Raw genomic sequence first — 61,159 nt, forward strand, 5'->3', positions numbered from 1 at the left:
TCTCGGCAGTCTTCATTTGATTAACACCGGTCTTCAGCACATCGAACTCAGTTCGCGAAATAGGGGCTTAATCACCTGCCATCGGATCGGAGGAACAAGGCTCTGATACCAATTGACGCAGCGCGGAAGTTATAACCTCGGAATCCACCAAGGGTGTTCTCTAAATCCACAAAGAATGATCTTCGAATCCACGAACAATTTCAAATCCACGAAGAAAATATTGAAAAGAGAAATTTTATTAATGAAAAGTTATTCTCCTTTGGGGTTACATGACTCTTCTTAAATAGAAAAACAAATAAGACTCCTAGTACGACTATAATTACAAAAATAGAAAGTATCAAATAAGACTCCTAGTAAGACTAGAATTGTAAGAAAGAAAGAAAGTGTCAAATTATATCCTAAAAAGACTCCTTATAATAGAGGAAACAAATCATGAATCAAAATTGATTTTGTTTCCTAATCTAATCTGACTCTAAAATTGGATTTATTTCCTAATCTATATTTCCTAATCTAAATAGACTCCAACTCAGATTAAGCGTCCTACATCATCTTCCCAGATCCCCCTACAGCCGACTCTCCCCCAAGCTCCTCTTCGGATCTTCCTACTCATCTAGATTCTAGTCTCTTCCTACTCCCGACACCGACAGCCCGAGTCTCGCGGACTGCGCTAGCCACCTGGCCCACCTCGCTCCCAGCTCCCACTCCAGCATCCGCTCCAGAGTCCAGCCGCCTCCATTGAGTCTCTCCACTGCCTGACCGTCAGCGGCCAGCCGGTAGTCACCTCCGCCGGAGTCCGCAGTCCGCTCCAGGACCCAGCCTTCCACAGTCCCAGACTTCCACAGCAGGCCTAGCTGCCTCCGATCCCGCTTCTCTCGCTGCCACGACGCCACCAAACGTCAACTCAACGGTTCTATCTTTCTAACTAAAGCTATTTAATTTTCTTTATCATTTATTCATATTAATTTTATGTTTAATTTGAGATATTGTAGATATACATTGAAAGCTTTTTGTTTGCTATTTTATATTTTGAAAGCATGCCTAATAAAAAAATATGAAAGTGGTTGTCAAAAAATAAAAAAAATAAAAAGAGTTGAAAAATTAATTCGATCTCAACAAGGAGTGTAAGCATCAAAAAATGCTAATAGATATTCAAACATAGGGAAAATCACCCAAAATAGACAGATATGAACTGTCTCGCCAGCGAGACAGACTTTGTTGTCTCGCTTACGAGACAGGGTTTACTGTCTCGCAGCGAGACAGTCTTTGCTGTCTCGCAGCGAGACAGACTTTGCTGTCTCGCCAGCGAGACAGTGTTTGCTGTCTCGCCAGCGAGACAGACTTTACTGTCTCACCAGCGAGACAGCTTTGAAATGGTCAAAACCACCTTTGTAACTGCCCTACACGTGTCCATTAACTGCCGAGGGACGTGGGAAACATCGTGGGCGAAAATCACGTGAATAACTGCCAAAATAACGGAGTTTGAAACGTGGAAAGACAGTTAAAACAAAAACTGCTTGTGGTTACTGTTTCCGAGATAGTATTTACTGTCTCGCGGGCCAAGACAGCAAACACTGTCTCGCCCAGCGAGACAATAAACACTGTCTCGCCAGTCTAATTTCGTCGTTTGTTGAGTTTTTTCAGTTATGAACTCCAGAGGCTATAAATACCCCCTAGGGTCACTACTGACGAGGATTGAGCATATTTTTGAGCAATCCAGAGCAGAGAGAGTAGATTTGAGTTTTCATGCAACTCCTTGAAATTAAGCTTTGACTTGATTTTAAGAAGAACGACTATATTACTTCGATAAGATATCGTTTCAATTTCTCACTTCGATAAACGAAGTCAGAATCAGTAAACCCCCTCTTCACGATCTGTGATTCGGCGGTCCACGAACCAAAGCGTTCCCGGCACAGGCAAAGTCCCACAAAAACAAGAATCGATAGACGATTTTTGTGTTAGTTTCTCAAGAATTGTAATTTTCTAATTTTTTTTATTGTAATTCGTTATAAACGACTGAAGTTCAATAGAATTATCAATGGAAGCAATTTTTGATGCAAACAAGCTGGCGACCATAGTGGGAGCCAGCGGCCTCGCTGCCGAGGCCGCGGTGTCGCAACCGATCAAGATCGTTGTCAATGAAGAGATCGAATATGAATTCGATCAAGCAAAGTTTGAGGAATATTTATCATCCTCATCTGCGAAATCTTCCTCATCTCGCAAATATAGAAAGATTTCACCTTTCAAGAAAACTTTTAAGTCTGCAATTCCAACAGAGACCGCAGGCGAAGATTCTTGCCCGACTGCTGCTAAGAAATCCGCTTGCAACATCCCTGCTCAAAACGACTCTATGCCCGTTACGGAGTCGTTGATCAATAGCTCACCAGTGCTGACGAAGAGAGCTCGTCAGAGACAGCGCCAGCGTCATGCTCGTCAATTGGCTAAGGCCATGCAACAAACCGACAGGGTCCATTATTATGTGGACCTAGAGTCGAGGAAACAGAAAATGACTCAGTTGCCTCAACGGCAAGATAATCATATTTCTGCACAACTTACGACGGAGGAGTGGACTCTCGTCAAAAAGGCCCGTTCAACCCTTAAGGAACGGATACAAAGGCGTAAGGCGAAGGCCGCCCGTGCTCGCGCTCTTCGTCAACAAGCACAAGAAACCAAGAAGGAGACGGTGTCTGAAAAGCCACCGAAGAACCGTAGAGTTTGGATGCCGAAGACGCCGCAAGCATCTGTTCCGAGCCAGTCTACTGCATCATCAGTGAAACCCTGGGTTAGCCCAGATTTGTCTAAGTTTAAGATCACCATGGCGGATCGCCTCGGTCCTTCGGCTGACGATCGAGGCAAAGCCCCAGTTAAAGAACCGTCAGATCCTATAAATAAATCCGTAGTGGTTTGATATATAGGGGGTCGTAAACACCCTCCTGTCAGAACTGTATAAATCCGGAACGAGAGAATATCAGTCCACTCTCGTTTAGGACCTATGAAAACTCCACTCCCGCAAAGGGATGGATTTAAAAATTCAACTTTGGATCGCCCAGAGGCGACGACCAGTCGTCCTGTGCATGTTAACAAAGTTCAAAGGCAAAAGATAGGTTGCTCAAATCACAATAATGATGAGTTGTACTATCAGAAAGATAACTCAAGAAAGAGGGTTGTCAGAGAAAACGAGTCTCATTGCGCTTGCGAGAGACTCATTAAAGCAGTGTTGACAGAATGCGGATGCTCTAAGAATAATTCAACAAGAGTCTCCGTATTTCAAAGATTGTCCAATGAAGCGTCTAGACCCAAAACAAGACGTTTCAACAAAAAAAACCTGCAATCCGACAAGATGAGTTCCCTGAGGTCACTATCAATATGACCAATAAAGGAAAGCAAAAGTCAGTTAACTACGATCCTGATTTCTCTCCGGGAGGGAGAGTTGAGTGGGGTCTTTCTCAAAGAATGTCGCGGTTACAAAGAAGAGCCAACCTACGTCGATATTACAAGAGAATGCATGAGGGGCTCTCTTCAGATGAAGAAATGTCTGATACTTGTTCCGCCACTGCATCGGACGATACCGCGTCCAGTGTTGGGCAAGTCAGAGAATCATTTGCAATCACGCCGGATCAACTACCGCGTCCAGTGTTGGGCAAGTCAGAGAATCATTTGCAATCACGCCGGATCAACTGGCTCATATCCTGTAGGAGACGTTGGCTAAACAACGCGAAGAAATTAGAGCTGAGTTCAAAACCGAAATGGAGTTGACTATGCAGCAGATGTCGCCTCGTTGGTTCGTCGGTTTGTGCCGAGCTGTGCTAAGGGACCTATAAGCAATTTTATATACCTACAGAGGGAAAAGAGGAGGGTGCGGAGGGGGCTAATGAGGGGCATGAGGAGGATAAGGAGGGAGTTGATGGCGGGAATGAGTTCAAAACCGAAATGGAGTTGACTATGCAGCAGATGCGAGACTTGCAGGTTCAGCAACACCAACCGGAATCGAGCCAGAAGGCGGAATCCAGCCGGCGTAATGAAGAGGATGAGACTTTCTTTGACGATCCTCCTCCAGATAAAGACAACTCCGGAAGCGGTCCAACCAAGTCATCCACTCAACCTCCACAGATCTACTTGAAGAAAAGCGAGGAAGAGGACAAGAAGATGCATGATCTAGAGAGCAAAGTCAACGCTCTGATGACGGCTCAAGAAGTGAAGAAAACGGGCATTCCATACCTGTACCCGAGGGAATGGGACCTGATTCCTTATCCCCAGAAATTTAATTTGATTAACTTTACTCCTTTTGATGGCAGGGGTTCACCAACTCAGCACTTGATCTATTTCAAGTCGCATCTCGGCGCAATATCCGGGAATGAAGCCCTGATGGTCCGGTCATTCGTAGGAACCCTTCGTGGGCCTGCCTTCGATTGGTACCGACGCCTTAAGCCTGGGAGTATCACTAGCTGGGCAGACATGGAAGAGTTATTCCTCACCAATTTCTTCGGGTCCGTAGCCGCTGTGGACGCACATCAAACGTCACAACAGCCGCCGCAACAACAACCGCAGCAATCGTCCTTCCAGTTGGCACCAAATCAGAATCAACAGCCTCCGAGACAACCCAAGACTTCGGAGCCCAGATTCCCGAAGGAATACTCTTTCAAAGATGATGAAGTTCCAGTCATCTTCAAATACTTGTTAGAGAATAACAAGATCAAGCTTCCACCGGTCACAAACCAAGAAGAAGCAACGAAGACCAATGACCCGAAGTATTATGCCTATCACAGGAGGGTCCACCATCCCACTAAGACGTGTTATGTCTTAAAGGATAAAATACAAACCTTAATTGATGTTGGTATTGTAACGCCGAAGCCAAAGGAGAAGAAAGTAGGCGCAAATGTGGTCTCAATTAGCTTCGGATCGGTTCCTTTGTCCTGGTTTCAAGCCGAGCCAGTGTCAAAGGTCAAGATGCAGACTGTCAACGATGATCCTTATGGACAGCGCCAAAAGGGGCTTGTATCTCACATAACCCCCAACGGCGAAATTCTTTGGGTTCATCCGGATTTGCTTGAAGATGAACAGTGGACAACATCCACATCAAAGAAGAAATCAAAGGGCAAGGGAAAAGAGAAATCCTGTTATGGAGCCTCGGCGATTCCTGAGAAGAACGATGAAGAGATAGCAGCTTTATCACTTTCTGATGGAGAACAAGAGGTTTTCGCTACAAGAAGTGGGAATGAGTACCATTATAAATATCCTGAGACCTCTAACCCAAATGCTACAACTCTAAAGGAGCTGGGGACAACTCTTCCAGTAGCTGCTGAAAAGCCGCAACAACCGGCTAAGCAAAAAGAGAAAGAACCCCAACATAAAGAGGTTCAAATTCCGAAGCAATCTCGTTTCAGCCGACCGATTGGACGAGATAAACCGGAAAGCTCGAACGCACCATATCGTTTCGACGTTATGGCTTAGCTAGCCAACATCCCAGCAAGGATTACACTATACGAGTTGTTGCGTCTCTCAAAAGAAACCAGAGAAGCTTTACAAGAAGCTTTGGCTGATTCTGAAGTATTCCTCACTCAGGTCAAGCCAACTCCTGAAGAGCCAGAGTCATCAGTGCAGCATTGTAATCTGGCAGCCACCAAATTTTCTTGCATCGTTTTCACCAATGAAGATATGCAAGTTAGGAATTCGAAGCATGATAGGCCTCTATATTTTACTGGATATATCGGTTCGAGCGCTGTCAACCGGATCCAAGTCGATCCGGGTTCCGCTATTAGTATCATGCTACTTCGGTTTATGTACCACCTCGGAATCCCCGCCAGCAAGTTAGCCTCCACAGGAACGGTTATCTATGGATTCAATACTAGCGGGTCAAGACCGTTAGGAAAAATCCGGGTGAAGTGTCAACTCGGAGATTTAAAGTCTGAAGTCACCTGCTATGTGATCGATGCAGAGACTTTTTATAACTTACTGTTGGGTCGTCCATGGATCCACAGTAATCTTATAGTTCCCTCCACCCTCCATCAGTGTTTGAAGTATGTCTACACTAATGAGGAGGTCAAGACGGTGGTCGTGGATAAGCAACCATTCAAGGGGTTAGAAAATTACTTTACTGACTCCCTTCTTTATGGTGCTGAGTCCGATACTGAACCATCGGCCCATGGCACGGACAGCGGAGAAGAAGCTGATACCGAAGCCGGGCTCAATTATAGTGAAGGTCTTGTACTAAATGACATTGAACCTCTTGTAATCGATCTTGACGGTGATGAATCGTCGGACGAAAGTTGTAACTGGCAACTTGTCGATGAAGTAATAAAGAACGATTTAGAGTATTTGCCTTGTCTTGATAATGTAATGCAGGAATTGTATGACGGTCCTAGTCTACACATGCCGCTTCGCTCGTTTTGCACGACGATAAAATATCTTCAAAATCCAGTCGGAACAACTGTGATTCTACCCGCAAAGACAAGGGGTGAAAAAAAAATAATTTTTGGAAAGGGGAATCCATCCCCAACTCCTGATCTTTTCTTGGACACCAATTCGGATGAAGAAAAACCTGGGCGACATTTCTCTCGGTATAGTTCACAAGCGAATGGTTATATGACAAAACAAGGTTATGACCTCTCGCTCGGTGAAGGTATTTATTTTGGTCAAGGTGTTAGGGTTCCACCCCGTCCTGCCTATGTACCAAAAGGAAAGCCAGATAATTATTACAGTCATAATAGGGGTCTGGGTTATGCTTCATCATCCAATGACGATTATGGCCAACATATCATTAACCAATTAATAGATAGGAGTGGACATTCATCCGACACTTCAAATTAGGATTCGGACGTGAGCATTGGTGAAAGATTCAAAACCCTAATGTCGAACATGGCGACAGTTGATCCTTCCACAACCGAAGAGGATGACCAGTTACCCACTTGGGAAGATCCTTGGATACATTACATGAATATCTAATACGGTGATCGATTTGAGCAAAGAGAACCTCCTACCGAAGATAAGGTAGTCCAAGTTAATATGGGTGACGAAACTAATCCGAAACCTATATTTATTAGTGGTGATCTTCCACCGGATGAGAAAGAGGAACTAATCGCCCTCATTCGAGAATATATCGACGTATTCGCTTGGAGTTACGAAGATATGCCGGGATTAGATCCAGAGGTAGCAATGCACAGCCTTAATATTAAACCAGATGTTAAACCCGTCAAACAACAACAAAGACGGTTTCGTCCGCAAATTATGGAGGGGATAGAAGCTGAAGTCAAGAAGCTGATTGATTCGGGTTTTGTCAGAGAAGAACAACATCCTGAATGGTTGGCCAATATTGTTCCAGTCCTTAAAAAGAATGGAAAAATCAGGATCTGTATTGATTTCAGAGATCTGAATACGGCCTGCCCCAAAGATGACTTTCCTCTACCGATTACGGACATCATCATTGACAACACATGCGGGTTTGAAAGAATGTCATTCATGGATGGATTTTCTGGGTATAATCAAATCAAGATGCACCCGGATGATGAAAAGCATACGACATTCAGAACACCCCTGGGTGTGTTTTGTTACACTGTTATGCCATTTGGTTTGAAGAATGCCGGTGCTACATACCAGCGAGCAATGACGAAGATCTTTCAAGAGCACCTCCGGAAGACCATCGAATGCTACGTTGATGACCTGGTCGTTAAAAGTCGTGATAAAAACGACCACATTGACGATCTGAAGACAATGTTCGAGCTTATGAGAACTCATCAGCTGAAAATGAATCCGACTAAATCCTTCCTTGGAATGTCGAGCGGTAAATTTCTTAGATTCGTCGTCACCACAAAAGGTATTCATATTGATCCTGATAAGGTGAAGGTAATACACAAGCTACAACCACCGAGAAATCTTAAAGAACTCAGAGGGTTGCAAGGTCGATTAGCATACATCCGTCGGTTTATATCAAATCTGTCTGGAAAATGTCAATCGTTCTCTAAACTCGCGAAGAAAGGCGTGTCGTTCGTTTGGGATGAAGCATGCCAAAAGGCATTCGAGGATATTAAGAAATATCTGGCGAATCCACCTATTCTCGTTGCACCGAAATCGGGCAAACCGTTTTTGATTTATGTCAAAGCGACGAGCCATTCGTTAAGCGCATTACTTGCACAAGACGACGATAACAGTCACGAACAAGCTGTGTATTATCTGAGTCGTACATTGGTAGGAGCTGAGTCTCGTTATCCGATGATTGAGAAGGAATGACTCGCCTTGGTATTCGCGATTCAGAAAATGCGATACTATTTAGTTGGACAGACAATCTATGTCATTTCCAACATAAATCCCATCCGAGTGTTCATGACCCAACCGGCTTCCATGAATTGGCGTCTAGCCAGATGGGCTTTACTTTTGTCGCAATATGATTTATACTTCAAGCAACAAAAATCAGTCAAGGGACGAGCCATTTGCGACCTCTTGGCAGAAAATCCTACAAAAAGATGTAGTTGAGTTGTACGACGACCTATCGGACGAAACTCACGAAGTTAATATCATCTCACATCAACAAGTGTGGCAATTGTACTTCGATGGGGCTTCCCGAGCAACCAACGTGGCAAGTTCTTCCTGATGTTCTAAAATCTCCTCAGGAGTGGGGGTCGTTTTAGTTTCCCTGGGAAAGCATGTCTTACCTAGAGCATACTCGTTAACCGAACCATGCTCTAATAACGTAGCCGAGTACAATGCATTGATAATTGGACTCAATTTTGCCAAAGAGCTGGGGGTAGAATACTGTAGGCTGTCTAAAAATCACAATAGATAGCTTATTCAAACAAGCTCCGACAACGGAGGTCACAATCAGACGACTTCCCAATCACCTTGGAGTGATCAGTTCCACGCGACTCTTCTCCCTCATCCGGAAAACCGGGAGTTCTAAACGCGAGCTGAAAGTTATGTTCATGTCTGCACCACCTTCATGTCCAAAGTGGTGGCGAAAAAGAAGAGGCTCGCTGGTATGGCGCACTGCAAAAAGAAGAAAAGAGTTAGAAAACTCAAAATCCAAGTTCAGACGCGAAGGTCGAACCCCGCGTCAAACAAGTTCAGACGCGAAGGTCGAACCCCGCGTCAGACAATCTCAGACGTGAAGGTCGAGCCTCGCGTCAGAAAGTTCAGACGCGAAGGTCGAGCCTCGCGTCAGAAAGTTCAGACGCGTGGGTCGATCCTCGCGTCAAAAATCTGAGACACGGAGGTTAAACCCCTCGTCAAGAAGATTAAACGAAGGGGTCCAGCCCCGCGTTATGGGAACGAGTTTCCTCGTTAATTTCAAGATCAGAACTTGCCGAAGCAAGTTTAATGACCACGAAGGTCGTCAGAACTTGCCGGAGCAAGTTTAATGACCACGAAGGTCGTACTCACCACCGATCAAGGGGAGTTGGGGCGTCACATTCGCCTGAGCAGCGGCGCCGCCGGTCGGCGCCGACGGTGCAGATCCCCGCATCAGGCTTGGAAGCGACGTCGGACTTGGAGGACTTCTTTGGTGCCATTGAATCTCGTCGGAGAAGAAGAATAGTTTTCGCCGGAGATGAAAACGAAATTTCTTTTTCGTTAAATTTTCAAGAAGAGTCAAATGACTCTTGATTTGACCCCTAGCGGTCTATTTATAGACAGCTATGAGCTGTCAAATCCTAACGGACGGGATTCGAGGCCATCAGCCCGCCCAAGCTCGACCCTCGCGTTCGAGTTGATTCAGCTTCCAAACGCGATGCTCACCCACGCGTTCCAATTCTCAAATGCAGAAGGCATCTCTGTGTTGAGACCACCATGAACAGCAATTTCTTGGTTACCAAGGCGACCAAAGCCAGGAAGAAACAAATAACTCCACTGGGGAGTCTGTTGGAGGAGTACAGATAGATTACAGTCAACAACGGCGAAATCATCTGACTCGATCAGGCGGGAAGAGCAATCAATCCACCAAATTCTGGGATCCAAAGTATTCCAAAATTCGTCCCAGTCCAACCGCGAACTTTCGAAAACTTTGGAGGGGGTTCTGTAGGCTGTCTAAAAATCACAATAGATAGCTTATTCAAACAAGCTCCGACAACGGAGGTCACAATCAGACGACTTCCCAATCACTGCATCCGCAACTCCACAATCGCCACAAACGCGACCTCACTTCTGAGATGATTGATCTTGATGGCTGTGACAACAGCATGGCTAATATCATAGCAACTATTAGAGATGCTGATGAGCAGTGGGACGATTTCAGAAATAAAAAGTTGGACTCAGTTGGTGAGTTGCTTGGTAGAGAGCTATGGGCGAATATTCATCTTTAAGACACTATGGATGTTGATTCCCGTCTAGCTCCTACAACGAAAGCTACAATCAAATAGCTTTCGGGTCGATGATCGAAACATATAGTCGAATAGTTGCTTGGTAGAGAGCTATGGGCGAATATTCATCTTTAAGACACTATGGATGTTGATTCCCGTCTAGCTCCTACAACGAAAGCTACAATCAAATAGCTTTCGGGTCGGTGATCGAAAGCGGCAAATAGAGGACTTTTCACATAGATCGAGAAAGGTTACAATTTAACGACACTTCCGACAACTGATGAAAACTCTATGCAGCAGTCTTCACAATCTACAGTGAAAGTTACAATCTGACGGCTTTCACACCCCACAACAGCTAAAGCCAGGATTACTGAACAACGGTCCTTGCAACGCTCTACAGAAGAAGTTACAAATCAGCTAACTCCTTCTGAAACGCGGGTGTCATCCCCGCGTCATAACTTTGGAAATGAAGGCGACCCTCGCGTCGTCAATGCACAAGCCAAACGTGAGCGACCCTCGCGTTCAATGGTGTTCAACCAACAGCGACCCTCGCGTCGACAATGCACAAGCCAAACGTGAGCGACCCTCGCGTTCAATGGTGTTCAACCAACAGCGACCCTCGCGTCGTCAATGCACAAGCCAAACGTGAGCGACCCTCGCGTTCAATGGTGTTCAACTAACACCCAACTTCGCGTCTCAATTCAAAGAACACGAAGTTGAGTTCTAAACGCCAGAATGGGCGTTTGACTTATTCAAACATAAGTCGAACGGTTCCAAAACCGTTTATCCCACGTTCTGAGGGATTCGCTCAAATCAGGCGAGCTTAACAGTTGAGGCGAGCTCATCTCTTTGAGCCAGGTTCCCAGTTTCGGCGAACCGCTCAAATCAGGCGAGCTTAACAGTTGAGGCGAGCTCATCTCTTTGAGCCAGGTTCCCAGTTTCGGCGAACCGCTCAAATCAGGCGAGCTTAACAGTTGAGGCGAGCTCATCTCTTTGAGCCAGGTTCCCAGTTTCGGCGAACCGCTCAAATCAGGCGAGCTTAACAGTTGAGGCGAGCTCATCTCTTTGAGCCAGGTTCCCAGTTTCGGCGAACCGCTCAAATCAGGCGAGCTTAACAGTTGAGGCGAGCTCATCTCTTTGAGCCAGGTTCCCAGTTTCGGCGAACCGCTCAAATCAGGCGAGCTTAACAGTTGAGGCGAGCTCATCTCTTTGAGCCAGGTTCCCAGTTTCGGCGAACCGCTCAAATCAGGCGAGCTTAACAGTTGAGGCGAGCTCATCTCTTTGAGCCAGGTTCCCAGTTTCGGCGAACCGCTCAAATCAGGCGAGCTTAACAGTTGAGGCGAGCTCATCTCTTTGAGCCAGGTTCCCAGTTTCGGCGAACCGCTCAAATCAGGCGAGCTTAACAGTTGAGGCGAGCTCATCTCTTTGAGCCAGGTTCCCAGTTTCGGCGAACCGCTCAAATCAGGCGAGCTTAACAGTTGAGGCGAGCTCATCTCTTTGAGCCAGGTTCCCAGTTTCGGCGAACCGCTCAAATCAGGCGAGCTTAACAGTTGAGGCGAGCTCATCTCTTTGAGCCAGGTTCCCAGTTTCGGCGAACCGCTCAAATCAGGCGAGCTTAACAGTTGAGGCGAGCTCATCTCTTTGAGCCAGGTTCCCAGTTTCGGCGAACCGCTCAAATCAGGCGAGCTTAACAGTTGAGGCGAGCTCATCTCTTTGAGCCAGGTTCCCAGTTTCGGCGAACCGCTCAAATCAGGCGAGCTTAACAGTTGAGGCGAGCTCATCTCTTTGAGCCAGGTTCCCAGTTTCGGCGAACCGCTCAAATCAGGCGAGCTTAACAGTTGAGGCGAGCTCATCTCTTTGAGCCAGGTTCCCAGTTTCGGCGAACCGCTCAAATCAGGCGAGCTTAACAGTTGAGGCGAGCTCATCTCTTTGAGCCAGGTTCCCAGTTTCGGCGAACCGCTCAAATCAGGCGAGCTTAACAGTTGAGGCGAGCTCATCTCTTTGAGCCAGGTTCCCAGTTTCGGCGAACCGCTCAAATCAGGCGAGCTTAACAGTTGAGGCGAGCTCATCTCTTTGAGCCAGGTTCCCAGTTTCGGCGAACCGCTCAAATCAGGCGAGCTTAACAGTTGAGGCGAGCTCATCTCTTTGAGCCAGGTTCCCAGTTTCGGCGAACCGCTCAAATCAGGCGAGCTTAACAGTTGAGGCGAGCTCATCTCTTTGAGCCAGGTTCCCAGTTTCGGCGAACCGCTCAAATCAGGCGAGCTTAACAGTTGAGGCGAGCTCATCTCTTTGAGCCAGGTTCCCAGTTTCGGCGAACCGCTCAAATCAGGCGAGCTTAACAGTTGAGGCGAGCTCATCTCTTTGAGCCAGGTTCCCAGTTTCGGCGAACCGCTCAAATCAGGCGAGCTTAACAGTTGAGGCGAGCTCATCTCTTTGAGCCAGGTTCCCAGTTTCGGCGAACCGCTCAAATCAGGCGAGCTTAACAGTTGAGGCGAGCTCATCTCTTTGAGCCAGGTTCCCAGTTTCGGCGAACCGCTCAAATCAGGCGAGCTTAACAGTTGAGGCGAGCTCATCTCTTTGAGCCAGGTTCCCAGTTTCGGCGAACCGCTCAAATCAGGCGAGCTTAACAGTTGAGGCGAGCTCATCTCTTTGAGCCAGGTTCCCAGTTTCGGCGAACCGCTCAAATCAGGCGAGCTTAACAGTTGAGGCGAGCTCATCTCTTTGAGCCAGGTTCCCAGTTTCGGCGAACCGCTCAAATCAGGCGAGCTTAACAGTTGAGGCGAGCTCATCTCTTTGAGCCAGGTTCCCAGTTTCGGCGAACCGCTCAAATCAGGCGAGCTTAACAGTTGAGGCGAGCTCATCTCTTTGAGCCAGGTTCCCAGTTTCGGCGAACCGCTCAAATCAGGCGAGCTTAACAGTTGAGGCGAGCTCATCTCTTTGAGCCAGGTTCCCAGTTTCGGCGAACCGCTCAAATCAGGCGAGCTTAACAGTTGAGGCGAGCTCATCTCTTTGAGCCAGGTTCCCAGTTTCGGCGAACCGCTCAAATCAGGCGAGCTTAACAGTTGAGGCGAGCTCATCTCTTTGAGCCAGGTTCCCAGTTTCGGCGAACCGCTCAAATCAGGCGAGCTTAACAGTTGAGGCGAGCTCATCTCTTTGAGCCAGGTTCCCAGTTTCGGCGAACCGCTCAAATCAGGCGAGCTTAACAGTTGAGGCGAGCTCATCTCTTTGAGCCAGGTTCCCAGTTTCGGCGAACCGCTCAAATCAGGCGAGCTTAACAGTTGAGGCGAGCTCATCTCTTTGAGCCAGGTTCCCAGTTTCGGCGAACCGCTCAAATCAGGCGAGCTTAACAGTTGAGGCGAGCTCATCTCTTTGAGCCAGGTTCCCAGTTTCGGCGAACCGCTCAAATCAGGCGAGCTTAACAGTTGAGGCGAGCTCATCTCTTTGAGCCAGGTTCCCAGTTTCGGCGAACCGCTCAAATCAGGCGAGCTTAACAGTTGAGGCGAGCTCATCTCTTTGAGCCAGGTTCCCAGTTTCGGCGAACCGCTCAAATCAGGCGAGCTTAACAGTTGAGGCGAGCTCATCTCTTTGAGCCAGGTTCCCAGTTTCGGCGAACCGCTCAAATCAGGCGAGCTTAACAGTTGAGGCGAGCTCATCTCTTTGAGCCAGGTTCCCAGTTTCGGCGAACCGCTCAAATCAGGCGAGCTTAACAGTTGAGGCGAGCTCATCTCTTTGAGCCAGGTTCCCAGTTTCGGCGAACCGCTCAAATCAGGCGAGCTTAACAGTTGAGGCGAGCTCATCTCTTTGAGCCAGGTTCCCAGTTTCGGCGAACCGCTCAAATCAGGCGAGCTTAACAGTTGAGGCGAGCTCATCTCTTTGAGCCAGGTTCCCAGTTTCGGCGAACCGCTCAAATCAGGCGAGCTTAACAGTTGAGGCGAGCTCATCTCTTTGAGCCAGGTTCCCAGTTTCGGCGAACCGCTCAAATCAGGCGAGCTTAACAGTTGAGGCGAGCTCATCTCTTTGAGCCAGGTTCCCAGTTTCGGCGAACCGCTCAAATCAGGCGAGCTTAACAGTTGAGGCGAGCTCATCTCTTTGAGCCAGGTTCCCAGTTTCGGCGAACCGCTCAAATCAGGCGAGCTTAACAGTTGAGGCGAGCTCATCTCTTTGAGCCAGGTTCCCAGTTTCGGCGAACCGCTCAAATCAGGCGAGCTTAACAGTTGAGGCGAGCTCATCTCTTTGAGCCAGGTTCCCAGTTTCGGCGAACCGCTCAAATCAGGCGAGCTTAACAGTTGAGGCGAGCTCATCTCTTTGAGCCAGGTTCCCAGTTTCGGCGAACCGCTCAAATCAGGCGAGCTTAACAGTTGAGGCGAGCTCATCTCTTTGAGCCAGGTTCCCAGTTTCGGCGAACCGCTCAAATCAGGCGAGCTTAACAGTTGAGGCGAGCTCATCTCTTTGAGCCAGGTTCCCAGTTTCGGCGAACCGCTCAAATCAGGCGAGCTTAACAGTTGAGGCGAGCTCATCTCTTTGAGCCAGGTTCCCAGTTTCGGCGAACCGCTCAAATCAGGCGAGCTTAACAGTTGAGGCGAGCTCATCTCTTTGAGCCAGGTTCCCAGTTTCGGCGAACCGCTCAAATCAGGCGAGCTTAACAGTTGAGGCGAGCTCATCTCTTTGAGCCAGGTTCCCAGTTTCGGCGAACCGCTCAAATCAGGCGAGCTTAACAGTTGAGGCGAGCTCATCTCTTTGAGCCAGGTTCCCAGTTTCGGCGAACCGCTCAAATCAGGCGAGCTTAACAGTTGAGGCGAGCTCATCTCTTTGAGCCAGGTTCCCAGTTTCGGCGAACCGCTCAAATCAGGCGAGCTTAACAGTTGAGGCGAGCTCATCTCTTTGAGCCAGGTTCCCAGTTTCGGCGAACCGCTCAAATCAGGCGAGCTTAACAGTTGAGGCGAGCTCATCTCTTTGAGCCAGGTTCCCAGTTTCGGCGAACCGCTCAAATCAGGCGAGCTTAACAGTTGAGGCGAGCTCATCTCTTTGAGCCAGGTTCCCAGTTTCGGCGAACCGCTCAAATCAGGCGAGCTTAACAGTTGAGGCGAGCTCATCTCTTTGAGCCAGGTTCCCAGTTTCGGCGAACCGCTCAAATCAGGCGAGCTTAACAGTTGAGGCGAGCTCATCTCTTTGAGCCAGGTTCCCAGTTTCGGCGAACCGCTCAAATCAGGCGAGCTTAACAGTTGAGGCGAGCTCATCTCTTTGAGCCAGGTTCCCAGTTTCGGCGAACCGCTCAAATCAGGCGAGCTTAACAGTTGAGGCGAGCTCATCTCTTTGAGCCAGGTTCCCAGTTTCGGCGAACCGCTCAAATCAGGCGAGCTTAACAGTTGAGGCGAGCTCATCTCTTTGAGCCAGGTTCCCAGTTTCGGCGAACCGCTCAAATCAGGCGAGCTTAACAGTTGAGGCGAGCTCATCTCTTTGAGCCAGGTTCCCAGTTTCGGCGAACCGCTCAAATCAGGCGAGCTTAACAGTTGAGGCGAGCTCATCTCTTTGAGCCAGGTTCCCAGTTTCGGCGAACCGCTCAAATCAGGCGAGCTTAACAGTTGAGGCGAGCTCATCTCTTTGAGCCAGGTTCCCAGTTTCGGCGAACCGCTCAAATCAGGCGAGCTTAACAGTTGAGGCGAGCTCATCTCTTTGAGCCAGGTTCCCAGTTTCGGCGAACCGCTCAAATCAGGCGAGCTTAACAGTTGAGGCGAGCTCATCTCTTTGAGCCAGGTTCCCAGTTTCGGCGAACCGCTCAAATCAGGCGAGCTTAACAGTTGAGGCGAGCTCATCTCTTTGAGCCAGGTTCCCAGTTTCGGCGAACCGCTCAAATCAGGCGAGCTTAACAGTTGAGGCGAGCTCATCTCTTTGAGCCAGGTTCCCAGTTTCGGCGAACCGCTCAAATCAGGCGAGCTTAACAGTTGAGGCGAGCTCATCTCTTTGAGCCAGGTTCCCAGTTTCGGCGAACCGCTCAAATCAGGCGAGCTTAACAGTTGAGGCGAGCTCATCTCTTTGAGCCAGGTTCCCAGTTTCGGCGAACCGCTCAAATCAGGCGAGCTTAACAGTTGAGGCGAGCTCATCTCTTTGAGCCAGGTTCCCAGTTTCGGCGAACCGCTCAAATCAGGCGAGCTTAACAGTTGAGGCGAGCTCATCTCTTTGAGCCAGGTTCCCAGTTTCGGCGAACCGCTCAAATCAGGCGAGCTTAACAGTTGAGGCGAGCTCATCTCTTTGAGCCAGGTTCCCAGTTTCGGCGAACCGCTCAAATCAGGCGAGCTTAACAGTTGAGGCGAGCTCATCTCTTTGAGCCAGGTTCCCAGTTTCGGCGAACCGCTCAAATCAGGCGAGCTTAACAGTTGAGGCGAGCTCATCTCTTTGAGCCAGGTTCCCAGTTTCGGCGAACCGCTCAAATCAGGCGAGCTTAACAGTTGAGGCGAGCTCATCTCTTTGAGCCAGGTTCCCAGTTTCGGCGAACCGCTCAAATCAGGCGAGCTTAACAGTTGAGGCGAGCTCATCTCTTTGAGCCAGGTTCCCAGTTTCGGCGAACCGCTCAAATCAGGCGAGCTTAACAGTTGAGGCGAGCTCATCTCTTTGAGCCAGGTTCCCAGTTTCGGCGAACCGCTCAAATCAGGCGAGCTTAACAGTTGAGGCGAGCTCATCTCTTTGAGCCAGGTTCCCAGTTTCGGCGAACCGCTCAAATCAGGCGAGCTTAACAGTTGAGGCGAGCTCATCTCTTTGAGCCAGGTTCCCAGTTTCGGCGAACCGCTCAAATCAGGCGAGCTTAACAGTTGAGGCGAGCTCATCTCTTTGAGCCAGGTTCCCAGTTTCGGCGAACCGCTCAAATCAGGCGAGCTTAACAGTTGAGGCGAGCTCATCTCTTTGAGCCAGGTTCCCAGTTTCGGCGAACCGCTCAAATCAGGCGAGCTTAACAGTTGAGGCGAGCTCATCTCTTTGAGCCAGGTTCCCAGTTTCGGCGAACCGCTCAAATCAGGCGAGCTTAACAGTTGAGGCGAGCTCATCTCTTTGAGCCAGGTTCCCAGTTTCGGCGAACCGCTCAAATCAGGCGAGCTTAACAGTTGAGGCGAGCTCATCTCTTTGAGCCAGGTTCCCAGTTTCGGCGAACCGCTCAAATCAGGCGAGCTTAACAGTTGAGGCGAGCTCATCTCTTTGAGCCAGGTTCCCAGTTTCGGCGAACCGCTCAAATCAGGCGAGCTTAACAGTTGAGGCGAGCTCATCTCTTTGAGCCAGGTTCCCAGTTTCGGCGAACCGCTCAAATCAGGCGAGCTTAACAGTTGAGGCGAGCTCATCTCTTTGAGCCAGGTTCCCAGTTTCGGCGAACCGCTCAAATCAGGCGAGCTTAACAGTTGAGGCGAGCTCATCTCTTTGAGCCAGGTTCCCAGTTTCGGCGAACCGCTCAAATCAGGCGAGCTTAACAGTTTAGGCGAGCCCATCTCTTTGAGCCAGGTTCCCAGTTTCGGCGAACCGCTCAAATCAGGCGAGCTTAACAGTTTAGGCGAGCCCATCTCTTTGAGCCAGGTTCCCAGTTTCGGCGAACCGCTCAAATCAGGCAAGTTTAACAGTTTAGGCGAGCCCCACTTCTTGAGCCAGGTTCCCGGTTATGGCGAACCGCTCAAAACAGGCGAGACTAGCAGTTCAGGTGGGCTGCATCAAACTCCCACTTGGTCAAACCTTCAGATAGTTAGGACCAAAGCCACAATCCCCCGCCAATCCTCTTCAATAGGATGGCGGGACCCCCACTGTCATGTTAACGGTCACCTCTGACAAAATCAACTTACCAATCCTCTTCAAAAGGATGGTAGGTCCTCAAAGTCGCTCCGATCGCGGCAATCCCTATCATGTTAACGATTACCTCTGATAGCCGACACCATCATTCCCGCAAATGATGTTGTCCAATCAATCGTCACACTCATACGTCCCTGAACGATTTGATTCTCCCAGCACCGTCTTTCCCATAAAAGGCGTTGTTGTTTGATAGTGGCCTACTATGCGATGTGCTGCTATTTCAGGGTTCGTCTTTGCCCCAAGAGAAGACAAATCAGGGTTCGTCTTCATCTTTGCCCTAAGATAAGCTTCCCCCCTAGACTCCAACTGGTGCATGAGTCTAAACTGCCCCCTTACACTCCAACTGGTGCATGAGTCTAAACTGCTCCTACCCTCCGACTGGTATACGAGGTTAAACTGCTCCCTTAAATCCAAACGCCTCGAAAGGCTAAGGATAGAGGAGAAATTTTAGCATTGAGCCTAAGAGAGACTCCTCGACAACTTACCATGCTAAGGGCAAGAGCATGGCTAGTCCAACTCAAACGGCAGTTGGTAAAGACAAATCAAGTCCGTTGATAGCTGAGGGTTTGCTCAAAATCCTAGAAGGCGATCATCAGCTGCGAGTGAAGAGCAGGGATCACTTTACGGGACTTCATATCCAAAGTGTTCCAGACCCCATGCGGCCTGATTCAGGTCTGAAAACTTTGGAGGGGGTTTTGTAGGCAATAAAAATTGCCTTTAATCCTTATCAGAGAAGTTCAGAACAAAACTGCTAAAACCTCGCCCGATATAGCAGAAAAATGGGAAAACGCAGATATCTCCCAAACCGTAAGGAATTTGGCAAAACGGAGGAAGCGAACCGAAGCCTTGCTCGGGTCGCGGATGGCTCCATCTCGTCGAGATAGGCGATTTTCATATATAATTCGTCCAATTCCGACTTACGGTTTGAAAGTTACGGCCTATTCTTCGGTTCGGATGGCCCCATCTCGTCGAGATAGGCGATTTTCGTATATAATTCGTCCAATTCCGACTTACGGTTTGAAAGTTACGGCCTATTCTTCGATCCATGCTATAGAGCTCGCCTAACGGCTCGAAGATCGCCTGCAGAATCAAATCCGCCTGCAGACCCAAGTCTACTTGCCTGCAGTCCCAAATCCGCCTGCAGACCCCAAGTCTGCCTGCGCACCTGAGCTCGCCTGCAGACCCAGTTCGCCTGCAGTATCAAATCCGCCTGCAGACCCAAGTCTGCCTGCAAGTCCCAAGCTCGCCTGCAGACTCAGCTCGCCTGCAAGCTCGCCTGTAGACCCAAGTCTGCCTGCAGTCCTAAGCTCGCCTGCAGACCCAAGCTGCAGACTCGCCAGCTCACTGTCAACTGCCCACTTGGAGTATGGGAACAGTTACATCAGTGGTCAAATCCCACAAATCAAGGGAGAAGGCACAGTACCCCAAGACCGTCAAGCGGCCGCTCACAGTACGAATGGTTGGGCAGGTGTCAAGTCGATCTGAACATTCATAAATGCAGCTCACCTCGGCTGTCTGAGTCAAGAGCCGGATCCGCTAGCACCCGGCGAGCTGTCCAAGCCTACTCGAGTACCAGGAACCCGCTTTCCCACCTCTCTCGGCCTGAATGCTCAGTGAGTTGGCCATATCCACTCGTGTATCTGACAGCCGCTGTCACGCATACGAGGATGGGCTTTCCCATTCCTAAGTGACGTGATGTAAAACATGGCTCCTCGAGACGGCTCCTTGACGTGATGTAAAACATGGCTCCTCGAATGACGGCTCCTGTTGCAGGTGAACAGCAGGATATCTCTGAATGACGTGTGGTCACATCCTATAATTCAAGGAGCAGTCAAGCTGTCTCCCTCACATGGTCAAATCCCATGAATCAAGGAATGGCCCATGTCATCCCTTGCCTACTAAAACCCATCTTCAGCCAGCATGAAAAAAGGGGGATTTTTGGCCGTTGCATATTCTGCTGGCTAATCTCCCAGAGGTTGAACTTGGACCTTTGCCAAAGGCTCCCTCGCTCACCTCAGTTGTCCAGGCGAAGGGACGAGAGCCGCCGACGCTCGGTGGTTGGTCAGATCCACGCAAGCATCTGACAGCCGTTGTCACGCATACGAGGAGGGGCTTTCCCACTCCTATGTAGCGTGATGCAGAGCACAGCTCTTCGAATGACCACTCCTGTTGTAGGTGAACAGCAGGATATCTCTGAACGACGTGTGGTCACATCCCATAATTCAAGGAGCAGTCAAGCTGTCTCCCTCACATGGTCAAATCCCATGAATCAAGGGATGGCCCATGTCATCCCTTGCCTACTAAAACCCATCTTCAGCCAGCATGAAAAAAGGGGGATTTTTGGCCGTTGCATATTCTGCTGGCTAATCTCCCAGAGGTTGAACTTGGACCTTTGCCAAAGGCTCCCTCATTTGAGAACCGAAGCTCCGGCTCCGGCAGCAACTTCGATCGGATCGTCCAAGGGAAGCAGACTCGGCACGAGCACCGAGCGAGGCGTCCTATCGCCACCGAGGAACCCACGTTAAACAAGGAGGGCTTTCCCCCCGCTTCTGTTGTAAACATTTGATTAATTAGTTTGTAATAAGCCTTCTTATCAATACAAACGAAGTTCCCTGTTTTCGGGAGATCAAAATTTACACATACAACGAAGAGCATCGAAAATAGATTGCATTTGAAGAGGAGGCTTTATCGCTTCCAATTGAAGAATGAGATATCCATTGGTGATCACATGAACCATTACACGAAGCTTCTTACAGATTTGGCGAATATAGACGTAATGGTTGAAGATGAGGATAAGGCGTTATTGTTGTTGAGTTTCTTGCCCGACGAGGAATATGAGACCTTTATTCTTAGGAATATGAGACATTTATTCTTACTCTTATTAATGGGAAAGCATCTCTTTCATATAGTGAGGTCATCGCTGCACTTGTGAACTATCAACTTAGAAAGAAGGGCAAGGAGACTTCCATTGAGCCGATAGCGGGGGTATTGGTTGCAAGAGCTAAGAGTCCAAACTGAGATAGAAGGTCGCAGTCTAGGGAGGGAACATCTTGGAGTTCATAAGAATCAGTGTGCCTTTTATAGAGAAGATGGATATTGGAAAGCTGAATGCCCAAAATTGAATGAACAAACCAGGAAGAATAAGGGGAAAGCTATTAAAGCTTCAGAGGTGAATATTGCCAAAGCTAGTGGCGATATCTCAGATTCAGATTCTTCAGGCTATTCGTGCCCAGCACTTCCGTCAGTTTGTGTTGCCAACTCCACTGAGTGGATGTTGGATTCAGGTGCCTCATACCATATTTGCCCTATGAGGGATTAATTCTCCAGCTTTCAGGAGTTGAAAAGAAGGGATGTTGTGATCATGGGTAATGATCATAAATGCCCTATTTGTGGTATCGGTACCGTTTGTATTCGGATGAGTGACGGAGTGATTCGGGAGTTGGTTGAAGTAAGGTTCGTTCCTCAATTGAAGAAGAATATTATTTTACTTGGAGTTTTGGAGGCAGCAGGCTATAGGGTGACCTTAGCGGATGCATGTTTGAATGTCACATTTGGATCCATGATTGTGATGAAGGGCGTCAGAAGGAGTAATTTATACTATTTGCTTGGGAGCACGGTGATTGATAGAACGCTAACGACTTCATTGGATTTGGTTAGACTGTGGCGTTGTTTGCTGCTGGGGTACTTGATTGGTGATGTCGTACATAGTTTGTTGATAAGTGCGTTGACCTGCAGATGGAAGTCCTTTGAGCATATTAGGATGAGCGAGAAGACCAAGCTGGAGTTTGGCACTTCTATCCATCGATCGAGGGGTCTTTTAGGAGGTGTTCAGTCAGGCATTTGGGGGCTCCATCGATCGAGGGGTCTTTTAGGAGGTGTTCAGTCAGGCATTTGGGGGCCTTCCAAGGAGGCATCATTGGGAGGTAGGGGTCTTTTAGGAGGTGTTCAGTCAGGCATTTGGGGGCCTTCCAAGGAGGCATCATTGGGAGGTAATCGGTATTTTGTTTTCGTAGTTGGTAATTGTTCTAGGCATTATTGGGTCATGACTACTTCTCGTTGGTGTAAAGTCCTAGAAGTCAACAACAATTGGAAGAAGTGTGTTGGCAGAAAGGTAACCCATCGTTCTAGCTTTGATAGGGGTTCTTTCTTACATTTATGCCGAGCTCATGACAGTTTGAGACACTTTATTGATATGGAGATAGTGGGACGACTAGATGAGATGACACTTCAGATGAGTTGTTTCTTTCTGGAGGAGGATCATCGTTGGTTGTTGAGCATTGGTTTAGGTTTTGGAACTTCGACATATTTGGGTCATCTTAGTCATAGGTCACCGACTGCTGCATTAGAAGTTATTGGATCTGGTAGAGCTTCTTCTGTTTTTGGTTGGCATCGGATATTTAGTTACCCAGCATTTAGTCACATCGAGGATGTGAGGTTTGATCTGATTGCATGTTTGGGATTCAGATGCTCGGTTGATTATCGTTTGGAAGCTTCTGATTTTGTTCTGAACAGGTATGTCACTTTTAACTCTCGGCAGGTAGAGAGTGTTGATCAGGTTGTTTGGATATCGCAGCAGGTGGAGGGTGATGCTACTTCATATTAGGTGAAGATTACTCCACATACTCTAGATCATACTGCATCGTTTGGGATTCTAGCTGATGTGACATAGATTGGGGATCATTTGGTTTTGGATGCAGATGATGTGTCGGATTCGATTGCAGCTGATGGACTTAATTTGGATACGGCCATTGGTTCACCTCAGATGGAGGTGTTTAATACATTTCAGTTTGGGACCATTAGGAGCACTATCAGTTGCAGATCAGTTGGTGATATTGGGGAAGAGTTGCAGACATTTCTATTTGTTTGAGGGCCTTTGGAGGCCGTTTTGATGAACTACGTGAAGGCTTGATTCATTGGACAAGAGGATATGTAGGCAGCCAGTTTTGATGCAGCCGATTTGGTGAGTAGATATCGACGTTTGGGAGAGTGTTCGCACTCCCGTTTGGGTCTCGACTTATTGTGGATTGAGTCCGTTGTCATGAATCGTTTCACTTCGTACTGGACGCAACAAGTGGGGCATCTGATTTGGTTGGTGTCGGCTCAGTTTTGGGAAAACTTCACTGAGGTGGAGAATTGAAGAAACCAAGAAAAAATTTGGCGAAGAGCAGGTTTTGGGACGCATGAGTCAGTTTGGGAGCTGCGCGGTCGACCGCGGTGCAAGGCCGGTCGACCGCGAACGTGCACAGACTCATGGATTGTGTCTGGATTTGGCGTGGTCGACCGTGTAACAGGTTAGGCCCAGTTTGAGTTTCATGTTCTTATTGGGTTTTGGTGTTTGGTATAAATATCAATACACGTTATAGGGTTTCTTAAGGCTTGAGTTTGGGATATTTGGAGCACAGAAAAAATGTATTTTCTGAGCTAATTGTTTAGGGTTTTATTTAGAGAGATTAAGAGCTTTGTGGTGAGATTAGTTTGTTCCTTCGAGTGATTTGTAATCTTAATTTGTACTCTTATTCTCTATTAGTGAAAAACATCATCCCCTTCTTGCACCGTGGACGTAGACAATTGCCGAACCACATTAAAAATTGGTATTTTGTGTTTGTGCATTGATTGGTTGGTTTTGACTTCTCGAACGGCGTTTTTGGTTTGGTTCCTCGACGCGGATCCCAACATTCAGAAAGAGGACGAGGCTAGCGATGGAGAGGGCTGGTCAAAAGTGGTTAAGGTTGGGGCTACAGCAGGAGATTGATCTAGGATTTATGGGATTCAGGTTAGAGAAGAGCGGGAGGATATTTGGTCATTGACAGACAAATTGCAAAGAATCTTAAGATTTGAGAAACTTATGAGCTGTTTCAAATATTTGAATATTTGACGGATTAATATGGAATTGTTAGGGACTAATGTATAAATAACCCTTTTTGTTATTTGATGAAAAATATACCTGAGAAGGTACGCACAATTCATAGAGATTCAGATATTTCGTTGGCAAACAAAGGAAAAAAAATATTACAAAATTGAATGCAGTCTGTATTTACTACTGGAATGTACCTTGTCCAATTATTACTTGAGAAAGGGCGAGTCATACTGATTGGAAAGCTTGTGTACAGTCTACTAGCTGCCATTGAGACTATAGTCTGTAGCTGCAGGTGCACTATTTATTTGAAGTCTTCTTGGTGCTCAGCTCATTACTGCAGACTGAAGAGAAATTAATGATTTTTGAAGGGAAGATATCTCATTAACACTGCTTAATTTCTCTGACTCTTGGTACTTTCTTTTTGATTTTTGGTCTTCAAAATGTGGAGGCTCACTATATAAATTATAACCAAATGAATTTGTACTACAGGTGCCAGTTGTCCCCTTAATACCAAGCCTTTATTTATTGTTTGTACGAAATTCCTCAATTGACAACAATGGACAAGATAGTGACCTATCATTAGGACGAGCTTGATACTTAGATGTGCACTGAACATTTAATATGGTTTGGTAATCTAAGGGATCACTTTTCATGGTTAGTTTGTACACTTCGATTTTGTAATTTAATAGTTTATACACTGAAAAGTATGGCGCATATCGGCATGGCTTGAGATAACTAAGAACGTATAGGCTAGTTGTTAATTTCAGTGTATTTTTTTAGGGTTCCATAATCATTGGAATTAATAAGAAGAAAGGTTAGTTTATTAGGTACAGTTCTTTTTTTCTTGAGACAAAAAATTTCAGTTAGGTCAATCAGATATCCGGAGCCAGGTCTAAGTTCAATCACTCTAATCATAAAAGAACGATATTCAGAGTCTAAGCTCTTCCATCACATGAGAGCATACCCTACTATAATGGTCCACAATGATATATTAGTAATCCACGAGTAAGGGGTTCTAGCTATATTCTATGGGGGTGTTTGTTTCACTTTTTTTATGGAAAATGAATAGGATTTGGGTCTGACAATGACAAAATTGTAAATAAAGAATTCTTTATAAATCCTATTTTTCAGTTTGGTTCACCAAAAATTTATAGATTTTAAAATCTATAAAGTTGAAAAAGTAAGGTGGTTTTTTGGAAACCCAAATCCTATTGATTTGCTAGGATTTGGGGCAAAAATCTGACACACCCTCATAATTTCACATTTCTTTTCATTTTTCGGATTCCGCCTTTTCACCAAAACCCTAGATCTGGTCTTCCGCCTTATCCCGCCTCATCTCCCGCTTCTTCTCCCGCCTCTTCGCGCCTTCTTCGATTTCTTTTCTTCGAAGACGAGACTTTGGTTATTGGCTTCGATTGTAGGTTCGGTGGGTTTTCTTGGCTTCGTTAGGTTTGACAGCTTCGATCTTGAGCTTCGTTGGGTTTTCTTGGCTTTGTTGTTTGTTGTCGGTTCTCTGTGTTGCTTCGGTGGGTTTGCCAGCTTCGATCTTGAGCACCTTTCTTTGATTTCGTGCTGCAACAATGGAGGTTTGATCCCAAAATTTATTCTTTGATTTCAAACCCCTTTATTCAATCTTGTTGTGTTGCCATCGGTGCGTTGTTGTTGGTGGAGTGGGTTTGATTTTGAGCTTCGATTCTCAGTTGGTTGCCTCGGTTGGTTGCTGAAATTTTCAGCCTGAATTACCCCCTTGGCATCGGTTGAATGCATTCGTTTGTTCCTGAAATTTTCAGCCCTGAATTACCCGGCCCGTGGCAGTTGAAGGTATAAATCTATAACTCATTTTTTTACAAAAATTAATATATGATCATGGATGATTATTTGTCATGGTTGATATTGTTAGGATGTTTCATAATTTACACAATTGTTGATAATTTAGAGCTTCGTTGCTTCGGCTATGGATGGTTATAAATTGGTTATTTAACATATGAATTAATAATTTTGTTTTAATTTTCTTTTAATATTGCAAAATATGAACTAGTTATTTCATTAAGAAAATAGATTTGTGCATCTCATTTATATTTTATTTTAAGATTTCAAATGATTTAACCTCAGTCCTGAAAACCTTATTTTTATTTGTTTGATTAGCGTTCATGCTTAGGGTGCAATATATGAAATAATTGTTTCATTACTTGATATAGATTTGTGGATATTAGAATATCTTGTTTTAAAATTTCAATATTTTTATTAGTTATTTAATTATTTTTAATCTTCAATAAGTAGAACTATTAAGTTGTAAATGTATGGTAATTTTATAATAGATGTAGATGGATAACGTAGATGAAGAAAAATTAAAGAGGATGTGTGTTAATACAATTGTTTCTGCCGTGGTCACGATAATAACTTGTATTCTAAGAATGCATGCTAAGCGCAATACAATTTCAACTTGTACGAAGGAAGAAAAGATAAAAAAAATTACAGAGAAGCTCACTTCAAACATGTGTTGGTAGGCTATAGCGATAGTCGTCGGTCTTATATTAGAATGAGATCGAGTGCCTTTTTTAAACTTGCTGAAGTAATGAAAGCAAACAATTTATTAAATGATACCAAACATGTTCAAGTTGAAGAACAGCTCGCTATGTTCCTAAGTATAGTGGGTCATAAAACTAAAAATAGAATAATAAGGACTGAGTTCATAAGATCGGGAGAAACAGTTGGTAAGTATTTCAATAAAGTCATACAAGCAATGAATGAGTTACGTGATCTTTACATGAAGCAAGCTCCAAATGAAGTGCCTGCGAAGATTGCAAACAACCCAAATTATTTTCCTTACTTTAAGGTAAAAATAATACATACGCCTTAACATCTATTTTAAATAAATAACTATTTTATTGAATATTATATAACTTATAATTTTTTATAGGATTGCATTGGTTTGATAGATGACACACATGTTGACGCAGTATTACCCAGTAACCTAGTTGCACGTTTTAGAGGGTGAAAAGATGTGACACAAAACATCATAGTAGTCCGCACCCCTAATATTTATTCATCTATGTCCTAGCTGGGTGGGAGGGAGTAGCAAATGACTATACGATATTGCAAGACGCTCTGTCGAGACCACAACCTTATGGGCATTGAGTTTATGATGATATTAATTCTTACTTATTCACATTTTGAATAATAAATTAAATACTTGTCAATAATTAAGATCTTAAGATATTGTTCTATTTAATGTAGGTAAATATTACATATGTGACGCTGGATACATCACAATGCCATGCTTCATATCCCCATATCGTGGTGTACGATATCATTTAAAAGAGCACACTGATAAGACACCAAAGAATAGACAAGAGATGTTCAATTTAAGGCATTCATATTTAAGATAAAAAATTAAATGCACATTTGGTATATTGAAGAACCGGTTTAAAATCCTATCGGCGAAGCCAAATTATCTATTTCCCACTCAAGTGGATATTGTATTAGCGTGTACCGTGTTGCATAATTTTATTGCCTTAGAAGATCCAGATGATGATATTTTAAATGAGAATGTAAAAATTGGTGAAGATAATGGGGAAGTGACAAATGAAGATGATTCAAATGTAGTCAAGTATACTCAAACTAGGACACCAAGAGAGGATCAAGATGCAAGAAATGACTTGAAGGAGCTAAGACATCAAATTGCTTGGGCGATGTGGGTGGATCATTGTGCAAAGTATAATAGTGGTAACACAATGGAGAGTGGATTAACTTAATGTGTTGTTTGTTCTATCTCGATATAATAACTTGTATTATGTAACTTATTATTAATTTTAATGTCCGCAACTACCCTTTTTATGCTTCTTAGACTATAATAAACATTATTATGATTATCATCTATTCTATTTTTACATTGTCTGATAAATGTAGGCTTTTCATATATTCATTTTCTAACTTGTCATATATTGATTTAGATTCCTTTAATAATGCATGCATATCATATATTGATTTAGATTCCTTTAATAATAATATGCCTATGTTTATAATATATTTAGGTATGGCTAACAACCAGGCAGATAAATAAACTGTGCATTCTCATTCTAATGCAATGCCAAATACTATAGATGGCATTAACATGAACTTCATGTCTGTTCAACCACAGCCTTTCACTTCACCCCCTCATACATTCTCACCATTCCCACCATACAATGGCAATTATGGTGGAATGACACAACAACCAATGTCATACGTGAGCATGTTAAGTAGTCCACAAGGTTTGCTATTTTTCATAGCCAGTTCTCAAAGTAGTGGACCTCATCAATTTTCACCAAACACTGGTGATTCAGTTGGAAAAGTTATTCATGAAGTTGATGGTGAGGAGCACACTTCACCAATGAAAAAAGGAAAGAAATTAGCTCATAAGAAAAAAGTTCCGGCGACAAGGTTGAACTCAAAAGGTGTGTCTAATAAGTTTTGGTTTCCAGAGCACGATGATGTGCTCATTCCTTATCTTACAAAATTAGCATTAGATAGATTGAAGCCAGACAAGAACTTTAAGATAGAAGCTTATAAAATGATAGCCATAAAAATCAACATGCAATTCAGAATTGATTTCACTCATCTACATGTCATTAACCACTTGAAATGCTTGAGAAACAAATTCAATGACATGAATGCTTGCCTTGATATAAGTGGAGCTGGATGGGATGAAATAAATAAAATAATTACACTGGATGATAAAACGTTAAAATCGTGGTCTCAGGTATAACTTTTAGCAGCTATAATGTCCTTAATAATTTATACATTTGGCTCTCAACTTATGAGTATTTGTTATTGTAGGACAAATCCAATTCTAAGCTTAAAGCGTACATAAACAAACATCTTCCTCACTTTAAAAATTTACAAGTGATAATGGATGATGATCAAGCTAAGGGTGATTTTGTTAGGCCCGTCTATGCTAACATTAAGTCTAGTAGGTCCATACCTATTCCTGTTGATGATAGTGTGATTCCGGAGGAGAGTAAAACTAAACCACAATCTGATGCTAACAACCAAGCAGAACCCACTAGATATAAGTCTAAGAGTACGGACAACTTGAATTCATCCTCTAATAAGAAACCTAAAAAATCGAATCGTGAAGAGGAAATGCTATGCGCCTTTGTTGAGTCAATGTCTCACTCAATGAGAAATCAACACATTGTTCATTGGACCGAGCAGTTGGCTACAACGTTGAAGGAACATAGCAATGAATATTCTGAGGAATTTCTAGATAGTATTTTAAATCATTTATATGACAATGAACGTGAGACTAAAAGGTTTTTTATAAAAGCCAAGGAAGGTCAGAAGAGGTACATTACCAACCTGATTAAGGATCAAGGTTGGTCTGTTAGCTAAATTGTTGGGGTTTGATTACATTTTGGTGGAGCATTTTGTTTGTGCACAAGTATATGTTGTTGCGCAGATATCATTTTGTTATTTGCAAACTATAAATGTTATAATACTTGTTTTTATGAAAACACTATGATATCATGTAATTGATGAATTGGTACTTTTTACTTTTGATGCGGGTAAGTATAGATAGGAATGACTAATGAGTTCTTAATTTGAACTTTATAAAATCTACTGGTATGCGTTTCCTTAAAATTCTTTTTATATGCTTGGATGGATGGAGTTTGTGATGCATTACATATTGGTTTTGGCCTTATTGCTATCAGGTGAAGCTTGTATTGTTGCTCCTTTGCTTTGGGTTTTTTGCTGTCAGGTGGAGCTTGTGTTGCTCCTTTGCTTTGGTTTTTTTACTATCAGGTGGAGCTTGTGTTGTTGCTCCTTTGCTTTGGGTTTTTTGTTGTCAGGTGGAGCTTATGTTGCTCCTTTGCTTTGGTTTTTTTTTTTGCTGTCAGGCAGAGCTTGTGTTGCTCCTTTGCTTTAGGTTTATTCTTGTCGGTTTTGAAGCTCATACATGAGCTATTACCTCAGTTTGTGCGGTGTCAGGTGTGTTTTTGTCGAAAGTGGTCTTCATTATCGAGTTTATTATAACTTTGATCATTTACAATGAATTCAAATAACAAAAATAAAGATTATAACTTTCTAAAAAATAAACACAAGAACTATTTATCAACTATTGCTTGCGTGGGGTCTTCGCCTGTGTTGGGGATTTTGAAATCCATGGATGACCGCGGATCAGATCCGGTTGTCAAAAAATTGACAAAGCTCCTACTTCACCAAGGAAGTATTCGCTTGAAGTACTGAGATCGACCAAGCGAAATCAGTAGCTCTTCTATAGATTAAGATGAAGCCTAATCTTAAGGAACGGACGGGGGGGAATACGAGTTCATATCCTTTGAAAGCCTTCCTCTTTATGCTAAAGTTCGTCAGGATCTGGTTAATCTTCGCTGAAATTTCGTGCTCCTTGACTCCTCAATCCAGTAGCACCTCGTCCTCTTGATGAAATTCCCACCCCCTGAAAGGAGGCCCTCATTTCATATTTATAGGCCTCAAAATCGGTTAATTTGGATGAGAATGGGAGATTTAGTTTTATCTTCAGTTAATAACAACCTACATACGTTTATGGATGATATCCAAACAGTTGAGACACTCTGGAACGAACAAATCCCGAGAAAATAGCAAAAGATCCATCAAAAATGTGTTTGAGGGTCGAAACTGCACGACACGCGCTGCTGACCCGTAGGGGGCGTGGGTCAGCGCTGGCTGACCTACGCTAGAGCGGGTCGACTGATGCTGACCCGCGCTGACATGGGTTAGTTGTCGCTGTCCTGCGTTGGCGTGGGAGATCTGGCTTTGGCTGAACTCTTTGGTGTTTTTCGATTTTTCGGGACTTGTATTTTCTGTCATTTTGCATATTTGATCGTCTTGTTGACTTGTACGCATCGTTAACTTGATTCATACGTTTGTTAGCTTCTTTACGGCACTTGGAGTTGACCGACAAGTGCGGTGGGCGCTTGGAGTTGACCGACAAGTACGGCGGGCACTTGGAGTCGACTGATGAGTGCGCGGGCTAATTAGAGGTGACCAGTGAGTGCACGTGCCAGTCGTTTTGCCGATTTAGTGGCCAATAGCTATTCCGGTAGCTTATTGCTACTTCATCAACGGTTCGCCGATTTGCTTCATGCGCTTATCAGCGTTAGATAATCTTCCTTGATTCGGACAATGACGTTTATCGTCTTCTCTCTGTCTCGAGCTGCATATGGGAACATATAGGTATTTTTAGACGCCTACAAGGTGGAGCTTGTGTAGCTCCTTTGGTTTTGTTTTTTTGCTGTCGTGTTTCACTCTTGTATTGCTCCTTTGTTTTGGCTATGTTGCTGTCGGTTTTGAAGTTCATTCATGAGCTTGTGTTGCCTCGGTGGGTTGGTTTTGTTGCTGTCATTCAGGAGTATGTGTAGCCCCTTTAGTTTGGCTATGTTGCTGTTGGTTTTGAATCTCATTCATGAGCTTGTGTAGCTCATATGGTCTATTTTTTTGGCTGTCGGTTATGATGCTGTCGCTTTTGTTGGTATCAGTTTATAAATTGGTGGAGCTTGCTCCATAGTTGATATTTGGCAATAATGATTAACGTTTACTGAGAATACAATGTAACTTGCAGCGTTTATTATGTTCAGATGAGGTAATATGTGATGAGATTGCATCATACATTGAATTGACAATGTCTAGGTGAGGCAATCCATCATTAGAATGCAATCTATAATAAACCTGTAAGTTATAGGCAGGGCATTCAATTTTGACAAAATGACCTATTCCTGAGCCGTACAATATCAACTAGAATTGGTAATTATAGTCTACTCAATAGTCTACTCAATTGTAATAAAAGTTTTTATTACAATATCAATAGTTTTTGCAAGTACAAGTACATGACATGCGATTTATAATAATTAAAATAATACAAAATATCACTAGTAAAATTGCTGAAAATTTCCAAGCTAATAGTTGTTTTTCGACAAGTTTCAATTTTTTCTTCATCTTCTTTGATTTTAAAAAATACTTATCTCCGTACCTATTTTCTTTGACATATTGGTTCCCTTGGTTGCTTATTTCTCCTCTTTCATCAGCCACCTATTTTCTTTGACATATTGGTTCCCTTGGTTGCTTATTTCTCCTCTTTCATCAGCCCATTCAAAAAAATTACATTCTTTATTTGTATTGGTTCCCTTGGTTGCTTATTTCTCCTCTTTCATCAGCCCATTCAAAAAAATTACATTCTTTATTTGAGTATTTTTCACACCCCAGTAGCACATCCCCTTATTTTTACCATTATTGCATACTTTCTTGGGTGTTTGGAGATTGCAATCACACCAAACTTCAAAATTTTTAGGGCATTCTTTTGATATCATATTGATGGAGGGGAGGCAACTTGCAAACTATGAGAATTTAAAAAAGTGGTAAGATTGAGGGATACATTAGCACAATAAGCACTCAATCCAAATTTATAGCCTCCAAGGCCTTGGAACTAGCCGTTGTTATAGTGTTTTTTTAGATTTGAATATTGTCAAACGGGTAAGAATATCTAATGTGTACTCACCATTATCCCAAAATTTTCTCATTCCAAACCGAACAAAAGAATAGGAATTAGATGGTTTCTATAAAGTTTTGAATTCCATTTTTTCATGTTATGAAACAAACATAGGAAAGAAAAAAAGGATTCCATGAATCCATAATATTGTCTTAAATTTTTTTATGGAATTTGTAGGAATCCATAAAAAACGGATTCCTAATCCCACTAGTGAACCAAACACCCCCTAATATCATCTATGAGGGACCTAAACCCAATCCCACTACCAAGCGTCATTGAATTAAGCAAGTAAAGCCCCTGGATCCTCCATATATCGACTAGGGCTCATAAAAGTAGCACAAGCAAAGCAATATCGATTGGATGAATATTAAGAATAGGGATGACATAAATATCGATCAATCCTTAAATCTCCTTGTCCAAAACCTCAAGACCCAACCCCTCGCACACCTACAAGAGGTTTAGTTATAGGTGTTGATATGTCATTATAGCTAAATTGCATATAACCCTCATCATCTGCTATTCTGTATCTTCAGTTGCATTGAACCCCCTTGAATCATTTCCTAGCACAGTAACAGACGTGATAAATTGTTAGGACCTGATGTAGGAAAATTTTTATGAGATAAGAAATTCATAAATCATAAAGAGACCATAAGAACAAATTATGTAATTACTGTTGGAAATTTATCAAATAATTAAGATTATAACATGAAATAAATCCGAATAAAATAAACAATTAAATCTGGCCTGATCGGGAGCAGTCGTGTATTCACTGCCCTAGAAGATTGAGGACCCGCCTATCGCCCTGGCGCAGATGATCCCCTCTCGCCTAACTGTAAAAACCCCCGGAATCGGCCGACCTCTATACTCGGGTGAGAGTACAGAGCTTCTACTCAGATGAAGAAAGTTGCCCAAAAACAAAACCAATACTATGAAGAAATAATATGAAGAGGAGAGAAGAGACTTGTTGTTTTTCTTGTTATTTTTCCGAGAATGTGAAGGGCTGCTTATATATGGGTCTTAGAGAGCCGTTACAAATCCTAACAATCAATACAGTAACGTACGACATAATGTCGACCGTTACGCAATAAACCTGTAATTAATACGATAACGTTCGCCATAATTATATAGTCATTATGCACGTATTAATTGCCGAGGAAAATAAAATATGTAAAACATGTTAAATTGACTTTTCTTTAATAAAATATCAAACAATTACTTGATCAGAACCTTTTACCAGGGTCTGGAGTCTCTGGACTCTGACGAGAACAGTATCAACATCAATCCGTATCTGAGATGGATCGTATGCAATAAACATTCACATGGATTGGTTGGTAGGACCTCAGATGGCGATGTTTATGTGAATAACATTGTTGAACTAACTCTATGATGATATGCAATATGTACCACTCAATAAACACATACCTTGGACGTGCTAACTTCTTTCCTCAATCACTTCCATCCGCTGTTTTTTTCCTCCATTCATTAATTCTAGTTTACGTCAAATCACCAACAGCAATGATACCGTGCCACATTTTTTGTGTTAAATATTTCGGGGGCAAAAAAATTATCAATAAGGTTTAGGGGCTGTTTGGTTCAGAGCTGCACGAGGAAATATGATCAGAGTAAATCGATTCCCTCTGCCACTCTGTTTGGTTATAAGCAAAAAGAAAAGGTGAAAGAGTATCTACGCGACTTAGATGCTAATAATGCAGTGGATCCTACAAAAACTTAAAAACCTATTTCGGTTTGTTTTGAAAAGGAATGAGCTAAAAATAATGAAAAAAAGCCCCACATGTCAAGTTTTGATTTTTTTTTCTCATTTAAACCATAAAAAATTGGTTACCATGTTATGAACCAAACATATCCTTAACTCTAGATGTCATGATGTTTATTAGATTGCGCAAATAGCTTCTCTTTTAGTTAACATGAAAGCCGTAATGTATTTCACATGACTAGTTTAATAAGTTGAATAAAGGAAGCTTTAAATTGCCTAATAAGTTGCATCTATGGTCGCTGATCAAGAAAAACGTTTGATCTAGAATCTCTATTAATATTTGGGTTAGTGAAAAATGAGCTTGAATAACTCACATGGGTCATCAACAAAAAAGTGACAATTGTGTATATATCCATAAATTCATTAACTACTCTTCTTGGGATCCTTATAGTTAGAAATGCTTGTGTTTGAGTCAAAAGTTACATTTTTCATTGTTATTGAACCTGTTATAATCGTTTATCGATTACAAGTTCAAAAAATAGAAAATGTTATCTTTTTATAAGATCTTTTTACACAATGAAAAAAATAAAAGATTATAACGTTGTCAAACAACACACAGATCCTATTTATTAGTCTCTGTTTACGTGAGATTTTTGCCTGTGTCGGGCTTTATCCGTGGACCGCCGCGGATCGGATCCGATTGACAGAAAGCTAGAAGTTTGTTGCTTCACAAAGGAAACAAGAACAGAAGTGATAATCTCAACCAAGCGAGATTATGACTCTTCTCGACATCAAGTCCAAGCCTGATCTCAAGGAATGGGGGAAATAGGACTCAGATCCTTCGAATCACTCCCTCTTTATGCTGAAGTTCGTCAGAAATCTGTTAGCCCTCTCTGGAATTTTGTGGTCCTTGCTCTCCAAATCGACAGCACCTCATCCTCTTAATAAAAATTCCAGATCCGGAGAAATGAGCCCCTAGACTTGTATTTATAGGGCTTCAGATGTATGGTATTTGGATAAGAATGAATGTTTGACCATATTTTCAGTTGACAACGACTTAACCACTCTTAGATATGATATCAAGTCAGTTGGGAAGCTTAGAAACGAAGAAATCCCGAAAAAATATCAAAATACGCGTTTTGGGAAGTTGGTGTGCGGGACAGACGCTGGTGACCCGCGTGGGCGCGGGACACCAATTCGTGCTCCGTAGTTGCGCGGGACACCAATTGGTGTCCCGTAGCTGCGCAGGACGCCACTTGGTGTCCCGCAGATGTGCGGGACAGTTCGGGACTTTAGCCATTTTTTGGCCTTCCGGACTTGTACTTTTTTCGCCGTTTTGCGTATTTTGTCATTTCGTTGACTTGTACGTTTCGCTGACTTGCTTTAGGCGCTCATTAGCTTCTTTACGGGTTCGGATAATCCTCTCTGACTTGGATAATAGCGTTCATCATCTTCTCTTCGTCTCGAGCTGTATTCAGACATACCTATAAGTATTTTTAGACGCCTACAGCTTGTTGATGCGACGTGAAATAGAAATTAGAAGTGAAACCTATCTTAGTCTCTATACTTTAGAAAGTGAAAGAAAAAGGAGGTGAAAAAAATTAATATTTCAATTTTGTTCTTAATCTTTCAAATCTCAACCAAATACTACAGAACAAGTGTTCTAATGAGAAGTCTAGAAATACTTTCTCTAACTTATTCTCTAAAAATTTACTTTGCAGTTGTTAGTTTTCATTTATTTTCAAGCATTCAAGTGCTTAGAAAAGATCACCATAATGTTGGATAGTTATCTTCGAGTATAGTCTAATTGTCAATTGATTTTTTTTAATTTAATTAAAAATTTGAAATAGCCCATGTGCATTTTGGTATAAAATCTGGATGGCTTGAATTTTAAGCACCGGAAAAAAAAGGCTGAAATAGGAAGGAAAGCTCTCTAGTGTTGAAGAGGAGACCAAGTCAATGCATGTACATTTTTATCTATAAACTCTAACCATAAGCATGAATAAATTTTCTGAACCCAGCCTCAGGTATTTTGTTTTATATTCCCAACACAAGCATGAAAAAAGTCCCAACAATAAACAATATATTCATGACATTGGATTCTTAGAAGCAGACCAAGTAATTCTACTGAGCAGTAAAATACTCAACTTACGAAGCAACTTGTTCAAAAAACAATAAGGATGATTTGAACAAGGCTAATATAATGCCAAGAGGCTGTGTGCTATTGACCATTGAACTTCAACATGAAAGAGAAAACACTTTTGTCTTCTCCTCTAGCATCAATGCTTTTTTAGATCTTTCCTTAATGCCAAAAACCCACAAGACAAAAGAAACAAAATTAAAACAGTTTAAGGCTCGACTGTGCTTTCGTAATTACACTCATCATCATCATCATCATCATCATCATCATCAAAATCATCAAGTTTTCAATGTACAACAAAAGCCAAGCATATCATACACACACTCTACTCTCATCTCTTCAAAGATCATGCCTCCTATCTTTGTTCCAATCTCTCTCTTCTCAGCTTGAAACTGGGTCCATTCCCTTTTTGTTGCAGATAAATCCAAGCTTAGCAAGTCACTAAACATTGGCACATCTTCCCTTTGTTTCTCCCATGGAAAGATCTCCTCTTGCTTCATAATATTTGTACCCATTTTTTGCCCCAAAAATTCGCAAGGGTGACAATCTCTTTCCTCCATTTCCTCCAAGAAATCCAAAAGGAGCTGCCTTGGTCGAATTGGAAGAGAATATGTAGGTGAGTTGAGCCTCGATGTTGATGAATTCTCTTCGTCCATTGCTACAACAGAAGACAAAACGAAAGGATTAATTCAAGTCCTAAAAGCGAAATGTCAGTTAATTTGAGTCAAGAACTTACAATGATTTTGATCAGAGGAGGCCTCATATGAGTGCAGTTCAAGAACAGAAACAGGACTATGCTCAATCTTATTCCCTTTAATCTCTCCACTAAACCCTGATAAGCGATGAAAACCTCCGGCATTGGCCTCGCTTCTTATTTCAGAGAGACAACCAGCAAGTTTAGCTCTTTCCCACTTCAAAGCCCTCTTGATTGCTTTCCAGCATACACTCCTAGCAAGGAAACAATGCAAAATGCCATTTCTAGCCCTCCTCCTCCTAAACCCATGATTGCTCAGACTCCAACACCTAAATGTACCTTCGCATTTGAAGCATCTTCTCCTAGAAAACCCATTCTCAAGGAGAAAAGGCTCTTGCTGCTCCTCTAGCAGCTCAAAGAGCCTCCTTGGCAGTTGTTTGAGAGGAGAACCCATTTGGAAACAAAAAGAGAAATCTGGGTCTTGGTATGAATCAATCAAGCATTGTAGGGCAAAGAAGAATCGAAGGAAACGATCGAAACCAACATCAACAGCAACAAGAGCACAAACTTAGCGTGGGCTGTAGCTTTTCATCCTCTGTGGCGTGAGGCTAGGGAACGAAACCAGAATGCTCTTTAACTGAGGCCTGTTAATGGGTGGGCTTGCTTCAACAAACTTCTGATGAAATGAACGGCTGTGATGTCACCCATTATCTCTCTCCTTTTATTTCATGCATAGTTACCCCCTCCCTACTTTCTTGTGTATCTACCCCCCTCTGAGCTCTAAGAAAGCAACCCAGATGTGTCTCCTAAAGTCCTGAAAAAGATTGCCTACGAACCTCATATCACAAGCCTCTGTCTCAGATCATAGCTGTAGCCAAGTTGAAGTAAAACCAAAACAACAAAAATTACTGTCTTCAAGGGTTCAGTTCGCTTAAGCCTCTTGTCTCAAATTGAACTTACTAGCTCTTTAATTTCTATTGTTGCGGATATACCCTTGGAAAGAGTTCTATTATTACAGATAATAGACCCCCTTGAGTGAAAATCTATTGTTGCGGATGGAACCCCTAAAAAGTTATATTGTCGCAAATAGACCCCTTGAATGAAAACTATTGTTGCATGGTCCCCCGAAACCGGTTAGAAAAGTTTCACTTCGGGGTTCTACAGAAACAATGTAATTACAGGGGTAGTAAGTTGAATTTGTTGGCCTCAATTAAATTCTTCGATTAACCCCTCCACTTTGCGAGGTTTTGCACAGAAAGCCTCCACAGCTTTGTTTATTCCAATTATTGTTGGCTAACTAAAATACTTCTCCAAAATCAAACCGGAGTCAAAATGTTTAAACAAAATCGTGCCTATTGTATAATGGCTAAAAGGTCAGTCTGGTCCCTGTATTGGAGCTCAATATTCAAATTAGTCATCCTATTTTTCTCAATTTAGTCCTTCTACCATTGTTACGTGTATATTTAGTCTTATTATAACTTTTCGTTCGAAAAATCCGTTATATAATGATGGAAATGACAATCTTGACCTAACCCTAAAAGTAGGTATCAATCAATAGTGGCGTTACTGGTTTTACTTCAGATCCTAAATGAACTTGCACAAATAACTTTGGAACGATATAAATGTTGAGTGCTGCGGAAGCCAAACAACCAAACCAACGTGCTTCGAGAAATCAAATCAAACGAACGTCGAGAGAAGACCAAATGAACCAAATCAATGCCGTAAACACAAACAACCAATTTTAACGTGGTTCAACAAGATGCCTACGTCCACGGGGCAAGAAGGGAATAATGTTTTTCACTAATAAAGAAGAAGAGTACAAACTGAGATTACAAATCACTCAAACTCACCAATTAATATCACAAGCAAATCTCTAATTCTCTCCAAACAAAACCCTAACCAATAGCTCAGAAAACACTTCTTTTCTGTGCTCCAAATATCCCTAATTTTCTTCTCAATTCTCTCTTCCAATCGTTCTATATATATAGAAATCCTAAAACCAAAAACATACTAGGAATTCTAAAGCCAAAATCAAAACAAATTAGAAATCCTAATAACCTGTTACCAAAACAGATTAGGAACCCCAATAACCTATTACCAAAACAGATTAGGAATCCCAATAACCTGTTACCAAAATAGATTAGGAACTTGCTATCCAACAATTCTCCACCTCGGCGAAGTTTTCCTAAAACTGAGTCGACACCAACACCAAACAAATATCTCACTTGTTGCGTCCAGTACGAAGTGAAACAAAATAACAACAACGGACTCAATCCGCAACAAGTCGAGACCCAAACGAGAAATGTGGTCACTCTCCAAATGTCGGTATCTACTCACCAAATCGGCTGCATCATAACTGACTGCCTACGTATCCTCTTGCCCAAGGAATCAAGCCTTACGTAGTTCATCAAATGGCCTCCAAAGACCCTCAATCAAATAGAAAAGTTTGCAACTCTTCACCAATATCACCAACGGATCTGCAACTGATAGCGCTCCCAATGGCCCCAAACTGAAACAAATCAAACACTATCACCTGAGGTGAACCAATGACCGTATCCAAAACATGCCCACCAGCTGCAGTCGAATCCAAAAGCAACTTATCATCTGCATCGAAATCCAAATGATTTCCAAATTGTGTCACCTCAGCTAGAATCCCAAATGATGCAGTATGATCTAAAGTATGTGGAGTAATTTCCACCCAATGTGAAGTAGCATCATCCTCCACCCGCTGTGATATCCCAATGATCTGATCAACACTATCCACCTGCCGAGAGTTAAATGTGACATACCTGCTCATAACAAAATCAGAAGCTCCTAACTGATAATCAAACGAACCTTTAAATTCCAAATGTACAATCAGATCAAATCTCACATCCTCGATGTGATCAAATGCTGGGCAACCAAATATCCAATGTAACCCAAAATATGAAGTAGCTCCACCAGATCCAAAATCTCCATACGTAGCAGTCGGCAATCTATGACCAAAATGACCTAAATATATCAAAGCACCAAAACCAAAATCAATGCTTGACAACCAACGTCGATCCCCTCCAGTAAGAAACGACCCATCAAAACTGTCATCTCATCTCGTCGCCCTAATGTCTTCACATCAATAAAGTGTCACAAACTGACATGAGCTCAGCACAAATGCAAGAAAGAACCCCTACCAAAGCTAGAACGACGAGTTACCTTTCTGCCAATGCACTTCTTCCAATTGTTGTTGACTTCTAGGACTTTACACCAACGGGACCTGGTTGTAACCCACCAATCCCTAAAACAATCCCTAACTGCGAAAACCAAATACTGATTACCTCCCAATGATGCCTCCTTGGAAGGCCCTCAAATACCTGACTGAACACCACTTAAAAGACCCCTCGATCGATGGATAAAAGTGCCAAACTCCACCTCGGTCTTCTTGCTTATACTAATGTGCTCAAAGGAGTTTAATCTGCAGGTCAAAGCACTCCTCAACAAATCATACACAACATAACCAATCAAATAACCTAGCCTCAACAAATGCCATAGTCTAGCCAAATCCAAAGAAGTCGTCAGCTCTCTATCAAACACCGTGCTCCCAATCAAATAATACAAATTATTCCTCCTGAGGCCCTTCATCACAATCATGGATCCTAATGTTACCTTCAAACATGAATCGACTAAGGTCACCCTATAGCTTGCTACCTCCAAAACTCCAAGTGAAATGATGTTCTACTTCAACTGAGGAACGAACCTCACTCCAACCAACTCCCGAATCACTCCGTCGCTCATCCTAATCCGAACTGTACTGATACCACCAATGATCATTACCCATGAGCACAACCTCTCTTCTTTTCCAACTCCTGAAAGATGGAGAACCAATCTCTTCTAGGGCAAATATGGTAAGAAGCACCTGAATCCAACATCCACTCTGTAGAGTCGCCAACACAAACTGACGGTTGTGTAGATAACAAGTAGCCCGAAGAATCCGAATCTGAATTATTGTCACTAGCCTTGACAACATTCACCTCTGAAGCTTGAATAGGTTTCCCCTTATTCTTCCCGGCTCGATCAACCAACTTTGGGCATTCAGCTTTCTAATGTCCATCCACTTTACAAAAGGCACACTGATTTCTACGAACTCTAAGATGTGCCCCTCTAGACTGCGACCTCCTATCACGGTTTTGACTCTTTGCTCTTGCGACCAATGCCCCCGTTACCGGCTCAACTGAAGTCTCCCTATCCTTCTTTCGAAGCTAATAATTCACAAGTATAGCGGTGACCTCACTATAAGAAAGAGATGTCTTCCCATTAATAAGAGTAAGAACGAAGGTCTCATATTCCTCGTCAGGTAAGAAACTCAACAACAATAACGCCTTGTCCTTATCTTCAATCATCACATCTACATTCGTCAAATTCGCAAGAAGCTTTGTGAAATGGTTCATGTGATCACCAATGGAAGTCCCCTTCTTCAATTGGAAGTGATAAAGTCTCCTCTTCAGATGCAAGCGGTTCTCTACACTCTTGGTCAAATACTTCCCCTCTAGGATCTCCCAAATCTTCTTAGCCGAAGTCTCATTGATCATATCATATTTTAAATCTTGAGTCAAACAAGATCTAATCACACCACACGCAGTTCTATTCATATTTTTCAAACATTTTCCTCAATGTCGTTTGGTTTTCCGTCCAACTTTAAAGTATCTTCCAAATTTTACACATTGAGTGCATCTAAGACTTCACATCTCCAAAGACCAAAATTGTTTGTGCCATTAAACTTCTCCACATCTATCTTCATAGAGTGGATATTCAAACTTTGGACGGTCTTCACGCCGGAAGTACCCTCCACAACTCCTTCTTTCCCGACCATCTTTCTCAAAGCACCAAAACAAATGCGGAACAAATGAAGAATAGATCCAAAACTAAAAAAGATAGAGTCTTTACCAAAAAGATCCCACCTTTATCACCAAACGAAGCCCTAGGCGAGTCTTCAAAACGACCTACTCCTCCAAATAGCCCAAGCGTAGCCCGAGCTCTGATATCACTTGTTGAGCGCTGCGGAAGCCAAACAACCAAACTAACGTGCTACGAGAAATCAAATCAAACGAACATCGAGAGAAGGCCAAACGAACCAAATCAATGCCACAAACATAAACAACTAATTTTAACGTGGTTCGGCAAGTTGTCTACGTCCACGGGGCAAGAAAGGGATAAAGTTTTTCACTAATAGAGAAGAAGAGTACAAACTGAGATTGCAAATCACTTAAACTCACCAATTAATCTCACCAAGAAATCTCTAATTCTCTCCAAATAAAACATTAACCAATAACTCAGAAAATACATTTTTTCTGTGTTCCAAATATCCCTAATTTTCTTCTCAATTCTCTTTTCCAATCATTCCATATATATAAAAATCCTAAAACTAAAAACATACTAGGAATTCTAAAACCAAAATCAAAACAAATTAGGAATCCTAATAACCTGTTACCAAAACAGATTAGGAATCCCAATAACCTATTACCAAAACAGATTAGGAATCCCAATAACTTGTTACCAAAACAGATTAAGAACCTGCTATCCAACAATAAACTAATACTTGAGTTTGTTTCAAGTTGGCGTTTGGCTCATATTCTGTTTATCCATGAATCAAATTGCACATATTTTCATCTGGTCTCCTAGCCTGGACGTTTTTTCTTGTTGTATGAGCTCAATTTTGACCATTAACTTGAACATCTTTACCTGATATAAGTAACCTTCTCGGTTATACATCTAGCCATTTCTAATCTGATCTAATTGGATGCAACTTAAGAGAGTTTGATGTTAGGTCGTCATTTAATTAGTTGTAAGAACAGTTAATTTCACAAAACTCCCCTAAACTGTGGGGATTAATGAAGTAATTCCTATGAACTTTGTTTATATCATATGGCTCCCCTAAATCCTGGGGTGTCTCCCAAAACCCCCAAACTTTAAACTTTTCTCCTTAGAATCCCTACATGTAATTTGCATATAACAAAAGTTATGTGAGAGGAAAAAAAAAAATCAATATTTAAGGGAGGGAGTGTGTTATGTGTAAATGAGAAATTACGAAATTTAAGAAATTTTTTCTCTAAAAGAAATTTTATTTATGTGCAAATTACATTTGGGATGTTTGGCATGATTTTCTTTTCTTTTTTTTTTGTTCCACATAGTAGATTTTCAGGAGTTGCATCCCGAAGATTACTTTCCGACGCCATGCGTTGAAGTTGGAACCGTCAAAGTTCTCTAACTTAAGACAGTCCACTCCAAGAGTCCTCGCAGGATCCATGGTAGATCGAAATAATGCTTTAAGATTGTTGGCGCCTGTGGTTAAAACTGGAATAATACAGATATATAGCAGCTAATAACTGAAAGAAAGCTGAAGTACAGTAAATTAAGTTTTTCAACTCAGCTGCTGTGCGTTTGTAAAACGCTGTGCTTAAAGCATTATTTGGCCTACTCCGGTGCAAGGATCCCAAGGCCAAATTGCTTCCAGGAACAGCAGTCCAGTACTCTGGTGTGCACCAACCCAGTACTGTCAAGATCTCCTCGATCTATAAGGCAAAGATCTCCTCGATCTATCAGGCAAAAGATCTCCTCGATCTCCTCAGGCAAAGATCTCCTCGATCTGTAAGACCTTCTCGGTCTAGGCACTGTTCCTACTAGCACTAGCTATTCTACAATATATATCTGTATATATTGATTGTTGTTTTTGGAATGAATTTTCCTTAAGGATTTGAGGTCTATTTATAGCGTTTGGAAAAACACTATGCACTAATAAAATATTATTAGTTACTATTCATGTGGGACCCATGTCCTATGAATTTCTTCGGTGGGGCCCACCACTTTATTTAATTTCAAACTTGTGGGACCCACCAAATTTGTTTTTCTTCAAAAATGTCAAAGAAGGATGCTTCTTTGTCAAAGAAGTTAGGCATTAAAAAAAAAACAGGTTTGATAAACACGAGGGCGGCTGAGTTCCCACAAAAAAAAAAAACATTATCCAACAATAAAAAAACAGGTTTGATAAACACGAGGGCGGCTGAGTTCCCACAAAAAAAAAAAACATTATCCAACAATCCCCCACATTTTTTTTTTAACTAGTGTCGTGTAACAATACCGACGTTTCAATCTTGTGCAGAAGGAAGATGTCGTAATGACTTGAATCTTCATTAGACCAACTGAATAAAAGATAGGTGCATGGTGTCGCAGAGACTTGAACCAGCACATGTCTAAAAATCCAGCGATCACACAAAATCAAACTTATCTGTGGTAGTTTTCACTTTGAACCACACTTGCCTTTGCCATTGCCTTGCCTTTGCACATTTATGGCCCTGTGCATGTCCTGGTTTCTGCTAGGGCTCTAGGTATCTTTCCACAAGACACCATAGGAGACGGCCAAATCTCCACCCATGCATAGGTGAGTTCTTTAGGCATGTTTCCTATCAAACATCCCGCATTCAAAATGCTTTGAACTCATTAAGGCTTAAGAGCCATCCTCTCTCATGATAGGATTCTAGGTGATTCCTTTAGGTGTGTTTCCTATCTAACACCCCACATCCGAAATGCTTTGGACTCATTAAGGCTTAACAGCCATCCCCTTTACATGATAGGATTTTAGGTGAAAAGATCAAAGTTTTACTCTATCCAACATCCCGCATCCGAAATGTCCTTTAGGTGTGTTTCCTATCTAACACCCCACATCCGAAATGCTTTGGACTCATTAAGGCTTAACAGCCATCCCCTTTACATGATAGGATTTTAGGTGAAAAGATCAAAGTTTTACTCGGGTAGTTCAGCCAGGTAAGGATAGTATTAGAGGTTGATCAAAGATCAATTAAGTACCTCGTTCCTTGCAGAGCGCGTTACGCAACCCCTAAACCTTGCCTTAGACACCGACTAATCCAAGAAAACTTGAACTCTTTCACTTGTAAATCTTACTTGACTTTTGAACCATTTATCTTGTCATTAGTAGCATAAGCTTTGAACTAATAACTAGATGTAAATGGTAAGTATTTGTAAGACTCACCAAACTTTGTAAATTTTACTTGACTTTTGAACCAAATATCTTATCATTAGTAGCTTAAGCTTTGAACTAAAGACTTGACATAAATGGTAAGTATTTGTAAAACTTACAAAACTTTAAGACCCATTCCAGTAGACGTCCTTTCGACTATGTCCTTTTTCAGACCCTTAGTCAAAGGATCAGCAACATTCTCTGAAGATCGGACGTCAATCACAGAGATGACTCCTTGACAAATGAGCTCTCTCAAATAGCCATGCTTCAGACGAATGGTCCGCTTCTTTCCATTGAACAACGAGTTTGCTGCCACAGCACTCGCCGCCTGATTATCACAATAGATAGTAATTGCGCCTTGCAATCCTGTCAATGGAAGGTCTCGGAGAATACAACTGAGCCACTCAGCTTCATCTCCTGCAACACAGAGTGCGAAGAACTCAGATTCCATCGATGACTGTGCAATCATGGTCTGCTTCTTAGACTTCCATGAGATGGTAGCTCCACTCATGTTGAAGACATATCCTCTAGTAGATCTGCACTCATCTGGTTCTGAGCACCAGCTCGCATCTGAATAGCCTTCGATTACACCCGGATATCCAGTGTAGAATAAGCCCAGACCTGTAGTTCCTTTCAAGTATCTCATCAATCTCTGGATGGCATCCCAATGAAGCTTTCCAGGATTACTTGTGAACCTACTAAGCATTCCTACAGCGAATGCTATATCTGGCCTTGTGCAACTCATCGCGTACATGAGACTCCCAATGATCTTTGCCATACTTCCTTAGCATGCTTTCGACATAATGAGATTGAGACAATCCAATACCCTCTTTAGAGTATATGATTTTGATTCCGAGAATCACGTCCGCAGTTCCAAGGTCCTTCATGCTGAACTGTGCCGAGAGAAATTTCTTGGTAGATGTTACTATCTCCAAATCACTCCCGATGATGAGCATATCATCCACATAGAGGCAGATGACCACCACCTTTCCTTCAGCGACTTTGATGTATAGGCACTTGTCAGATTCACTGACTTGATACCCATTGTTGCGAACAACCCCATCAAATTTCTCATGCCAGAGTTTTGGTGCCTGTTTAAGTCCATATAAAGACTTAACAAGTTTACAAACCTTACCAGCTGGAGCATCAAGTCCTTCTGGTTTCTCCATGTAGATCTCTTCTGTGAGATCTCCATTGAGAAAGGCAGTCTTCACATCCATCTGATGTATGACGAACCTTTTAATCGCTGCCCATGCGATAAGCACTCTGATGGTAGTGATCCTGCAAACCGGTGCATAGATATCAAAGAAATCTATATCTTCTTTCTGAGAGAATCCTTTCGCCACCAGTCTTGCTTTGTACTTGTTAATAGTACCATCAGGACGAAGCTTCTTCTTGAAGATCCACTTGCAACTGATAGGCCTTGCACCTTCAGGTACATCCACCAGCTCCCAAGTGTGATTTTGGATCAATGAATCCATCTCATCATCTATAGCTTCTTTCCACAGAAGAACGTCTGTTGACTGCATTGCTTCTTGAAAAGTCTGTGGATCTCCTTCCACATTATAGGTGATGAAGTCATCTCCAAAATCTTTCTATCTTCTGACGCGCTTGGAAGATGGTTCGATAACTCCTTCATCATTGACTGGCTCCTCTTGTGCATCTGATGTACTAGCATTCTCTGCTACATCTTTGAGCAATAAGCCTTTATGTTTGATAAACTTATCCTCAAAGAATTCTGCATCCCGAGCTTCAATGATGGAGTTGGTTCCAAGGTCCAGGAACCTGCACGCATTGCTATCTCCAAAAGTAATGTTAGCAAAGTCCCCTAGCTTGATCATCCCCGATGATGAGTGCAAGATCATTATAATGCACCAAGGTTTATTGACGCACTCCCTACGCTTAGCAGTAGCAATTCTCTTGTCCTGCTTTGCTTGCGCGCAAACTTCACACTTCTCAGGTTTGTTACCCCCACATTTTGGAAGTAATCCTAACTTCTCCATGCTAGACAGTTTTCTATAATTTACATGTCCCAGCCTATTGTGCCATAACACAGAGGAGTAAGCAGAAGAGAATACTTCATTTACAATGGGGTTGGGTGCACTCGTACTGATTTTATACATGCCATCAGTACGATATGCATTGCCAAAATACATTTTCTTAAAGGATAATACAGCCTTTCCTCCTTGGAAATCCAGCCTCATGCCTGCATCACACAGCATGCTTCCAGAGACTAAGTTTTTGGCAATTGAGGGAACGTGTTTCACATCCTTCAATGTGAGAGTCTTTCCCGAAGAAAGAGTCAGCACCACAGTCCCAGTTCCAAGAACAGGAACCACAGAACGATCAGCCATTGATACGTTCTCTTTGGTAGCAACATAAGAAGAGAACATATCTCTATTGGAGCATACATGACAAGTAGCACCCGTATCTAACCACCAACTAGAGATGTTGCTTGGAGTTGTTACCTGGAAGAGCATAGCCACACAATCATCAACTTGATTGACATTGTGTGTTGTTTCCTTCTTTGGTGCTTTGCAGTCTTTGGCAAAATGTCCTTGCTTCCCACAGTTGAAGCATTTGCCGCTCTTCTTGAACTCCTTCTTTTGAACGTTCAGGTTCTTCGGATTTTGGTTCTTCCTTCTATTAAAAGACTTCTTCTTCTTGAAAGATGAATAATTATCCTTTTCAGAGTTAGTCGCCACCATGTTAGCAGACGCCTTCTGCTTAGCAAGTAGCTCAGTCTTCGTGCGAGTCCGAGTCTCGTCCTCGATCCGGATGAACCTCTTCAAGTCAGACAGAGTCACCTGTCTTTTCCTTCTTCGAATGTCAGTGGAGAATGACATCCAAGATGGAGGAAGCTTGTTGACAATTGCACCAGAGATGAAGGTTTGACAAAGACTGATCTTTTCATCCTTCAGCTTCATAACAAGCTTTTCAAGCTCTTTAACTTGAGGCAAAACCTCAGTATCATCTTCGAACTTTAAGTCCAGAAACTTGTCAATGAGGTGAGATTTGGACAACTTCTCCTCATCCTTGTACTGGTCCTCCAGAGCATTCCAGATTTCCTTTGCAGAGGGCTTGTTGGTGTAAGCATCTGCTAGATGATCAGCCAGACAATTAAGGAGATAACTCCTGCAGAAGTGATCATCTTTAGCCCAAGTGGCTTCAGCTTCAGAGTCTTCTTCAGAGTCGGGTTTTTCCTCAGAAACCACATAGTAGATTTTCAGGAGTTGCATCCCGAAGATTACTTTCCGACGCCATGCGTTGAAGTTGGAACCGTCAAAGTTCTCTAACTTAAGACAGTCCACTCCAAGAGTCCTCGCAGGATCCATGGTAGATCGAAATAATGCTTTAAGATTGTTGGCGCCTGTGGTTAAAACTGGAATAATACAGATATATAGCAGCTAATAACTGAAAGAAAGCTGAAGTACAGTAAATTAAGTTTTTCAACTCAGCTGCTGTGCGTTTGTAAAACGCTGTGCTTAAAGCATTATTTGGCCTACTCCGGTGCAAGGATCCCAAGGCCAAATTGCTTCCAGGAACAGCAGTCCAGTACTCTGGTGTGCACCAACCCAGTACTATCAAGATCTCCTCAATCTGTAAGGCAAAGATCTCCTCGATCTATCAGGCAAAAGATCTCCTCGATCTCCTCAGGCAAAGATCTCCTCGATCTGTAAGACCTTCTCGGTCTAGGCACTGTTCCTACTAGCACTAGCTATATATATCTGTATATATTGATTGTTGTTTTTGGAATGAATTTTCCTTAAGGATTTGAGGTCTATTTATAGCGTTTGGAAAAACACTATGCACTAATAAAATATTATTAGTTACTATTCATGTGGGACCCATGTCCTATGAATTTCTTCGGTGGGGCCCACCACTTTATTTAATTTCAAACTTGTGGGACCCACCAAATTTGTTTTTCTTCAAAAATGTCAAAGAAGGATGCTTCTTTGTCAAAGAAGTTAGGCATTAAAAAAAAAACAGGTTTGATAAACACGAGGGCGGCTGAGTTCCCACAAAAAAAAAAAACATTATCCAACAATATAGGCATTTCCGATTGCTGGACGCAATTTTTAAGAGAAAAAGTTTTACTTTTTTCATATATATACCTCTTAAATCTTCTATATTTTCGGATTTACTCCATTGAGTTTTAAAGTTTATTAAAAAAAACTCCTCTCTCCCTTCCTTCCCACCATCTCCTACGTTCTTTTCTCCTTCCGATCATCAGCCTCCCCTCATTTTTACCACTCACTCTCTCCCCTTTTCATTGTTCTCTCTACTAATGAGGTTGATGTTCTGATGATAGGAGGATAAAGAGAGAGTGAGCGGACGTAGGAGGGAGAGGGAGTAGGAAAAAGGAAGAGGAGAAGGAGGTTAGGTTTTTGATAGAATGTTGGATGCTAGAGATTGAGAGTGGGCAGAGCAAAGAGGGAGAGGAAGTGAGAGAGAGGAAGAGGGAATGTGAGACAGAAAGAGGAGGAGAAGAAGGATAGAGTGGGAGAGAGAAGAGAGGCTGTGGATTGAGAGGAGTTAGAAAAGAATGGAAGAGATGATAGTAAGGAGAAGATAAGACCGTAAGAGTGGGGAAATGGAAAGGAGATAGAAGGAGAGGAAGGAGGAAAAGTTGAGGATATGGAGAAGAAGAGAGTGAAGAAGATTATGGGAAAGAGGAGGAAGAGATAGCGGGAAGGGATGAGTTTTTTCACCCTTTTAAATTACAAATTTCACATTCTAGGGAGGGAGAGAGGGTTAATTCGAAAAATATGAGAGATTCAGGGGTTCATATGTAAAATTCCTTTAATCCGGAAAAGGTCTATGTGTCACAAATTTATCACTCTTTAGGTTAAAGTATAGCCGATGTTACTTTTTATGGTAAACTGGTAAACAAGTGTTAGTTTTTAGACTAATCTGGTACTTTACCGAAATTTAAACACTAGAAGTATCACTATTGTTTCCTTGAGGGTAATATGATGGGAAACAAAAAAATTAACACGTAATATATAGCAGATGTTAAAAAAGGACATAATTTATAACTGATGTGTAGTATATATATTAAGTAGAGCAAAAATAAAGTAAAGAAACCAATTTGAGTATGTGGCCCGCAGTGCAGTGAATCAAATTGGCCTTTTACTATTATATATACGCACATTAGAACACATTCTTAGTTGGAATCACTGAGATTATTACTCTAGAGAGGGGGGCACACAAATACACATGCGCTTAAAGGACGCACATTCAAAAAAAAAACTCAGAAAGAGCTAACTCAAGGTACTAGCAAGCAAGAAATGGTCCTCAGTATCTTGTCATCTAGTTGTTGAACCCATGTGTCCACGGGGGGAGAGAGAAAGCGAAAAGTCAGTGAGTGGAAAAGATTGAACTGATTTGTTGCTGGGATTCTGAGAGGCTCGTTGGTGTGGCTGCTGCCCTCAAGGTAGAGCCAGGCTTGATCTGTACTAAGAAAAATTGCTTCAAAACCCAATTTTCCCCCCTCAAACTTTTGCCTCTTTGCCCGTGCGCTTTAGCCTTTTGTGGGCACTTCCTTTGCAATGGAAAAGAAGCTATGACACGAGAGCAAGATGGTTCTCGGTCTTCACGCGTGCTTAAAAGGTTGATTTGCCTGCAGAGTTTGTTTAGTCCTGCTTGGACGCCATGTGGACTAAATACTTCTTGGCTTCTGGTTGCGCTATCGAAGTTGCAGTGGCTGAAGTGGAGGGAAAATAATTAAAAGATTCCTGATCCTAGTCTCACATGGATTTATGATCCATGGATGTTACTTGCATGGTACTGAAAATGAGTGATGGGGACAAGTTTATACATCACAGAATTTGAACAAATTTAAATCTTGTTGCCTCTAGTTTCTACTTGCGAATACAGCGAAAGGTTTATTTTTCTAGAAAATGCACTTCAAATTAACCATTTTAACATATATATTCATTAAACGCGTAAAAAGAATGGAAATGAATGAATGAGCTAATCGCGCACCTTGTTATCTATCTTGAGATGAATTAATCAAACCATTGGTTGTCTTCTTTCTCATAAAAAAAAGAAAAAGGAAAGAAAGGTAAAAAGAGAACAATAGGCAAAATATAGCATTTAGTGATGGTAAACTGATACATTAGTACACAAGACATCAGTATAGATGCATCCAAAAATACTTCCAGGAGATGCCAAATGACAATTGCAAAAATTGAAAGCTATCCAAAATACTATTAAAAACACATGAAATTCGAATATATGTCTCTGGCTTTAAGGACAAAGGCAGTAAATAATTTAAATACATACCACTAGGTTATGTACTATACTATGCAGCTTAGCTGTACACTCATATAAAGAAGCAGCTTTGACTGTTATCTGGATTGGGCAATGGAGGGAGCTCTGTGGTCAAAGCTTTAGAGACCTTTCTTTTAAGGACAAATTTTCAAAACCCACCATTTTTCAAAAATATTTCTAAAAAACGATATGTTTCAACAATATTTGTCAAAACCGACATAGTTTCAGCTATCGGGCTGAAACTGAGTTGGTTTTGACGAAAAAAGTTCCCAAACTTAACGGGACTTGAAGTCCCATGAAGTTTAACATCCATTTAATTAAGCTACTAAATTTCAAGTGACTAAGTTCGTTTCAGCTCTGAAGTCGTTTTGAACTATCAAAGTTCACGGGACTTGAAAGAAACTTCACGAGACTTCAAGTCCCGTGAAGTTTAATATTTTTTTTCCGTTAAAACCGACCTAGTTTCAGCCCGACGGTTTTGACGAATATTGTTGAAACGAGCCGTTTTTTTGGGAATATTTTTGTAAATGAGACTGTTTTGAAAATTTGTATTTTTTTTAAATTAAAGTAAAACTTTCCATACTTGGATGTCTCATATCTGATACCCTCAAATTTATCAATCTTTACGACAACAAGGATTTTATAACTCTTTCTTTAACCAGAAATATCCTTTTCTTCTCTCTTCTCCCCAAAAGATACCCCTGCCTTTTACCGCACATTATCACTTCCAACCTGTTGTTCAGTATATCCAGTTTCATGCTACGATATCTTTCCTGACTAACTACTGCATTTTTCTCTTGAAGGGGAAAAAATCCAAAAAATTCCTGTCAAGATGAAGTATCTCATAGCCTATGGATTCCTCCTGCATTTATTAGGTAAAATAAAATGAAAATGGATTTGGTAATTAAAATTGTGAGCGGGTCATACAAAGAACTTCAAAATTGCATGCTAGTATTATCGGGCCATTTATAAGTTGTAAATATCTGTAAATAAGTTGTCAGATAGGTTCAGATGTGAATAATGTAATTCTATTCTTAGCAAAATAGACTGCTTACCTATGGTACAGTAGGAAAATGCCTAGGCAATCCATTCATCTGTGTCATGTGAAATACTTCTCATCCGATTCTGAATGAAACTGATACAAAAGAAGCCCAATAATTTCAGACAAATTGTTTGATTAAGAACCAGATTAATGCAAATAAACAAGTGAACAAGTTTATGAATTCTGATGATGAGTACCGGAAATACTTCACTTGCAATCTGCATCTGCACTAGCAAAACCTCTCTGTTTCTTTCGAACAAAAAATCTCACCAATATCCCTGCAAGAACACAACCCCTTCTCGAAACAATGAAATCTATTGGCATCCCTCACTATTATCTCTCTCTCTCCGTCACATTTGAAATCAATTTTAATGCCGTGTGGCAATCATTGCAAACCCGAAGGTTCTTTATGACATGAATTGTGTCTCCATGAGGAGTACTAATAAGCCCAAAAGCCACAGCTGGATTCTCACTATGATAACTAAGATACTCTTCCCTCTGTTCATCTTCGACATCATGCCATACACTAGCAATATCAGGTTTATAGCCAATTAACTTAATTTGGTATATTAGCTGTGCTAATTTTCTGCATATTTCATCTATCAATGGATGCCGATTATCCTCTGAAGCAAAAACATGGGTCTCATTCCTCACCTGAATCCAACTAACCCCAAGTTCTTTTTTGATGTGTCGTTCTCTCATTAGCTTCCGAGTCTAAACAGCTCCATACCAAAGGCTTTCTCTGGCATAGATATTTGATAAGAGAATATATGTTTCTACATCATTAGGATCAAATTGAAGTATGTGACGAGCATTTTGCTTTCCCAGGCCGATTCTATGTGCTACACAGCCATTCAGTGGAGATTGCCATGTTATAATGTCCCACTCTATATGAGTACATCTAACATATTTCTTGGCCTCATCTAATAGACCAGCTCGCCGCAGGCTTATAATGATCCAAGTATAATGTTCAAGCCCAGGGTATATCCCCCATTTGCTCATCGAATCCAAATAATTGTAACCTTCACGTACTAGACCAAGATGGCCACATGCAGAAAGCACTGAGACAAAGGTTACACAAGTTGGATCCACCCCTTCATTTAACATACTGTGGAATGCTCCTAGAGCTTCCTTACCTAAGCTGTGATGAGAATAACCTGTTATTATCGAACTCCAAGAAACATTGTCTTCCTTTAGAGCATCATTAAAAATATTATATGCTTCTTCGATGCTACCACATTTTGAATACATGTTGATCAGAGCATTACCTACATGCAGATATTCCTTATGTCCTGATATTTGTGCAAGAGCATTTAGGGCATCGCCATTAATCAAGGTAGACAGGCCTACACATGAATGCAGTGTAACAGAGAAGGTTAAGTCATTAGGTTGGACGCCATCTAGTACCATCTTTAAAAATAATTTCAAGGCTTCTTCAAAGCAGCCATGTTGTGTACAAATGGCTATTAATGCCTTCCAAGAGACCACATTCCTGTTGGGGATCCTAGAAAAAGCATATAGAGCGCTTGAAACATCGTTGCATTTTCCATACATATCAACTAAAGTACTCCCATTAAAGATGCCATTTTCAAGCCCTCTTCTTAAAATTTGGCTATGAAGTTGGCAACTCAATCTCAAATCCTTCAAATTGGCAGAAAGCCCTAGAACGACAACATATGTGATCTGATCCCACTTGTCAACCTCATTCATCACACTTCTCATAATCTCAGCAGCAGCATCCAAATACCCATGTTCCAAAAAGGTGTTAAGCATGCTATTAAATGAGAAAATATCAAAATCTGGCAAAGTTTTGTGGACTCCATAGCATCTTCTACACTTGAACATATAGAACACATATGAAGAAGACTGTTTCTGACATAAGAATGAGATATTAGCCTAGACTTGACGACATAAGCATGACATTGTTGTCCCTTACAAAGCGCTTCTAGATCAGAACAAACTGTTAGGACTAGTGAGAAAATGAACTCATTATGAAGAAATGAAGACTGACCAAAAGCCGTTGATTTAAACATATAAAGGGCATCTAATGAGAGCCCACTGTGTTAATAGCCAGTCATTAGTGCACTAAAAGAGACCACATTTCTCTCGGGCATCATACTAAAAACATGACGAGCGACTCTAAGGTGGTCGCACTTCAGGTAGAGATTGATCAAATTGTTGGCTTGAATAACATCACCTTGCTGGGTTCTGATAAGCAGCGCATAAATAGCTCTTCCAAGCTTCAAATCCTTTGTCCCGTCAATTCTTTTCAAGAGTCTGGAGTTGTGTTTATAGCAAGGGAGTGTTGGCATAGGATCAAATGCAGGATAATGGATGTTGCTGATGAAAAAAGATAGCCCATTCGTGCAGGACTTCTGAGTTTGTAGTTTCAGACCTCTCAGTTTGAACATTCAGCTCCCTGAGAACAGTGAACATTAATTAACATGATGATCAAAGTCTTCTGATCCCCAAAAATTATCATGATGATCAATTTCTTCTGATCCAAAAAAAGGAAAAGACATCTGGATTCAAAGTACTGTATCAGTGTAGTGACTAAGACTATGACACCCAATCAAATTAGCAGTGGCCTAACCTTCAAGTAGGTTTAATGTAAACAGTAAAAGAGAATCACGTTAAGTGTTAACGTTACACCAACCAAGGATTAGAAACATTATACAAGCATGGCATTTTTTGCTGAATAATGGAAGATATAGGTGTCAATATAAATAAGAGAAAAGAATAGTAAAGTTCCTAATATAATTATGCGCATTGTAATTAATTGTAACCATTACATCACAGAAAGAGGGAATGCATGAATATTCCAAATGTCGTTCTCATTCCCAACAAGACATAGCTCTTCGTCTTACCAATGGCAATCTTATACGCTAATAGTCAAAGCAAAGGTATGAGAAAAGTTTACATGCAACACCTTAACTCACTTAAAATAAATGTTAAATTACTTTTAATTTTGTAGAATGTAAAATAACCAAGTACAAATTTTCTTTTCAATCCAGATAACAAGGATCAAGCACAAGCACAAGCACAAGCACAAGAGCAAGTAAGTTATTTTAATGTCTAATATTGCAGATAATAGCATCACTTGATTATATAAAGAAGCAATTAAGTACCCCAGGGTGAACTAGCAGAATGAAATGAATTTTGACTTTAGTTCCTAATAACAAGAATCATTTATATAATCTCAAGGAGTTCACTAATGAAATGAATTTTGACTTTAGTTCCTAATAACAAGAATCATTTATATAATCTCAAGGAGTTCACTTTTTGTCATGCATCTGTTGAAAACAAAGAATCATTTATATAATCTCAAGGAGTTCACTTTTTGTCATGCATCTGTTGAAAACAACGAATTAAAAAACCTGGCTTTGCAAGGAAATAAACCATAGGATACTCTACAACAAAGAAACCTCAATTTAAAACTGTACATACATATATTGAGCAAAATATGGTTGTTTTTGTTTCAGAATCTAGTTTTCCATTTTTCAAACATCTATTACAAGATTATTTTTTTCAATTTTCTTAAGTAGAACAATCTGAAATTAGGCAGGTGCTAGTTTCCACAAACCTTGGGCCAAGTTCAATAGATTATATCTTATTCAACAAAACAATGCAATTGAGAGATTGGTTAGAACTTACTAAGCTAAATTCTAGAAAATAGGGGAGGATTGCTGGCATCAACAAGCAGTGAAAACTAGTGTTGACTTGCTGACAAACTGAAAGGCGCATAAATATTGTACAAAGCGTGGAATAAGCAGCCTGTGACATTCTATAGAAATAAGTTTGTATACGGCCTCAATTCTCGAATCACCTTTTCTTTTGTTTGTTTTATATGAATTGTTTAAAACACTGAGAACGTCATGAGCATTTACATAGTAAACCATCATGCTTCACAGAGAATATATACATAATTGACCGATAGCTAAGAGAATGAAATTTAAACTATTAGAATAAGAAATATTGTGAATGAAAAATAAAGGGTAAGAATAATTTAAGCTCACCCATACGTCCTAATGCGCAGTTAGGGCTTCTAAATTTAGAGCTTCGGCTATCTCGAATGAACTGCTCAATGCATAATGCACACACCTACAATCCGCAAACAAGAAATAGGGCGATATATAGTAACAAAAGTAGAAAAACCCCGAAATAAAAAGAGAATATAACGCCATACACAACACTGAGGCATTTCAACGAACAGGTAATGTGCATGTTGGAGTGCATAAGGAACTGGGTCTCAATAATCAACAAGCGGACATAAGTTTAACTTCTTTAATAATTCAAGATTGGACCAACGGACGATGCCCGTTGTTTTTGACGATAATTAGTTAAGCCTTTGTTTGGAGCAGTAAAATGAAAGAGACATTATACAAGGATCACATTAGGAGTTACATTATGTTTTACCAATTGGGCTGCTTACGACCCAAACCCGAACCAAGCCAATCCAATTGCGACCTCTACTCCATGTCATCAACCGAGTCAAATTTCTCTTAGCACCGACCTATAGGCCCAACGGGCTCTTGACTCTTCAAAATTGGATTTCCTCTCACAAACGCTTGTCGTTAAAACGTGGAATGCTATTTTTTTTAATGAGTAAACACTTCGAGCTTTACCTTAAATGTAATATAACTTATATAAATGAAAACAATTGTCTCTATAACAAACTAGGGAAAAGAATCTCAGTTCTAAAACAAAAGATTCCAAAGAGATTGCCAAAATAAACTTCCGCTTAAAGAACAAAACCAAAAGTCCACGCCTAAGAAACCGTAATCAAGCATAACTCATCCTCCATGTCAGTGATTTCTCTGCCCTAACAATCAGCGTTATCAATGGTAGTATTTGAATCTGGAATAAAAATATTATCCTTTGGTAAGAATCCTAGTATAATAACTCCATTTTCCTCAGTTTCTAACTTGTCGTATTATTTTTATCCGTGTTTCTTGTCTACTCGCGCCTGCAGAAAACAACTTTCTGATATGGTATCATAATATTGAAAGGAGAGTGAGAAACGTGAAGTAAGCTAGATATATATAATTTTAAGAATGCCTTAAATTAATAATTAAAATATGTAATTGAAAAAAAAAAATCAATATGCATGCTAGAATATGTTGGGGAAATAACCTGGGGCTACGCTAAACCCCTAAAAACAACAAGAAACGTGGTATAGAGAAAAATACGCCAAGATTTACGAGGTTCGACAAACTTGCCTACGTCCTCGGGAACCACACAATTAATTTCTTATTAATTAACAAAAAATTACAATGCAAGAGAAGATCTCAAACTTGAGATCTCTCAATAAATACAATACCAACAATGTAGCTACAATGTCTAATTTCCTCTCTCTTAAATTGCAGAAGAGGGGAAATTTAATTTAAGAGAGAGGAAATTAAACACTGTAGCTACAGTGTTAGTATTGCATTTATTGAGAGATTTTAAGTTTGAGATTTGCTCTTGCATTATAATTTAGTGATAATTAATAATAATTAATTGTGTGGCTCCCGAGGACGTAGACAAGTTTGTTGAGCCTCGTAAATATTAGTGTACTTTTTTCTATACTACGTTTCTTGCTCTTTTTAGGGGTTTAGCGTAGCCCGAGGTTATTTCCCCAACAACTAACATCAGAGCCTGAAACGATTTAGAGGAAGTCAGATTCAAGTGGGAGCGATGGCCGCAGATAAAGAAAAGGTGAGATTAGAGAAGTTTGATAGATCAGATTTCGGATTTTAGAAGATACAAATAGAGGATTATCTGTACCAAAAAAATCTATATCAACCCCTTTCAGGGAAGAAGCCGGAGGGTATGAAGGAAGAAGATTGGAAGCTTTTAGACAGTAAAGCCCTCGGGGTTATTCGTTTAACGTTAACCCTCAATGTTGCTTTTAACATTATAAAGGAAAAGACCACAGCGGGTCTTATGGCAGCACTCTCAAATATGTATGAGAAGCCATCAGCCTCAAACAAAGTTCATTTAATGAGGCTGTTATTCAATCTGCGAATGACGGAAGGTGCATCAGTAGCACATCATTTCAATGAACTCAATACAGTCACGACCCAATTAAGTTCAGTTGATACTGAGTTTGATGAAGAAGTACGAACGTTGATTCTTTTGTCTTCCCTACCAGAAAGCTGGAATGCTACAGTCACAGCTGTGAGTAGCTCGTCGGGAAGCAACAAGTTGAAATTCGATGATGTTCGTGATCTAGTTCTCAGTGAGGAGATCCGACGGAGAGAGTCGGGTGAAGCTACAACATCTTCAGTATTGCATACAGAGTCAAGAGATAGAAATTCAACCAAAGGAAATGGATTAAAGGATAGGAGGTCCAAATCCAGGAATCCCAGCAGCTCGAAGGCTATCGAGTGTTGGAAGTACGGGAAAACCGGGCACTACAAGAATCAGTGCAAGAGTGCACAGAAGCAGTAGGAGGAAAAGGCAGATGCAAATGTTGCTTCCACCTCATGAGGAGATGATGCATTGATATGCTCTTTGGAGAGCAAGGAGGAGTCTTAGGTGTTGTACTCTGGAGCATCATTCCATGCTACTTCTCAGAAATAATTCCTCGAGAAGTATATCCCCGAAAACCTTAGAAATGTATACATTGGTGATGATCAATCGTGTGCCATTATTGGCAAAGGTGTAGCGAAGATTAATTAAATTGAACATGTCAGTATGGGAACTGAAGGATGTCAGACATATTCCCGATCTGAAAAAGAACTTACTCTCAGTAAGCCAGCTAGCTAGTGAAGGCTACACTACGACTTTCCATGATGATAATTGGAGGATTTCAAAAGGCGCAATGATAATTGCCCGAGGTAAGAAGACTGATATCCTGTATATAACAGTAGGTGCACGTTATTTAATCTCAGTTACAGCAGGCGATAAGACTTCAAGGTTATGGCACCAGAGACTCGGTCATATGAGTGAGAAGGGGATGAAGATTATGCACACAAAGGAAAAACCTCCAAGTTTACAATCAGTAGAGATTGACATATGAAGAATGCATAATTGGAAAGCAGAAGAGAGTCAGCTTTCAGACAAGTGATAGAACCCCTAGGAAAGAGAAGATCCCTAGGAAAGAGAAGGTAGAGCTCGTTCACTCAGATGTTTGGGGACCAATCACCACCACGTCCATTAGTGGGAAACACTACTTCATGACTTTTATCAATGATCACTCTCGGAAAGTGTGGGTCTACTTTTTGAAGCATAAGTCAGAAGTATTTGAGACTTTCAGGAGATGGAAAGCCATGGTCGAGAATGAGACCGGTCTAAGAATAAAGAAGCTCAGGACCGATAATGGCGGTGAGTATGAAGGCACCGAATTCAAGAAGTTTTGCTATGAGTACAGGATCAGAATGGAGAAAATTGTGCCCAACACTTCTCAGCAAAATAGTGCAGCTGAGCGGATGAACAGAACGTTACTAGAAAGTGCCAGAAGCATTCGGGTACAATCAGACCTACCGAAACAGTTCTGGGCAGAAGCAGTCAATACAGCACCTTACTTGATCAAGCGAGGTCCATCGGTTCCATTAGAGTACAGAATACCAGAAGAGGTATGGTACAGAAAAAAGTAAAACTCTCACACCTTAAATTTTTTGGTTGTGTAGCTTATGTGCATATTAGTGATTAAGGCAGGAATAAACTTGATCCCAAGTCAAAGAAATACACTTTCATCGGCTATGATGAAGATGAGTTCGGCTACCGTATTTGGGACAATGAAAACATGAAAGTGATCCGCAGCAGAGATGTGATATTCAACGAGAAGATGATGCACAAGGACATGCACAAGACAGATGACTCAGAGATCGAGTCAACATTTGTAGATGCAGATGATATCCCGAGTAATCTCTCGGAAGAACCCAATGCAGAAGGCCCTCAGTCAAAAGAGCCTGTTGGACAGAACAGTACGTAGGAGCCCGACGCACTACCTCCGATATTGAGAAGATCTTCTCGGCGTCCTGTGCCCAACATGAGATATATGAACTATCTGTTGTTGACAGATGGAGGGGAGCCTGAAAGTTATGATGAAGCTTGTCAGAGTGGAGATGCGAGCAAGTGAGATCTTGCCATAAAAGATGAGATAAAGTCTCTCATATCAAACTAGATGTGGGAACTAGCTAAGTTGCCCACGGGTAAGAAGGCACATCACAACAAGTGGGTGTATCGAGTGAAAAAGGAACATGATGGTTCGAGAAGATACAGAGCTCGACAAGTTGCTAAAGGATTTTAACAGAAGATCCAAGGAAGTAAGAATCCAGCGGATATGTTGACAAAGGCAGTGACCTTTCAGAAACTGCAGTTGTCCGCAACTTCAATTAGGCTTCATGCATAGGTGATGAGGGCAGAGCCACACATGAGAAAATGCTTATTGAGATAGTTTGCTAACGATGTTTTGGTCTCCAAGTGGGAGATTGTTGGTGTCGGGTATAGACACAAACCTCCGCAGGCAAGCATGCTAAGTCGACGGCGAGCTCGAGGCGATCTTGAGAAGATCATCAGGCGAGCTCGAGGTCGAAGTTCATGCGAGGTCGAGGCGGTCTGCAAGCAAGGTTGAGTAAGGCTGCAGGCGAGCACGAGGCGACACAGCTCTGTAGGCAAGCTTGGGGCGATGCAAGCAAGCTCGACGCAAGATCTAGGCGAGGTCGAGGCTCTCGCAGGCGAGGTCGCGCACGCATGGCTGGCGACAGTCTGTCGCCAGCATGTCGCTAGGGTTTCCCTATAAAAGGAAAACTCCGAGCACGAGATTGCTGTGCTTCCCTTCTTCTCTCTCGCGATTTTGGTGGCGGCGAAGTCTCTCTCTCTCTCTCTCTCTCTCTCC

The 61,159-nt window shown here is 42.1% G+C and overlaps 2 protein-coding genes across 5 annotated transcripts; both read right to left on the reverse strand.

Moving 5' to 3' along the window:
- LOC109833202 lies at positions 36,380-37,794 on the reverse strand. Its single transcript, XM_020400793.1, has 2 exons — positions 37,055-37,794; positions 36,380-36,976 (listed from the first exon to the last, which is right to left on the reverse strand). Exons 1-2 carry the CDS (start codon positions 37,464-37,466, stop codon positions 36,597-36,599), a joined length of 792 nt encoding a protein of 263 aa, XP_020256382.1. The 5' UTR covers positions 37,467-37,794; the 3' UTR covers positions 36,380-36,596.
- LOC109833203 (pentatricopeptide repeat-containing protein At5g39680-like) lies at positions 50,151-57,008 on the reverse strand. 4 transcript variants are annotated; one of them, XM_020400797.1, is made up of 5 exons: positions 56,752-57,008; positions 56,352-56,436; positions 52,533-54,754; positions 52,349-52,428; positions 50,151-50,724 (listed from the first exon to the last, which is right to left on the reverse strand). In XM_020400797.1, the coding sequence occupies exon 3, from the start codon at positions 54,178-54,180 to the stop codon at positions 53,050-53,052; it is 1,131 nt and encodes a 376-aa protein (XP_020256386.1). In that variant the 5' UTR covers positions 54,181-54,754; positions 56,352-56,436; positions 56,752-57,008; the 3' UTR covers positions 50,151-50,724; positions 52,349-52,428; positions 52,533-53,049. The 4 variants fall into 4 exon arrangements, with proteins under 4 accessions (XP_020256386.1, XP_020256385.1, XP_020256383.1 ...); XM_020400796.1 differs by having other exon boundaries at positions 56,740-57,008; XM_020400794.1 differs by lacking the exon at positions 56,752-57,008 and adding an exon at positions 56,522-56,733.

This window comes from Asparagus officinalis, chromosome 3, assembly GCF_001876935.1.
Source record: "Asparagus officinalis chromosome 3, Aspof.V1, whole genome shotgun sequence".
NCBI lineage: Eukaryota > Viridiplantae > Streptophyta > Magnoliopsida > Asparagales > Asparagaceae > Asparagus > Asparagus officinalis.

Excerpts from the sequence above, each read along its gene's own strand:
- LOC109833202 (XM_020400793.1), bottom strand. The coding sequence starts at position 37,466 with ATGGGTTCTCCTCTCAAACAACTGCCAAGGAGGCTCTTTGAGCTGCTA. Across the intron at positions 36,977-37,054 it reads CTCCTCTGATCAAAATCATT|CAATGGACGAAGAGAATTCA; the intron begins GTAAGTTCTTGA and ends CTTCTGTTGTAG.
- LOC109833203 (XM_020400797.1), bottom strand. The coding sequence starts at position 54,180 with ATGTTCAAGTGTAGAAGATGCTATGGAGTCCACAAAACTTTGCCAGAT.